This window comes from Cervus canadensis, chromosome 6 (genome assembly GCF_019320065.1).
Source record: "Cervus canadensis isolate Bull #8, Minnesota chromosome 6, ASM1932006v1, whole genome shotgun sequence".
NCBI classification, from domain to species: domain Eukaryota; kingdom Metazoa; phylum Chordata; class Mammalia; order Artiodactyla; family Cervidae; genus Cervus; species Cervus canadensis.
The window spans coordinates 58,181,108-58,253,196 of record NC_057391.1 but is presented as its reverse complement, the minus strand read 5'-3'; positions in this window follow the sequence as shown (position 1 = coordinate 58,253,196).

Genomic DNA, 72,089 nt, shown 5'->3' with positions numbered 1-72,089 from the left:
CCACTAGATTGGCTTTGTCTTCCTAAAATAAAACTCTTGCCAAAAACCTGAGTGGAAGATTCTAAGCAGATGGGAACTCAGTTTCCACTGATGGCCAGAAGTAGCCTTTCTCCCTCAGGAGAAATGTTTTTTTGTTTGTTTGTTTTTAATGTGGATCATTTTTATTTATAGAAAGAGCATTTTATAAGCCCTTATTCAATTTATTACAACACTGTTTGCTTTATGTTTTGGTTTTTTGGCTGCAGTGCAGTGGGATCTTAGATCCCTGATCAGGGATTGAACCTGCACCTGCCAAATTGAAAGAAGTCTTAGCCACTGGACGCCCAGAGAAGTCCCTTGGGAGCAATGTTTAAGGAAGACAAGAAAAACATCAGAGAAGTCAGAAAACCCTCAATTAGGTGGGAGCTGGAGACACACAGGTGGAAGAAATCTACATCTATGTGTTCAACAAGCAAAACTGAGAACTTAGAATGCACAAAGCACTGTTCTCTGCGCTCGGGCTCTGTTCCTTACTGAGAATGCTAAGCAGAAGTCATTGTCACTAGTGGAAAGGTATAACTGAGTCATAGTGAAAAGAGAAAGGCAGACTGTGGAGGCTAAGATGAAAAAAAGGCTGACTTGGTCTACTAAGAAATGGGAAAGTTAAAGCGCTGGGCTGTTAGGGTACACAGATGGTGCATTGTTTGCAATGGGCATTCATTGAGGGAGGAACTTCTCTGCATTTTGAGACAATTGTTTTACTGGCTTTCCTTTTGGAGCAGCTTACATACTACTACAGGACAGGATGATGGAATTAACTTTTGAGGTCATCCCAGATTTTAAATTCTGTGTGCTTATTTATGTTTCCTATCTTGCCTTATTTGTACACTGTATCTAAACCTGCCTAATGCCTTAAAGGGTCAGTTCAGTTCAGTCACTCAGTTGTGTCCGGCTCTTTGAGACCCCAGGAACTGCAGCATGTCAGGCTTCCCTGTCCATCACCAACTCCTGGAGCCTACTCAAACTCATGTCCATTGAGTTGGTGATGCCATCCAACCATCTCATCCTCTGTCATCCCCTTCTTCTGTCTTCAATCTTTCCCAGCATCAGGGTCTTTTCCAAAGACTCTCAAGAGTCTTCTCCAATATCACAGTTCAAAAGCATCAATTCTTCAGCACTCAGCTTTCTTTATAGTCCAACTCTCACATTCATATGTGACAAGTCACTGAATTAAGCATCTTGAGGTCCAGAGAATAAAGGAGACATGGCCTCTGACTTTGAGAAGATAAAATCATAAGAGGAGATAAAGCAAGTGCCAATTTATATTCTATTTTTAAAGTTGTATCAAAACAGTAAAATTAAACCACAAGCAAAACCACTTCAAAATAGGCAATCAAAAAAGTTGTGGTCGACTGCAAAAATTTTCCCAATTCTCCATTCTTCCTATCTATGTCCCATAAAATGTGATCTTGCAGTTTCTCCCATAAGGAGTTGTATCGAGTTTATTGCTCTTGAAACTGAGTTGTACTGGTGATTATCTTTGGCCAATAGAAAGGAGTAGAAGGAATGGCATGCTGATTCTGAGTTTAAGCCTCAAGGGGTCTTGTACACTGCCTGTTTCTCCTAGAACTGCACCACCGTGAGACCATGTCCAAGCTAATACATTGTAGTATGGGAGACCATGTAGGAGGAAGGCACAGTTGTCTTGGCTAAAACCATCCTAGGCCACCTCACTGCCAGCCAATCCCCTTACATGCAAGAGAGTCCAGCCAAGACGAGCAGAACTTTGCGCCATCACAGAGCTGTCTGTGGATATGTGGGTGAACCCAACTGAGACCAGAAGAACCATGCCGCTGACCCATATATAGACTTGTGAGGACAAATCAATGTTTACTGCAGTTTGCTTCCACAGTTTGGTTATTTGTTACTCAGCTACATTGTGCCAATTCATAACTGATACCAAAGACTTCACAAGGCAGTCATCTTTAACAAAGCCACAAAGAACTAGGAGAACTGTGACAGGCAGTGTAAACAGGGAGGATTTCAGGCCAAAAGAATAGCATGAATAAAACCATGGAGCAGGCTGTCCGAGATATATTCTCAGAATGGTGATAGCTCAGCTCAAAGAAAAAAGTCTCAGAGTTTCAAAATGACTCTATCATGTTATCAGCTCCAAGAATGGATCTAGAAGGGTGGTTGTTCTCTAGACAAGCAGCCCTATTGAAAGAGGGTTCATTCTGACACAAGGTTCCTTAGATGCTGGGGCCTTGGAATAGAGTTTACATTCCTCAATGGGCTGAGGCAAAGGAGGTGCAAGACGTGGAAAGAGTCAAATGTCATAGTTGCACTTGTTTTAACACATGCATCTGAGCAGAGCAAGGAAGCAAACACTGTTTTGAAGTGAAGATAACATGACTGGATGGTGGAACAGGGACCTGAAATAAGTGAATACAGATGTTTTTGCTGAGACACATTTTTTGTTTCACTGGAACTCAGAAGCACTAGAGTCAGATTTTTGTAATGGCTTGTTGCTATTTTGCCAAGAAACTCAGTTTAGGAGCATGCAGGTGTTGCTGAGATGCTCTCACATTAGATTGCCTCGAAAGTCTTTGGGGAGGTAAGTGGCATATGAATGATCAATAAATAGCTAATCCCTTTCTAGAGACACTGGAAGAAAAACAAAAACAGTGTTGACTTCCTCACATTGATTGTTTGCTTTTACTTTATGTTCCCTCCTCCCACTTCCTGTAATTGCCAGGATGCTAGGTGACCTCTGTGTATTTAATTACCCAAAAGAAACATGCAAGAAATGAATGCCAGAGGAAGAGAGATGTCCCTATTCTTCAGCTTCTTGTCAATATAACCACCTTCAAACTTTTTTCTCTTTCAGTGGGATATGTGATGCTTGTTTGAATTGAACAGAAAATGAAATGGATAAAGCCTATGGCTATGAGGCTAGAGAAGACGGAATAACGTAGGGACAGCTAAATGAAAATGTGCCTCCGCAAGGAGGAGTCTCAGTATCATTCTTTAGAAAACAGGGGTTCCTAAATGGTTCATCCTTAGGAATCCTTCGAATAGAATTCTCAACTCAGACACTTCTATCAGAGCGCTCCCAGTCATTAAATCCAGTTCTCTTGCCTGACCACATGATCGTTTCCAACCCAGTTATTGCATAGATGGAGCCTCTTGCATAAACAACTCTGAAGAGAATCAGGGAAATGTTTCAGAGACATTGCTACTGAGTCAAGTGTCACACGCCACTTTCTCCAACTAACACAGAGAAAATAATATTAATTTCCTCTCTCATTGCCTTATTTGCATCAGATGCCTTAGGTGCCTAATAAAGCTACTTACTGCCCTGGATTATGTCCTGACTTACTGGCTCTTTTATTTCACTATTATGGGGCTCAATAAGAGATGCAGGGGTGACACGGGAGGATTGCAGTTTGAATGATAAGATTTCTCATTTGCAGTCTAACCCCTGAGACAGAATGGCTCAACTCCATTTCACAGCCCTCCAGCCAGAGTCCACACTGGCAGAACCTCTGAGCATGTGCTTGTCAGGGGACACTGTTTAGGAATATAGAGAGACGACTTGGAAATTCAGAATCTTTAATGGGGATTGAGAGAACAAAGTAGTGTGTGGAGGAGGTAAAGGGGACAAAGAAAGGAATCATGTCCATGTTAAGAAGTCCAGCGGTTGTTTGTTCAGTCTGGAGATCATGGCTTCACTTAGTATACACTCCTAGAGTGCCAGAGCTACATGGGCCCTAGGGATTATAACCTCCAAGCTACACATCCCACCACGGGGACACTGAGCCCGATAAAAGAAAAAGAAGGTTGTCACACATGGATCCCCCCTCACTGTTCTGGGCACCACTACACCATGAGCTTGATCTGGATCCAGTCATGCTTCAACCTAAGGACCTGGCTTTCACACCCACCCCTATGCAAACCCCAAGGATTTCTGAGCACTGAACTAGTCATCTCTAGCATGCCATCCCCACAGCCAACAATTCAGAAGGGCACACATCAGCATGTGTGTGCTTGATTTGCCATCTCAACGACTAATCCAGATTGATGAGTTCCACCAAATGGATGCTGTCATGGTTGGGTTCCCCAGACCCACAGATCTGGTTTAACTATTTCATATGACCTTCCCTTTAATCTCAGCAGATTGTCTGTTGAGAAAAAGGAAACGAACATCATCATTCTTCCTGAACTGGACACTTTCTTCCTGAACCAGCCACTGGAGGAATGTTGCCCGAAGAGTTCCTCCGTGACCTCCATGAGATTCCTCATCCCAGCTGTCTGATCATAAGACCTGGAAGTCTAGCCTTCAGGTGCTAGGTGGGAAAAGGAACAAGTGGCAAGACTGATCATGAGATGTGATTTCTTCTCTTTACCACAAAAAGGGTATGGAAAAGCTGGTCAGTAAATGGATTTAAAGGGCTGAGATAGCGATTCTTTACCTGTGCTAAGGGAACAATTAATTTTCCCCCAACATTTTTTTGTAAATAATAATTTGACTTTGCCTATGAATGACAGACTCATCTGCACACTAGCACTGTCTTGGCCACCTTAGAAGCAGTGTTGGACATAGACTCAATAGAGTCTACCTTCTTATCATTGCCTCCTCAAAGTTGCCTCCTCGTCTCCAACTTCCATGTGCAATAATATTGCTTTCCGTGCTTCAGCCTGAGATCCCTGGTTTAAATGTTTGTTTTATTTTTACTCCTTTCCCTAGTGTCAGTGTGGGAGAGTTCAGGCATGTTTTCATATGCACTGAGATGTCAGAGAAATTAAAGAAGAGGCAGATTTTTCATATCAGTCAGTTAAAGACTAATTATAACTGTGCTTTCCAGCAAACCAGTGATTGTAGGCTAATTTTCAGTTATGAAACAGAAACTGAGGTTAATGAGGCTAATTGTGTTTACCAGCATTTTTTTAAAAAATGAAAAGAAGCCAACTTAATTTCCAAGTGAGTTCTTTGTCACGAACAAATTGGGGAAAATTGCTACAGTTGTATCAGCATTTCCCGAAACTGCTTAGTGCCGTGCTCGGGGAAAGTAAAGGAACATTCTTGAACACAAGCTGGCAGTACAGAAAATCTAGTCTCTAGAGATCAAGGCTTTCCTGTCATTGCTGCATGACAATAATAGCTGAGTCTTAGAACCAATGAGTTGAACAGACCTTCCAGTGGCCAGCTCTCAATTCTGGCCCATAGTGCAAGAAGAGAGGCAGAAAGAACCATCATATGCTGATGTCTAATAAACTAACATCTGGCTTTTGTTGTTGTTCAGTCACTAAGTCATGTCTGACTCTGTGACTTCATGGACTGCAGCACACCAGGCTCCCCTGTCCTTCACCATCTCCTGGAGTTTGCTCAGATTTTCTAACCATCTCATCTTCTGCTGCACCCTTCTCCTTCTGCCCTCAATTTTTCCAGCACCAGCATCTTCTCCAATGAGTGGACTCTTCGCATCAGGTGGCCAAAGTATTGAAGCTTCAGCTTCAGCATCAGGCCTTCTAGTCAGCAAAGACTGAGGGAGGTGATACAGGCAAGGAGCCACCTGAGAAGAAAACCTCACCCAACTGGAGATTAATATGGTCCTGACACTCCCATGTGAAGTGACTATAGCACCGTCTGTTCCCTGTTTGGGATTGCCCGTGAATGGTTCATCCATTCTTTCCAATAATTCCGTCAAGCTAGAAGATTGGGTATAGCAACTCCTAGGAAAAATCATCAGTTGAGAGGCAGATTTTCCTGAGGCCATGAACAGCTTATCATGTAATAGAACAAGCATCAGCTGAAAACTGAATTCATAGAATAAAGAAAACTGCTTCTATGATAATGTATAGTTTCAGTCTGGAATAGGCCGCAGGGGCTACTTGCATTTTCCGTGTGGGCTTTGCCCACTTGCTCTAAAGGATTCTCCCCTTTGATTACACAAGACCATAGGGTAGCATTAACTGTGCTCTGGAAGAAGTTGATTTCGCACCAACATCAGGTTACTCTGGTCTTAAATTTAGGTTCCAAGCTCTCAGTGTCTCAAGAGGCCTCTGCAGAGAGTCTTTGTGGGGCATTAGGCAGACTCTAGTGGTTCAATAGTTTCAAAGAGAATGGTAGTATTTTGAAATGCATCACATTGTCTACTATGATTCTAAACAACCACATTCTGTCTTAAAGGATATCTTGGGTTCTTTAACTTGAGGTTGTTTGTAGTACCAAATCTTTTGATACTAATAGATTGATGATGACAATTGATACTAATTGTCATTGATAAATTGATACTAATATTGATAATGACAATGACAATGATGTGCCCATGACTCAGCCAGGGTTACTTGAGCACAAGTTGTGTAATCCAAGGAATACAAGAGAAAAGGATAACAGGGCTTACACTAAAAGATCTTATTCTCTTCCAGGAAGATCAGAACAACCTTCCTCCACCACCACAGTTGACAAAATTGAGCATGAAACAAATTGTATATTTTAAAAGACTGTCACATTGTGTTTAATCAAATGCTGCAGTGCAAGATATAACAAATACTGAAAACCATCAAAAATCAGGGATCATTCACATTCTCCAAGCCTTATTTTACATATAAACTCTTAGGTCTCTCTCATCTTTCTAGTCACTGTCAGCCTTATTTTCCTTAGGCTTCCCAAAAAATAGTATTGCAACTTTGATTCAGCAATTGTTTCACCATGTCTTAACTGGTATACTTGTCTATTTCACTGATTTCTTCTTTAAATTGTAAGCTCTTTATGACAGGGGCCTCAACCTACCTTTATATTCATCACTGCACATAATACTGACATTAAGCAGGCACTTGATATATATTTACTAAAATAAACACGAATGAAGAGGAGTTATTGGTGTTTTCTAGAGATTATTAGGGAAAGAGTTCTAGTTAATAAGAAAAAGAAGTCAGAGGTAGAAAGATAAGGATTTAGGTAAGAGAAAAAGAGGTCGACTTAAAAAAAAGAAAACAGATTGGGCAAATAGAAAGGAACAACTTTTGTGGGTGACTGATGGGGAAAGGGTAGGGATCAATGATGGGAAATCTGACATAGATCATAGATGAAGAAAAGTTGAGACAGATTTGGGAGATTTTGAAGAAATTAGGCTAAGTATAAAAAGCTTAGGTTTGCCAAAATTCAATTTATTGATCTCTTCCATCTCTTTCTGAAATGCATGAAGGTGATTCTGGGATGGGAGCCTGAGAGCTTGGAAAGATATTTATGGCTATGAGTTTGCAGCTCTGGATGCCTGCTCCCCTGGTCTTTTAAAAGTTGGAGAAGATGGGTGCTTATGTTGGAAACAAAGCTTTAGAATTAACACTATGTACTAGGAAGTACTTCTTTAAAAGTCAGACTCGATACTCAGCAGTAGAAAGGAATGAAATTGGCTCATCTATAGAGACATGGATGGACCTAGGGTCTGTCATACCGAGTGAAGTAAGTCAGAAAAAGAAAAACAAATGTTGTCTATTAACGTATATATGTGGAATCTGAAAGAATGGTACAGATGAACCTATCTGGAGGGCAGCAAGAGATGTAGACATACAGAACAGATATATGGACATGGCGGTGGGGACCGATTCACTTTGTTGTACAGTAGAAACTAACACAATTTTATTAAGCAACTATACACCAATAAAAAATGTCAGACCCAGAGTCTAATTATTGTGGGGGTCCACATTATGTCTGTATGCACAAAATAGCTTTGCCACTCTGATTGGTCTAGCCTGATTGGAATGCTAACATGGTTTTGGCACCTAAGACCTGCGTACCAGCTCACTAGGGTCAACAGAATTAATCAGTTACAGTCTATCAGTCTATCAGTCTATCACTGTACTATCAGTTACAGTGGCTTTTCGGATATCACAACCCATGGCAGACCCACATTTCACATTAGATTTCCTAGTTTCCCATAGGATCATAGCCTCTGTTCAAGACAACACAAGCCCATGACCATGCTAGTTTGCAAAGACTCCACAATTGTCTACGGTGGGAGGATCCAGGCCTTTTCCTGCGGTCACAGGCCTGAGTGTGAGCATCCCATTCACCCCAAGGGACACTTGGTCACAATAGGGCTTTGAATCCTGACATTCTACTCAGCGATCCCCAGAGCTCTCCACAGCAGAGCTGGCCCAGGAGTGGTTCCCAGTGGGCACAGAGGCTCGACTCATTAACATTTTATATCTATGAGATAACGGCATTTTGTTTTTGAGTAGAAAACTAGTACAGAGTGGCACCCGAATTTCCCCATGTCTAGGCCTTCTATGCACCATTGTTTGTAAAATTATTACAAAAAGATGCATTCTTGCTATTTTGTAGGGGAAAGAGGAGGAAGAAGAGGGGGAGAGGAGGAAGAGGCAGCCCCACCGGGTCCCCCACCACCAAAATGTAGCCTGATTATTTCTCATGTTTTCCAATCCAGCATTCTAGAAGACTCTCTAGTCTCTAAGTCTTCAGACTTAGAATTTTAAACTATTCTCAAGAGAGAAGTCTGAAAGTTCTCAAGGAAGATTCAGGGCTTTTGCTCTTCACAACCTGCCTTCTGCAACCTTGAGGCCAAGGTCCCTGTCCATTCACCCCACCTGTCTTTCCCTTCCCGTGCCTGTGCTCTCCTGATTTGCTCACTCTGCCCAGGGTGGCAGCCCTCCACTTTCTCCCAAATGCCAGAAGGGCACTGCATTCCTGAAAGCCTGGTTCACATCCCATCCCTTCAGAGAGGTGGGTGGAGCGTGTCACTCCCCTGGCCCAGCAGGCCCACTACAGGAAGCTCGGCTCACTTGTGCATTATCTGACTCATTATGCTCTAGTGAAGGTTGTATGTGGATGAATGAGTCCCCTGCTTGCTTGCCATCTAAGTAAGCGTATGGAATGGGTTTACTCTCTTCCTACAGTGGTTGGCATGAAGTAGGTGTTCAGAAATAATGTTTGCTAAACAAACGAATGAGTGAATGAATGAACATCTGTGTGCTTGGTTTCTAAGATCTGTCTGGTCTCTTTGCAACCCCATGGACTATACAGACCATGGAAATCTCCAGGCCAGGATACTGGAGTGGGTAGCCGTTCGCTTTTCCAGGGGATCTTCCCAACCCAGGGATTGAACCCAGGTCTCCCGCATTGCAGGTGGGTTCTTTACCATCTGAGCCACCAGGGAAGCCCATGCAAATTAATAATGCACATAAGGTGAAGTCGCTCAGTCGTGTCTGACTGTTTGCGACCCCATGGACTGTAGTCTACCAGGCTCCTCTGTCCATGGGATTTTCCAGGCAAGAATACTGGAGTGGGTTGCCATTTCCTTCTCCAGGAGATCTTCCCGACCCAGGGATTGAACCCGGGTCTCCCACATTATAGGCAGACGCTTTACCATCTGAGCCACCAGAGAAGTCAAATACGCATAAGACCACACATGTACCTGTGAGGTCACTGTGTGTCACACTGTGTGTGTCTGGGGGAGGCAGGGCGTGAAGGAGGGATGTGGAGTACATGGACCCTGGATTTGAGTAGAGTTAAATAACACACTACTCCTCACAAGTACAGAAAGCAGTTTCACACTGAAAACAATCACAATAAAATACGAAAATTAAAGAGAAATTACAGATTTCTAGAAACAACTGTAGTTATTAAAAAAAAATAAAGAACATTTGTTATTACAAAATACGTGATCCCATTTCTCTCTATATTATTAATTTTATTTCCTTATATTCTTCCATTTTAAAAAGTTAGAATTTTTTTTGTTTTTGTCTTCCAGGTTGAAAGCAGGGAGGATCCCTACCAGTCTGTCTCAGCTGAATTCTGTCTTCCCAGCATTAGAGGCCAGCACTCAGTGCCAACCTGGCCCAGGGGTCACTAAGTCCATTCCTGGCAACAAACAGGAAGTATAATGTATTGATTTCAATTTTGAGAGATGTGCCTATAATAAATCAGCATTTCCCAGGTCTACTGAGTCCCATAGTAGAGATAATCTGTCTATTTGTAAATATTATCTAATTTCATATACAAATATGTAGTTAGAATTTCATTTAAAAAACGGACTGCCTTCACTAACATATACCATTCAGTGAAATTAGACTGTAGGTAAGTTCAACATGGCATGTAGAACAAAAATTAATTTAGGCCTAACTTATACAACAAAACTGATCAAGAAACAAGGGTTAAAGAGATTCTCTTCTGTACCCCTCTAAAAAGGTTTCATGATTTTTTCTCTAAAATTATTCATGTAGTTGCCTAAATTATCCTTGTATGTGTAGCTCCAGATGAAAACTTATTTCTCTCTAAAAATAAAATGCTTTCAAAATCATTTTCTATGCCTAAATGAAAACCAAAAGAAAGACAAAAAATACTATATTCTGTTGGAAGAATGTTTCAAGTCTAATTCAATTACAGAATCTCATGATTCAAAGGAACTTGAGAGATCATCTGATAGGCGCCTTCTCTGAATTATTGAATCCTAGCCCAAGTGGGCATCTGTCTCTACTTGGCTCTTCCAATCATAAGAGGTGCAAGACAGGGCATCTCATTTGTTTTCTGAAAGTTCTCATTGTTTAAAGTTCTGAATACAATTTGCCTCTTGAAATTCAGCTCTAGCTATGTATACTGGAGCTCCACAAAGCTTCTTCTTTTACATGTCAGCTATACCCACCGGCTTCAGCCTTGAGTGGAATAAAAGTTGACAGGAGTGTGTCACTCAAGGCATCACATCCTGAGTAATCATGTGCCATTGTGTGAAAATTAGGACAAGTTCATGGTCAGCACCCGTAAGCTTTTAGGAATCTGTAAGGCTCGTCTGTCCAATATAGTAGCCACTGGCCATGTGATTATTGAGTACTTGAAACACAGCTGGTCTGAATAGAGATGTACTACATGTGTAAAGTACATAGCAGGGTGTGCAGACTTGTAAGAATGTAAATAAATCTCACTAATTTTCTATATGGATTACATGTTAAAAAGTAATATTTTAGATATACTGGATAACCAAAAACATTTTTATTAAAATTAATTTCACCATTTTAACCTTTAAAAGTATAGTTACTAGAAATTCTAAAATCATAGCTCCTCCAGTCATAGTATTTTCATCATAGAATTGATCACAATTTGTACCAATGTTATTGTACATGTATGTCTGGAGGAGGTGTGTATGTGTGTGTGTGTATTTGCCTAACATCTGTGTCTAGTCAAATGTAAGCTCCAGGCAAGAGGACATTTTCCTTCACTCACTTTCTATTCCCAATACTTAGCATAGTACCTAGCATGTAGTAGCTATAAAATTTTTTGTTGAATGCTTAAATGAATGGAGTTTACTATATCAAGGAACAATTTCTACATCACTAGAGTCTTCAAACATGTGGTTCTGATTTCTGCATATTTAACTGAGGAGCCGTATAAAACCTGGTGATGTCCTTGGACCTTAGTGAGGACAGGGCCAAGACAAGCCGCAAAATGTAGATAGCAAAGGACACAGGCTGGTTGGATTGGGGAAAGACAGAGGCAGGCAAGTATAAAGCATGGGCTAGGTCAGCCTAGATCAAAGCAGTCAATCCTATAGGAAATCAACCCTGAATACTCATTGGAAGGACTGATGCCGAAGCTAAAGCTTCTGATACTTTGGCCACCTGATGGGAAGAACTGACTCATTAGAACAGACCCTGATGCTGGGAAAGATGGAAGGTGAAAGAAGAGAGTGGCAGAGGATGAAATGGTTGGATAGCATCACCGATTCAACAGACATGAACCTGGGCAAACTCTGGGAGATAGTGAGGAACAGGGAGGCCTGGCATGCTACAGTCCATGGGGTCACAAAGAGCTGGACATGACTTAGTGACTGAACAACAACTAGGCTAGCCTTGCATTTGTTACCTCTGTAAGTAGCTACTTGCCCTTAGAGCAATGCTGTCTTATAAAGGACAGGGTTAGCCACATATGTGGGTTTATAGAGAGTCATAGAGAGTATCTTTAAGGAAGTATTATTAAAGGAAAGATCTGGACAGTAAAAAAGAATCATACAGGTGAAGACTGGGAGAAAGAATTTTTCAGCTGTGTGTGAAAGCTTTGAAGTGAGAAAGAAGTTAGCCACATCCGACCAAATGAAAAAAGACCCATGTCATTAAATTGTGGGAATCAGGAGGAGACTAGACCAAGATGAGGTTGGAGAAGGAGGCAGGGGCCATATTAAAGAGTCCTATAAATCATGCTAAGAAATCTGAACTTTAAGTAAACTGACTGCCAATAGAAGGATTTTAAGCTTACCAGCAACATGATGACGTCTACTGTTTTCATTTTTTGTTTTTTTTTAAGATCTACAGCCATGTGTAGAAGAGACTGTGAGGGTCCTTGAAAGGAAGCAGGAAGACAAGTGAGGCTGTTATTGACCAGAAAAGAGATGTGGGTTTTAAACTTGAGGGAATGGGAATGGAGACGGTAGATGAACTCAAAATAAAACTCTGTAGAATTTGGAATTAGAAATCAAGGATGATTCAAGGTTTCTGGTGCTTGGAAAGAGGAACATCTGCTCACTGAATGGAAGAAGGCAGATGAAGGAGCTGTGGAGGTGAGTCAGGAATTATACTTTGCCAGTGCTTAGCAAGTTGAGCCCTCTATGATGAAGAAAGTGTTGGGCTGGAGTGGAGGTCAAGGGAATGTGAGGACCCTCCTCACGGATAAGAATTAGCACTGTTTTATGCCAATCTTGCAGTTCCAAGAAGGACTGCCTACCTTTATGACCAAGGGAGCCTGTGCTCACCTGTGTGTAAGAAGACTGGAGGCACTGAGACCCATCTAGAAAGCCTTGAAATTGTCTGCAGAGCTTCTTCTTAACTGTTTATAAAAAAAGATTTAAGAGTTCTGGATGTAACATTGAAGAGGGAGCATTAAGTAAAATGAGAATACTAGAGAGCATCTTACTCGTAAGCGTGAACCTCCTGGGAAGCTTCTAAAGACTGGGCTGTTTCCTGCTTTTTAGGATAAGAGGAGTAAATCCCTGACCAGACAGAGTCCTTCCTAGTACATAAAAGAGGCATCATATAAATAGAACAGGGCTTCCTTGATAGCTCAGTTGGTAAAGAATCTTCCTGCAATGCAGGGGAATCCCAGGTTCAATTCCTGGGTCAGGAAGATCCCCTGGAGAAGGGATAGGCTACCCACTCCAATATTCTTGAACTTCCTTGTAGCTCAGCTGGTAAAGAATCTGCCTGAAATGCAGGAGACCTGGGTTCGATCTCTGGGTTGGGAAGATACCCTGAAGAAGGGAAAGGCTACCCACTCCACTATTCTGGCCTAGAGAATTCCATGGACTTTATAGTCCATGGGGTCACAAAGAGTTGGACATGACTGATCGACTTTCACACTAACTTGCCAGGAAATAAGTAATATATCTAAACCTGTTGTCTTTCTTAGAGTCACAAAGAATGATGCAAAGAAAGAAGGAAAGCAACACAAGGGCCCAAGCAGATAGTGGTCCACAGAGGATCTTTGATGATTAAGAAGACAAGTCCACCCTGCAAACATAAGGAGGCCCCCTTTGTGGGCCCATTACATTGCCTGTCACATTGGAAGTTCTTATTGAGAAGGTGCCCAACACATCACTTTGATTCCTCTCTGCTTTTGTCCATCATCAAATTCTTCAGTGAGAGTATTTCCTGGCGGTCCACTGGTTAAGACTTTGCTTCCCAGTGCAAGGAGTGCAGGTTTGATCCCTGGTCGGAGAGCTAAGATCCTACATGCCTCAAGGCCAAAAAGCCAAAATAAGAAACAGAAGCAATATTGTAACAAATTCAATAAAGACTTTTAAAATGGCTCACATTAAAAAAAAAAAATCTTAAAAAAGAAATCTTCAGTGAGATACTAGCCTGAAACCCAGATTTTCATGTCTTCTGGAGACAGAATGCTGCTTTGCTCCCATACTTTCAGCAGAACTGCTCTCTTCCACACCCCTGTCCTGCCACCTACCTTATATTCTAGCCATAGGTATTATTATTCCAAAATCTCGGAACACTTACAGTGTCAAGTTTCCTATGCTGTGTTAACACTTTAGGCTAATGATGCTATCCATGTTCTGCACATTCACATCGCTTAAGTAAATATTTTTTTATACATGAAGATTCCAAATTGCCTATGGAACAGTTACAAAATGTGTCAAGACAGAATAAGGACTAGTCAAGTATAAAATAGTACAGAGGAAAAGTGTTTCAAAGCAAACAAACTGACCAAAATTCACAGTCAATTGTTTTGTATCATTAGGATTTCACTAAAGATTGTATTTGTTCCCTCTTATCAAAGTTCTGCCATGTATGCATCCGATTGATCTACAGATGGGAATTAATTGCAGAACTCAACAACTTTTGTCAAAGTAAGAGACTTAGTTTGAAAATACAGTCTTCTGTTGCAGATCTTTGCTGATGATGATTTCTAAAATTGAAATTCAGGAAGAAACAACACCAAAAGCAGAAAAAGAAAAGAGCTCATGCAAATCAAGACTTGCCAAAAGGAATGTGAAAACCTGTTGTATATTCCACATTGAGCTCACATATACTGCACATTTCAAATGCTTCTTTAACATCTTTATTGGAATAATTTTCAGTGAAATTAAAATGGATCATTGCTCTTTAGTTGTATAGATGACAAAAATAAAGACAGGAAATGTCATTATTTAATTTTTAAATAATCCTAGTTCCTAATCTATTTTTAATATTATAAGTCCACTTTTTCTTCTATTCATGCATCAAAGGAAATAAATAAGTGTGTCTTTGTTATTTTTCAATTAAATATGCTTACTTATTTAATTTTAATGTTTATCAAAGTTATATAATATATGCATAATAACAACTCAAGTGATAATGGTAAAAATCTTTCATCTCTTTACTTTAGTCCCCTTCCTTGAAAGCAATCAACTCTAGTCAGTTTTCAGTTGTTCTGAAGTTATCACTGTGCCTCTTGAAAGATGCTTGTAATACCATATCTTGATTTGTTAAATTTAGAAGCTTTCTATTGACTTTCAAAAATGAAAGATGAAGATCTGGGTCATTTGCGCTGTCCCCTTCTCCTCCTCTGCTTTCAACATTTGATAGTTAAATGTCTAAAGTTTCTCTTTGTAGCTTTAAATATGCTATCCTATTTCTTGTCCCATTGACTTTCAATACATTTCTTGACACACTATTTGTAAAATAAAGATATTTGTGTCCTACTTTTTCTTCTGCCTTTTTCTCTCCTCCCTGTATTTCCCCTTCCATCACTTACTTGATGGCATTGCTAGCGTGGTTTACATTTACATTTCACAAGTACTTAGCTCACAAATTGATATAAACATTTAATAAAACAATAAAACCTGTTTACTAGGATTGTGTGAATTGTGTTCATTGTTGTATTGAACAGCATGCTAGGACTGTGTTTCTTCTTTGCAGGTCTTACCTCAGGATCCTGAGTCATTGGTAGAAAAATTTCTAGCATCAGAGTTTAAAAGCACTTTATGATGTTATACTCAATCAATTACATAAAAATTAAACATCCTACTCTGCTTTGTAGGCCATTTTGCTTTTGTTTATTTTTCTTGGAGTTTCCAATTTTATTTTTCATTTTAGTTTGCATTTTGGCCTTTATGATATCACCAAGTATGTCCAAGTCATCTTGTAAAGACATCTGTAAATTTTTCCACTCAGAATCTGAACTCTCGTTTTCTGTGTGGGGAATTTTTACTGGATAACCCTTTCGGGGCAAGGGTGTTAAAGCCTATGTTCCTCTATTGGAAACTCAAAATGCATAAAATCCGCTTTCCTAATGTCCTTTGCATCCGTGGCCATGAGCAAGCTACCTTGGATTTGCCCATCAGATTTCCCTACTCAGGACTTCGACCTGAGAACTAGTGATTCAAAGGAACAGAGACCATAGAGTATTCGCTCTGGTGGATGGTGGAGTCGGTGGCATCAAACAGGGTGTTTAGTGTCTGTGGACCCCAAACTAGCAGTGTGAGTGTCCATTGTCCAGGGCCCTCAGCATCAGTGAGACAGACTGTATGGTCAACCTTCTACAGAAGTGGGAATGATTAACTAAGTTGTGACCTAATTTTGGGAAATCTCTGATTGCTATTCAGTTACTCCTTCTCTCTCACTTTCCTCAGTCTGATACTTCCAACTCAACAGTCATGAGATGTACATTTTCTGTGTCATTGATAACTAATAAGGTCTCCGTTCTGACCTCTCACTTGAGTGGGCAACAATTCTTAACTCAAATACTTAACAATACTTAACTCAAAACTGTAAAATTGCTTGCGCTGTTGTCTTCTAGCATTTTAAACTGCTTTAGAGAAGACCAATGGCAACCCACTCCAGTACTCTTGTCTGGAAATTCCCGTGGATGGAGGAGCCTGGTGGGCTGCAGTCCACGGGGTCGCTAAGAGTCGGACATGATTGAGCGACTTCACTTTCACTTTTCACTTTCACGCATTGGAGAAGGAAATGGCAACCCACTCCAGTGTTCTTGCCTGGAGAATCCAAGGGATGGGGTAGCCTCGTGGGCTGATGTCTATGGGGTCGCACAGAGTCGGACATGATTGAAGTGACTTAGCAGATGTCAGTCATATTCTTTCTCTTGGAGCCGAAATACTGAGATCTTCAACTGAAAGGACACACCAAATAGTGACTCCAAATAGTGCATAGTAACACTCATCTAGACATAGACTTGAGAATTCAGAACACCAAAACTGAAGAGGAGACCTCCAAACTTTTCAGAAATTATTAATTTTATACCTACAAAGGAAAAAGATCTGCTGACAACTAGAGTTAAAAAAACAATTTAGACAAACTTTCCTGGTGGTCCAGTGGTTGAAAATCTGCCTGCCAGTGTGGTGGCGGGGTGGGGGTGGGGGGGGTGGGACATGGGTTCGATCCCTGGTCCGGAAGATTCCACATGCCTTTGGGCAACTGGGCCCATGTGCCACACCTACTGAAGCCCACGTGCTCCAGAGCCCAAGTGCTGCAACTAGACAAAGCCAGAGCACAGCAATGAAGACCCAGCGCAGCCAAAAATAGATACTAAATATATCTAGGGCACAAGAGTTAGACACTCCAGACCCCTCCCTGACAAGGAAATCTAAGCTCTGTGAAAATGTGCTCCAGAATTAGTTTCCAGTCTGATTTTGTGCCTCTGGATTGAGAATAAACCAGTTATCCTGTCCAGTGACACAAAGGACGTTTCTCCAGAACTGGTGTAATGGCAGGGTCGGATCTGATTCATAGAGGAAGCCGTGCAGGTGGGAAGCCAGTTCCCACCTGGGGATCTGTGGGTCTGACTCTACTTACTGATCTCTCTTAACTCTTCTCCCTTGCCTTTTCCCTACGAAGAGAACATTTAACCCAGTCTGTCTTCTACTCCTTGGGTGCAGGGAGATGGAGTCTTATAGTCCACGGAGATGGAGTCTTATAGTCCACGAAGATGGAGCTTCATGACAAGGAATGGTCTCTAGGTCCATCCAGAGACACTGTCATCCTTACAGTAATACTAGGGAATGTAATTCTTCTTATTGGAATTTGTGTCAAGGCAACAAGATGAAAAACAGGAACTTGATATAGAACATCTTTACCCACTTTCTCTCCTACCTGGAGGAACTAATATACCTTTTATTTAAGGGTTTTAAAATAACATTTATTTCTTAAAAGTTAACATGTGCATAATAGGAAACCAAAAAAACACAAGAAGCAAAAAACAAAGTCATTCATAATCACAAGCAGTTTACCATTTAAAGTGTCCTTCTAGGTTTCATTTGTGTATTTTCACAACTAAGCATCACTTTTATGTAATTAAGATCATACATTCATTTATCATGCTGCTTCACACATTGTGTATTTGGGGAGTGGAATTGTTAAATGAGTCTAGGAGACTAAGCTGACTGTTCAGTGGGTGGTGGGTGGCGGCGGAGGGGACAGGGAAGGAATTGCAGAGAGAAGGGCTCAGTGCCCATCAGTCTTTAAACAAGTTCAGATCATCTAGCCATTGTTCTGTTTGTGCATTTTAGTTAATATTGCTGTACATTAAAGAATAAGCAAGTCCTAATACCCAAAGTATATTAAAAGTAGAGGTGGAAAAATAACCCCTTGATTTATGCCCTTTTGTTGGTTTTTAGGAAAGGCTGTGTCTTCTGGGAGTATCTATGTTAATCCACTTCTTGGAGCTAGATGTAGTCTGATACCTTAACTTTTTTGTGTGGAGAAAAATATAGTCCTTAGAACTGATTCATTTAGAAGTAACCACTAACTAGCTATAAATATCAATTCTGAATTGTGAATAAAAAAGCCCACACAACTTACCCATATTAAGATGTAAGTGCTTAATTTTTCCACCTCACACCTTGGCTCTTAGAGTTATTTAGCCATTTTTTTCCAAAGGTGTCTGATAGCCTCAAGTCACTGCTGGAGAGAAGAGGCAAAGAATTTACATGGGGTTATTTGGTGATATTTTACCACCTAGCTCAAGACTTGCTTGTGCCAGAACCAGGAGATGGTGACCTTTTATAATTGAGGCAATCTCCTTAAAGGTCAATCCTGACAGAAAATGCTGTAATTGGTGTGGTTGAAATTGCTGAATCCCTGGGCTACATCAACCCAGCGGAATGTTTACTGTTTCCTTTTCCTGCTCTACAGACAGCAACCCAGCTCAGGCCACCTGGGGCTTTTATATCACCAACTGGGGGGGAAAAAATCAACCAAACACAACAGCCACCACTCCTTGGGGGCAGATTTTCTCCTTTTCCGTCATGGTATCGGTAGTATTTAGCCTGGTGCCCAAAGTTTACTAACTACTTGTTCTTTCACTAACTGAATAAACAAATGAAAAGAAAAAAAAAACTTCTTGTAATGTATAGTTACGAAATGCTAGCATCTTCCTGGAGTTTCCTAAGGGATAGACCCAATTTTGCCATTTCCTAGAATCATTAAGGGCTCCAAACTACCTGTGTGCGTGTGTGCCAAGTCACTTCAGTCGTGTCCAACTCTGCGACCTTATGAACTGTAACCCACCAGTCTCCACTGTCCATGGGGTTCTCCAGGCAAAAATACTGGAGTGGGCTACCATGCTGTCCTCCAGGGGATCTTCCTGACCCAGGGATCTAACGACACCTCCTGCATCTCCTGCATTACAGGCAGAATCTTTACTGCTGAGCCACCAGGGAAGTCCCCAAGTTATCTGTAATTGAGGAAACAGGGAGATAAAGATCTCCACTGTCTTACCTAGAGCTCTTCTTCATGAAGGAGAGTGCACACCTCATTACCACCCCTCTCAATCCATGTGGTGATTTTTATTTTACAGAAGGGAAAATTGAGATTTAGAAAGATGAGAGAAGTTTCCAGAATCATGTGAATAAGTACACTTGGATCTTGGATTTGAAATTCCGGTCTGTCAGAACCTGACATCTATAGATGTCCTCACCATACCACACTGAGCAATGAGTGGTTCTACTCGTCCCCAGATGCCTCAAGCTTTATCCAAAGTTCCCACTATCTACAAAGATGGGAATGATGCCTCCATTAAGCTCTGTGCTAAGTTGCTTCAGGTGTGTCCTACTCTTCTTGACCCCATAGACTATAGCCTGCCAGGCTCCTCTGTCCAGATTCTCCGGGCAAGAATACTAAAGTGGGTTGCCATTTCTTCCTCCAGGGCATCTTCCCAACCCAGGGAAGGAAACTGCATGTCTTACATCTCCTGCCTTGGCATCTCCTGCTAGTTCTTTACCACCAGCGCCACCTGGGAAGCCCGTTAAGCTCCAGTTCAGATGCAAAACAACATTGATCTAAATGTGGGCCTGTAGCCTTTAATTGCTAGCTATTTTATTGAGTCTAATTTCAGTTAGGATGAACTAAAGTCTGACATGCTCTGGACTAGAACTAAAACTGAGGGTATGGAGCATGAAGTAAATGCCTGAACTCATGGACAGCTTCTTGGGAAAACAACTCTGCAGAGGATCTCCCAAGGCTTGGGGCAGTGGGAGACCCCAGTCTGGTGCATCTTCCGAGGCATAATCCTTAACTGTATCCAGTATCCTTCAGAGGGAGAGGTCCTGGGTAATGGGGAACTCTGCTAGACTCTACCTTCGGAATTCCACAAACACCCCTCAGGGTCAACAGCCAAGGTCAACAAGATGCCAAGGGGAAGACTCTGGACACACCTGCTCATCCACAGCTCCAAGGGGAAGTGGCACCCCCAGGTCAGCCCTGGATGCTGAAGGCTGCTGAGTGGCCCAAAGACTCACCACACTGCCTTTCTTCTAAGGTGTGGCTGCAAGTTTCACTCAGAGGGAGCTCTTACCTAGCCCCTGACCCCCTGGAATCTGTAATCAGAAGTCAGAGGCTCCTGGGACTATGACTCATTAGTCCTCTTCCCAACAGACAGGGATGATTTGGTCTGGTTCTTGTTCTACCCAAATGCACTTCAGTAAACAGTGCTCTTTCCCTGAAGATTGCCTATTCCTGTCTTTTGCCTCTTTTGCGTGTGGCAAGGAGAAATAAGATAATATATGTGTGATGTTTTGAGCTCCTTGGGAAAGCAGAACTCTCTAAGTGCATGATATTAATAACAGCAATATTTCTGTTACCACGAAGACAGGCTGAGTCCATCTTTCACATGTCCTTTTAAGTCATTTTCCCTGCGGCTGCCTCTTCTGGTAAAACGGTTCTGAATGAGCCGTACAAATCTCTAGTTTTAAAATACTCATTGGGGAAAACACTAGTTGGTCTCCACATTACCTAGGAGGCAAATATTCCGATGTTTGTTTCTTGAAATGATGGTGCTTTGGTAGGTCAAGAAAGGGAGAGCAGTCAATCCCCAAGTGACAGAACTGTGAAAAAAAGCAATTGCTACGGAAAATAGAAAACCATGGAAGCCCTCCCTGCCAGGGTCAAAATTCCAGGACTGCTCTCTGAAGAGCAATGTGGCCAAGTGACCAGAAACTCCTTTCACAAGGATTCTTGCTATAAGAAAACAGACCGATACCAGGGAGAAGGGCAGGGAGGGAGGGACAAACTGGAGTTTGAGATTGACATGTACACACTGCTATATTTAAAATAGATAAACAACAAGGATTTACTGTTAAATAAACAAACAAAGAAAAAAAAAATAGACCAAGATTCCTTCAGCCGGGCAGCCAAGGACTTCATTCAATTATAAACAAACCTAAGTCTACTATTCCCAACATTGGCAAAATACCATTTTGATGTTGCTAATGATGAAGATGGTGATTGATGTTAATGAGAGCTACCATTTATCTAAAGCCTGCCCCATCCAGAGACCAAGCTAAACTCTGTATATTTTTTTGTCTCATTGTATATAATCCTCTAAATAAAACTATAGAGTTGATACTATTATTTTTAAAATTCAGAGAAGTTTAATTTTGCACCCAATGTCATAGCAACAATTTAAAATTATGATCTCAAGCTGAGAATAATATGCTGTGACTACTTAAAAAAAAAAAGTGGGGCTACTCCTTTTCTATGATCTCTCTCCACCCCCCACCCTGGCCACCTCACCACCTCCCCTCCATTCATTCAAATGCATTTGGTACTTTTGATGTCTGAGTCAGATACTATTAGGTTCTGGGAATACAGTGATGAATGTCTCCATCCTGGAGGAACAGGAACATACCTCATGATAACGTGAGGGCTTGAGCACAGAAGTGAGGTCTCCTTCCTGGGTTGCTGCTGGGACAACCACCGTATGAGCCTATGGTTTCCATGCCTTCAGCCTCTGTGCTGGATTCCCTCTCTCTCCAAAGCCCTCACTCCTTAGGAGGATGCAGATATGTCATTTAAAACACCCTAATGAACAGGGTGGAGCCTCGGGCAGTAAAGAGCATAGCCTTTAGTGTAAATTAAAGCTGGATTTTAACTCTGGATTTCCCACCTACTTGCTGTGTGACCAGGAACAAGTCTGAGCCTCAGAGGCTCATATTTTAAATGGTGCTGACACTGTCAATTGAGAAGGACAACTGAGAGCACTAAATGAGCTATTGCATCTAAAGGACCTGATTTAGGACTTGGCGCTGTAAGACCTTCAATTGTAGTAAATGCTCTTTCTATTGTAAAATCCAAGAAGAATGTTCAAAAACAGCCAGGTTTGAAGGGGAAAATTGACTGGAGACTGGTGCAGTGCCAGCATGGCCATTCTGAAGCCCGTGAAATCTACAATATAACCTCCTTCCAGCATCTTTACTTGTCCAAAATTCCTCTGCCCAGGAAGATTGCTAATAAAATGGGAACAAAAGAAATCATGAGGAAACCATCCATTCAGTAACCAAATAAAGCCAGAGCAAAACCACCTACTGCAGCCACAAGACAGGGGGTGAGAGCCCCATTATTACACAGAGCTCAGAAGAGAGGCTCGCTATTCACTGGCTGCAGCCCCCTGAGGGTGGGGTAAGGGTCTCAAGATTGTCCACCTTTTCCTAACAAACACTCATATCATCAATAGCGGATTGACATAGCACTGGATATAATTAACTGCCTTCTAATTCATGCCAGGGCTGGTCCTTGTTCTTAGGAAACTGTGAATTAATTTGGTATTTTGCCTTAATGAAGGAAAACAAGTCTTAGGTGTGAAAAAACTTCTAGCTTTGTTGTGTGGCTGGCAAGTATATCTGGTTTTCCTTGTTCACACCAGCCACATACTCTATTTTTCTCTCTGTCAATGTGAGACAGACCAAATATGACAATTTAAATGTGTACCCCAGGGTTTAAGTATCACAGTGCCAGAAAGTCTAGTGATCCTGGTTGATACAGACAGCCTGACCCCCAGCTGTGTGCTTTGGAAAAGGAAGTTGTGCAGCCCAAATACAAAATAAATAAGACCTTTTTTTATATATATAAAGGATTCTGTCAAATGTCCTTTTTATTTATCTTGCCTTTTGTCACACTCAATCAGAAGTCTGAATATGAAAATTCTTTCTTGCTGTTCTTGGTCCTTTTCTTAGTAAACACTTTCCTCACTTAATTTTATAAAACAAGATACATGAACATATATAGTTAATTATTTTAAGGTAGAGCTATAAAATAACAACTGATTACAAAGAAACCAAGCATACTGACATGAGTACTGACATTACTATTGTGGTTTAGTCGATAAGTCATGTCTGACTTTTTGCGACCCTATGGACTGTAGCTCACCAGGCTCCTCTGTCCATGGGATTCTCCAGGCAAGAATATTGGAGTGAATTGCCATTTCCTTCTTCAGAGGATCTTCTCAACACAAAGACTGAACCCACGTCTCCTCCACTGCAAGCAGAATCTTTACTACTGAGCCACAGGGAAGTCCTTAGTAGCAATCTTAGGAAGTTCCACAAACACAATAAAGATGTTGTAGCTAATCCCTGGGTATCAGTGACTTTTCTTCCTTGTTGCCTGGGACCTGACTTGGTTTTGGCATTCTCCTTCCCCTGACGAGTCACAGATGCATCCTGAGTTGCCCAGACCAGCGATGGAGATAGAATTTTTCTTGGTTTAGATGTGGGCATGGACACTAGTCCTGGTCAATGAAATGTGAGGGAAGGCCCATTGGGAGTTTTCAATGAATAATTTTAAAAAGAACCAACAAGCCCAAGAGCCATCCTCCTTTATAACATTTTGTTAAAGAAGGTAATATTTTTTTCCCTTATTCTTTAAGCCTGTTGAGTTGGAGATTTCTTATTTGTCACTGAAAACGTTCAAACTGATAAATGATAACTGCTCAACTCATTTTGCCATCTCCTCAATAGAAAATGCTGTCAGAATCAATTTAACACCATCACAGGGAAATTTGTGTAGCAGTCACCTGTTCTGACTGCTCAGCATCTGTTCTCCTTTCTTAGAAGAACAGTCATGCTTCTCAGACTTGAATGTGCAGATGAGCCATCTAGGGGGTCTTGTGCAAACACGAATTCTGATTCTGTAAGTGTTGGATGAGACCCGAGACTCCATATTTCTCCTTGAAGGTAGAAGTTGCTACTCCATAGGCCACTCCTTACATAGCAAAGTGCTATATTTGCATTGGGAAAACCAATCTTTTCCCATTGGCTATAATATTTAGGTGAAATTAATCTGAGATAACAAGAGACGTCTATTCCTGTGCTATAGTTATTGGTTCAAAGATGGGCATCTCACCCAATACGAACCAATGAGATGTGAGATGGTTTCTGGGAGCTGTTAATAAAAAGCCTTTTTACTCTCCAAGAAAGCTACCGGGACAGTTTTCTTTGTGTGATGTGGTACAAGGATGTGGTGATTGGAATTGTATATTTCTGCTACAATGAGTGGAGCCACATGGGGACAAAACCTACCCACTGAAGATGGTAGAGCTGAGAGAAGCACAGAGATATAGAGTCCCTGGGAATGAAGTTCCAAGCTTCTGCATCAACCCTACCTACATTACAGATTCTCTTGTAGTTTCCAGTGATATGATCCAGTAAAATCCTTTTACTCTTTGCTTACAGCATTTTGGTCTTAAGTTTTCTAATGCATCTGTGTATGCTTCGGTCACGTCTGACTCTTTGAATCCTATGGACTATAACCAGCCAGGGACCTCAGTCCACAGGGTTCTCCAGGCAAGAATACTCCAATGGGTTACCCTCCTCCAGAGGATCTTCCTGACCCATGGATTAAACCCTCATCTCCTGCATTGCAGGTGAATTCTTTACTGCTGAGCCACCAGGAAAGCCCCAAGTTTGCTATTCAGCTCAGTTCAGTTGCTCAGTTGTGTTCAACTGTTTGTGACCCCATGGACTGCAGAACACAGGCTTCCCTGTCCATCACCAACTCCTGGAGCTTACTCAAACTCATGTCCATTGAGTCGGTGATGCCATCCAACCATCTCCTCCTCTGTCATCGCCTTCTCCTCTCGCCTTCAATCTTTCCCAGCATCAAGGTCTTTTTCAATGAGTCAGTTCTTCGCATTAGGTGGCCAAAGTACTGGAGTTTCAACTTCAGCATCAGACCTTCCAATGAGTATTCAGGACTGATTTCATTTAGGATGGACTGGTTGGATCTCCTTGCAGTCCAAGGGGCTCTCAAGAGTCTTCTCCAATGCCGCGGTTCAAAAGCATCAATTCTTCAGTGCTCAGCTTTCTTTATAGTCCAACTCTCACAACCATATATGACTATTGGAAAAACCATAGCTTTGACTAGACAGACCTTTGTTAGCAAAGTAATGTCGCTGCTTTTTAATATGCTGTCTAGGTTGGTCATAGCTCTTCTTCCAAGGAGCAGGCATCTTTTAATTTCATGGCTGCAGACACCATCTGCAGTGATTCTGTAGCCCAAAAAAATAGTCTCTCAGTGTTTCCATTGGTTCCCCATCTATTTGCCATGAAGTGATGGGATCAGATGCCATGATCTTAGTTTTTTGGATGTTGAGTTTTAAGCCAACTTTTTCACTTTCTTCTTTCACTTCCATCAAGAGGTTTAGATCTTCTTCCCTTCCTTCCATAGTGTGGTGTCATCTACATATCTGAGATTATTGATATTTCTCCTGGAAATCTTGATTCCAGCTTGTGCTTCATCCAGTCCAACATTTCTCATGATATACTCTGCATATAAGTTAAATAAGCAGGGTGACAATATACAGCCTTGATGTACTCCTTTCTGGATTTGGAACCAGTCTGTTGTTCCATATTCAGTTCTAACTGTTGTTTCTTGGCCTGCATACAGATTTCTCAGGTATGACATAAGTCAAATCCCTTACGATCATACAGTAGAAGTGACAAATAGATTCAAGGGGTTAGATATGATAGACAGAGTGCCTGAAGAACTATGGACAGAGGTTTGTGACATTGTGAAGGAATGATCAATGGAAGGAAGTGATCAAGACCATCCCCAAGAAAAAGAAATGCAAAAAGGCAAAATGGCTGTCTGAGGAGGTCTTACAAATAGCTGGGAAAAGAAGAGAAGTGAATGGCAAAGGAGAAAAAGAAAGATATACCCATTTGAATGCAGAGTTCCAAAGAATAGCAAGGAGAGATAAGAAAGCCTTCCTCAGTGACTGGTGCAAAAAAATAGAGGAAAATAATAGAATGGGAAAGACTAGACATCTCTTCAAGAAAATTAGAGATACCAAGGGAACATTTGCTGCAAATAAGGACAGGAATTATATGGACCTAACAGAAGCAGAAGATATTAAGAAGAGATGGCAAGAATACACAGAAGAACTATACAAAAAAGATATTCATGACCCAGATAACCACGATGGAGTGATCACTCACCTAGAGCCAGACATCCTGTAATGTGAAGCCAAGCAGGCCTTAGGAAGCATCGCTATGAACAAAGCTAGTGGAGGTGATGGAATTCCAGTAGAGCTATTTCAAATCCTGAAAGATGATGCTGTGAAAGTCCCGCAGTCAATATGCCAGCAAATTTGGAAAACTCAGCAGTGGCCCTAGGACTGGAAAAGGTCAGTTTTCATTCCAATCCCAAAGAAATGCAATGTCAAAGAGTGTTCAAACAACTGCACAATTGCATTCATCTCACATGCTAGCAAAGTAATGCTCAAAATTCTCCAAGCCAAGCTTCAACAGTATGTGAACCATGAATGTCCAGATGGTCAAGCTGGATTTAGAAAAGGCAGAGGAACCAGAGATCAAATTGCCAACATCTGCTGGATCATTGAAAAAGCAAGAGAGTTCAAGAAAAACATCTACTTCTGCTTTATTGACTATGCCAAAGCCTTTGACTGTGTGGATCACAACAAACTGTGGAAAACTCTGAAAGAGATGGGAATACCAGACCCCCTGAGCTACCTCCTAAGAAATCTGTATGCAGGTCAAGAAGCAACAGTTAGAACTGGACATGGAACAAAAGACTGGTTCCAAATTGGGAAAGTTTGCTATTAATTATAATTAAAACAGTCTTAAGTAATGCAGTTAGAATCAATATTTTACAGCAGGGGTTGGCAAACTGTGGTCAGAAATCTGTTTTTGCATGGATCTGGAGCAAAGAATGGTGTTTACCTTTTTAAAGAATGTAAAAGGAAGGAAGGAAAAAAAATATGGAAGAAAGAAAAGGAGAAACAGCCATGCAGATAGTATGTGGCTCCAAAGCATGGATTTGTTAGACTTTTCTGCAAAGAATGAGATAGTGTTTTAGGCTCTACAGGCCCTACAGACACTGTTGCAACACTCAGCTCTGCTGTGCTAACTGAAAGTAGCCGGGGTGTTAGTCACTCAGTCGTGTCCAACTCTTTGTGACACCATGGTCTGTACTCCGCCAGGCTCCTCTGTCCATGGGACTCTCTAGGTAAGGAGAGTGGAATGGGTTGTCATTTCCTTCTCTGAAAGCAGCCATAGATAATATGTGAATTAATGAGCTTGACTGTGTACCAATAAAACTTTATTTATAAAAACAGGCAGCTGATCATATTCGGCCCACAGGCCACAGTTTTCCTACCCCTGCTTTTAAGCCACAATTATTTTAACCAAAGAGAAAAAGAAAAAGATTTTTATCTGATCAAATGCTTTATTCAGCAAACCTGTTTTTGAAAAAGCTTTGGATTTTTTAAAAATCAATTCCTCTCTTAGGTAGTCATGAGAATTTATGATCAGTGGGAATACTATAAAGGATGAGCCAAAGATCTTGAAGAAGCTCCCAAGAAGGAGTGACCAAAGTGTTAAGCTGTGGCCACATGTGGATCATCAGCAGTCTTGCAGATGTTCTACTTTGAGCTTTCTCCATAGACACACAAGCTCTGGTATGTTTGTATAACCTATTTTCCCAGGCCCATCAGTCACCAGATGTGAAAGGCAGACAGTTAGAAACTCAGCACCAGATTCTTCTGGCTTGACCTCACCACACTTATTCTGTGGGAAATTTGTCCCCTTTCAAAGCTTCAAACGGTTCTTGTAGCTATAATCCTTGTCAGCTCTGAACATTAGACGTCATGCTACATTTCCAAAAGTTTTTTGCCTTTTTTGCTCCAGATTTCTTTAGTGATAACAAGAGCAGCAGCTAGCCCAAGCCAAGGGACTACCAGAAAGGCACACGGTTCTACTAGTGTCCTCCCAGCTCAGGTAATAATGAGTCCGAGGCCAAGGGCCCTGATATTTGAGACAACAGTGCTTATATTGTGGGCATCAGTGACTCTGATGAGTGACTTTGGGGGCTCACTATTGCTGCTGCCCTGCCTTTGCACCTGGCTGCCTATGCTAGTCTGCAGCTACCTAGACTTGGATGAAATAGGTTTTTATAGTGTACTCTCCCCTGTTTAGGTATGCATTCTTTCAGCTGAGGCTTGTTTTAGGTCAGGCAATAACCCTCCTCTATCCCCAGATAACCCCCAGGCCCTAGTTCTTGGATCCTGAGAATTTACCATATCTGGCAAAAGAGACTTTGCAGATACGATTAAGCTAAGGATTTTGAGATGGGACCTTATTCTAGGTTATTTTTGGCTCTAAATATAGTCACATGTGTCTTTGGAAGGTTGATTTGGAAAAGGCATGGCATAGAGGGAGATTTGATGACAGGGGAGGAGAAGGTGATGTGACAATGGAAGCAGACACTGGAGTGATGTGGCCACAAACCAAGGAATGCGACAGTCACCAAAAGCTGGAAGAGGCAAAAAAAAAAAAAAAAATTTCCCCAGAACCTTTAGAAGGAACCAGCCATATCTACATCTTGATTTTAGCCTCATTAGGCTAATTTCAACTTTCTGGCCTCCAGAAATGTAAATGTACAGTTCTATTGTTGTAAGTCCCTTAAATATGTGGTAATTTGCTATAGCAGCAAGAAAAAGAAGAAAGAAAAACAAACAAAAGAATGAACACAAGCTTGGAGACAATCATCCTTATATTCAGAACCTTCCATTCCTTCCAAAGTCCTTGAATCACCTATATTTCCTTAGGTTCACACCCTTGGGACACACATCCTACCAGTCCTCTGAACATAACCAAATATACCTGAATTCAAGCTTAGGCTAAAGCAAGAAATTCCGATAACTATTTGTTTACAAGTTAGTCATATCACTTTTGCAAATGACCCTGGAATGTCAGCATTTTGAAATTTTCCTGTCACTACTTTTTCTCTTCACTTACTCACAGGTTAGATTGTATTATAATAAGGAGAGAGATGGTCCATTCAGCTTCTAAAGTTCTTTCCAGGTCAATGTTGCTATGGTTTTATCTTGTAAAGAGAACTCAAAGCAATGAATATCACTCTTCCCAAGGGTGAACATCACTACCCTGCAACAGAATGGTCTCCTAGGAAGAGGCATGACGGTGCTATAGAGAAGGAATCTAGCCAAAATTTGGCCGAAGGTATCAAAAGACTTTAATAAGGACATATATGCACATACATGCTCAGTCACTTCAGTTATGCCCAACTCTTTGCAACCCTGTGGACTGTAGCCAACCAGGCTCCTCTGTCCATTGGATTCTCCAGGCAAGAATACTGGAGTGGGTTGCCATGCCCTCCTCTAGGGGATCTTCCTGACCCAGGAATTGAACTCACATCTCCTGTGTCTCCTACAATGCAGGCAGATTCTTTACCCACTGAGCCACCTGGGAAGCCCAAACACATACACAGTTTCACCCAAATATGTACTCCTAGCAATGTATTATAAATTAAAAATTTATAATCAAATTAATTCATGTGCATAAAGATATATATGCAAGGATGTTTATCACAATTTAGTTTATAGTTGTAAGAGGGAAAAATGATAAGAAATAGACAAAATATAACAGGAGATTCATTAAATAAATCATGGTACCATTTTATGATTGAATGCTATGCAACCATTAAAATGATATTATAAAAGATTAATGACACAGGAAATCTTCACATGAAATTATGAAGAGAAAAAAAATCAGGCTATGAAACAGTGTTTATTTTAGGTCACCTTGTGAGTATATCAGTTCAGTTCAGTCGCTCAGTCGTGTCTGACTTTTTGTGACTCCATGGACTGCAGCATGCCAAGCTTCCATGTCCATCACCAATTCCTGGAGCTTACTCAAACTCACGTACATTGAGTCAGTGATGCCATCCAACCATCTCATCCTCTGTTGTCCCCTTCTCCTCCCACCTTCAATCTTTCCCAGCATCAGGGTCTTTTCAAATGAGTCAGTTCTTCCCATCAGGTGGCCAAAATATTGGAGTTTCAGCTTCAGCATCAGTCCTTCCAAAGAATATTCAGGACTAATTTCCTTTAGGATAAACTGGTTGGATCTCTTTGCAGTCCAAGGGACTCTCAAAAGTCTTCTCCAACACCACAGTTCAAAAGCATCAATTCTTCGGCACTCAGTTTTCTTTACAGTCCAACTCACATCCATACATGACTACTGGAAAAACCATAGCTTTGACTAGACAGACCTTTGTTAGCAAAGTAATGTCTCTGCTTTTTAATATGCTGTCTAGGTTGGTCATAGCTTTTCTTCCAAGGAGCAAGCATCTTTTAATTTCATGGCTGCAGTCACCATCTGCAGTGATTTTGGAGCCCAAAAATATAAAGTCTCTCACTGTTTCCATTGGTTCCCCATCTATTTGCCATGCAGTGATGGGACCAGATGCCATGATCTTAGTTTTCTGAAGGTTGAGCTTTAAGCCAACTTTTTCACTCTCCTCTTTCACTTTCATCAAGAGGCTCTTTAGTTCATCTTCCCTTTCTGCCATAAGGATGGTGTCATCCACACATCTGAGGTTATTGATATTTCTCCCGGCAATCTTGATTCCAGCTCGTGCTTCATCCAGCCCAGCACTTCACATGATGTACTCTGCATATAAGTTAAATAAACAGGGTGACAATATACAGCCTTGACGTACTCTTTTCCTGATTTGGAACCAGTCTGTTGCTCCATGTCCAGTTCTAACTGTTACTTCTTGACCTGCATACAGATTTCTCAGGAGGTAGGTCAGGGGGTCTGGTATTCCCATCTCTTTCAGAATTTTCCACAGTTTGTTGTGATCCACACAGTCAAAGGCTTTGGCATAGTCAATAAAGCAGAAGTAGATGTTTTTCTTGAACTCTCTTGCTTTTTCAATGATCCAGCAGATGTTGGCAATTTGATCTCTAGTTCCTCTGCCTTTTCTGAATCCAGCTTGAACATTTGGACATTCACAGTTCCCGTAATGCCTTGGAGAATTTTGAGCATTACTTTGCTAACGTGTGAGATGAGTGCAATTGTGCAGTTGTTTGAACATTCTTTGGCATTGCCTTTCTTTGGGATTGGAATGAAAACTGACCTTTTCCAGTGCTGTGGTCACTGCTGAGTTTTCCAGATTTGCTGGTATACTGAATGCAGGACTTTCACAGCATCATCTTTCAGGATTTGAAATAGCTCATCTGGAAATAGTGCTACTTTGAAATAGCTCAAGTCTTTGTGTATATACACAAAGATAAAAGACTGAAGTGATATACATGAAAATGTTAAAAATGGTTATTCTTTGGCCATGGAATTAAAAATGATTTTTGTTTTCTTGTATGTGTCTGTATGTTTTTAGGTTTTCTACAATGAGTATGGAATTTATGTGACATAAATAAAAAATGTTAAAATAAAAAGTAGATACAGCCCTCATCTGAGAGTCAGAATCCCAGAGCCCCATTCTCATCTCCATCAAAAACCTGTTGGGTGGCTTTGGGTAAGTCATTTCACTTCTCTGGGACTCAATGTCCTCCTCATCAAAAAGATCCCCAGGGCTCACACAGGTGACCAGTGGGAGCTTGACTGAGTAGACACATGGACCCCTGCTTCAGTCTAATCAGCTGTGCTTTTATCTGCTCCAAACATTGGGTCTGATGAACCATATGTTTTGTATGGAAAAAAAAAATTGTTCTTAGTTGTTAAAAATTACTGATCTAGATAGTTTCCAAAATTGCTTCCAGCAATAGCATACTTTGATCTAGTGACTATGATTTCATCTCCATTCTTATAACTATCTCCAAAGCACTCAAACCATATCCTGCTTGACTCAGAGGCTCCTTTACCAATAGACCTGAGTAAAGATGGGGACCCCAGAAAGAGGAGTAAGACAGTTTATCTGTCAGCTTTTGGCACCTGGATGCATCATGTCAAGGCCATTTGGAGTCTGGATTCGGTCATCCATCCTACTAGCCTGCCCTCTGCATGGTGCCTTCCACAAACGAGGTCCTAAGCTCCCTTTAGGTCAACTCTGCCATCTGTCTGTATGTTCCACTGATGGATGATCACCTGGGTAGTTTGTGTCCTTTTGCAGGACAACCAACATTGACAGCCAGACATGTGAGTGAAGGTACTTCTGGATGATTTCAGCCCCCAGCATCAAGTCACCATCAACCTCTGACCTTTCCCACCTGAGAGCCCAGACATCATGGGGCAGGGGCAAACTGTCTCTAATGCATGCTCTCTGAATTCCTGATCCACAGAATATATAAGCAACAGAAAGTGGTTGTTTTGTGCCATGAAGTTTTAGGGTGATGTGTTATTCAGCACAGGTAATGAGCTTGGCCCTAGACCTCATCAGCTATGGCTTCAAAATTAATCGCATTCACTTTAATAAATCAGTTGCATTCCTCTTACAACCACCTGTTCATACAGCCCTCCAAATTGTCTTGGAGGCTCCTGAAAAGTCTCAGGTGCTTTTCGCTGGGCTCTCCCCCTACCGATCGTCCTCTATGATGACCAATCTGGTCCACTGGGCATTCACAGGATCTGATAAGTACCCTCCTTCTCCTCTAAGCCACCACTGCTCCCCAACCAGGCAAGGGCTACCTTGCCCAGGGTGCTCTCTTATCTTCTTCACAAGAACCAAGAAGCTACTCCTGGAATGAAGAGGTGCAGAGAGGTTTATGACAGCTGGGCAGATGAGAATGCCATGAACTGGTAGGTGTCAAGAGTGATAGTCATTAGGGGATGGGGCACTGCCTGCTGAAGGGGATCTGAGTGGGGCACCAAGAACCTCTGCTTCAGAGAAGGAGAGAAAAAGGAGAGGGAACGTAGTTAAGGGCATGAGCTTTAGAATCAAAACACCTGAGTTCACGTCACAGCTCCTGTCCCGATTTGCTGTACCACTTTGGCAAGTTACTTAACGTCTGTGGCCACCATTTCTTCGTCTGTCAAAAGGGGACTAGTGCACGGGTACACGCTTATTTGCTTCAGTCGTGTCTGACTCTTTGTGACCCCATGGTCTGTAGCCTGCCAGCCTCCTCTGTTCATGGGATTCTCCAGGTAGGAATACTGGAGTGGGTTGCCATGCCCTCCTCCAGGGGATCTTCCCCACCCAGGGACTGAACCCACATCTCTGCAGCTCCTGCATTGCAGGCATATTCTTTACCACTGAGCCCCCGGGGAAGCCCTGGGGTACTAGCAATACCTACCTAATGAGAAGACAGCGTCAGGCGCACAATCAGGGGCTTGCCACTTAGTGTTGTGTCCCTGCAGTAGGGAAAGGCAGCCCCTTAGACAGCTGGTTCCCAGGACATCTGATGAACTCAGCATGGGCCCCCAGAGGCTGCCCTTCTCCTCCTAGACATGGGAAGTGAGGAACGAAGTAAACAGCAAAATATCCAGTAGCCTCATGCATTACTGGGGCTTGATGTTACCAGGAACAAGTGTCCCTAGAGAGGAGCTTTTCCAGAGACACTTAGCAGGGGTGGGGGTGGGGGGATGGGGAGAAGAAGGCAGAATTGTTCACTGGGCATTCCTTTAAGTGATTTCTGAGGGCTCGTTTCTAAAGGAAAATACAGCAAACTGGCCCCCGAAGGAGTGACCCAGTGTTCCAGAGGCTCCGAAAATATGCAGATGGAATTTCTGGGATTTGAGATGTTGCAATCGGTTGTTATCCCCCCTCTTTTTTTTTCAAGAGTCAGCCCCGAGGGTGCTGGCAGCAAAGCTCTTTTCAATGCCATAGATAAGCAAAGAGCAGCTGAAAGAGACTCTCTTGCCCGTCCCCAAGGTACAGACAGGCGGGGTGCCGCAGCAGAGCACCCAAAGGGACACAATTGGCATTAGCGCTAAGAGGCTGTGCAGCACTAATCCTGTGCCCTTTGACCCCGCACTATATTCCGATAGGTCAGAGCATCTTTGTTTGGCTTTGCTAATGCATATTATCCTCTCTGGTCAATAAAATTCCCCTCCGTCTCCATTGCTGACAATAGATGTGAAGGTTGGCTCGCTCCCTCCAGCCGCAACAGAGTCTAAGCTGTCAGTGGGAATTTAAATTAAGGATACAGGTAATCATTTCATTGCTTTCAGGCAAAAATGGGAGAGTCTGTTACTTTGACTGCAATCAGATCCTCAGAAGACAAGTGAAAACATCTCTGGGCTCCCACAGGAAAAATATTTTAAAGTGCCTGAGAGGGTCTCAAGCACTGCCTTAAGTGACAAATTTCCTAAGCTAGAGACTCTGTTATATTTTCCCTGGTACAAGCCACCTTCCTTCTCAAACAGTGTCACATCCAATGGATGGAGCAATCTTGACTAGAGTGAAATGACTCAGTGAAAGAGGTGATAAGAAAAGGAAGGTGAGAGCAAATGAGGAGATCACTAGAGAACTGAATGGAAAGGAAGCAGCCTGTGATTCAGGGGCCTGAGTCCTGGGCCAACTCTACCACTGCCCAGCTGTGGGACCTTGGGTAGCACCATTAACATCCCTGAGACTCAGCGTCCTTATCAGCAAAATAATTTGATTGAGGTTAAAAGTTCTCTAAGGTCCTTTTGGGTGGGTTCCAGTATTTCCTGAGCTTAAAAGTCATTTCAGCTTAGAGATGTTTAGTGTGCACCAGTCTCATTTTAGACAAACTGGATGAGAGATGTGTTTTGCCCTCAGAATCATCAAATCCTATAAAGCTGAGCCAGAACAGAGCTCCACAGATTATCCTGTCTAACCTGCTCATTTAGAACATGGAGAAACTAACGTGGCTTTTCTACTTGGCTTTTTAAACCAAAATTTCCCCCTTGATCTCCCTTTTTCTTTCCTCCCTCTCTTTCTACCGGTCTTTTCTTGACCTCTATTGATGGAAGATTTTCTAATTCAGTTCAGATTTTCTCAAGAAGTCAGTGAGAGAGAGAACAGTCAGAGAGAGAAGGAAGTTGGTTTATACTTCTTTAACAAGAACCAGATTCCTATTGCACACTTTGTATACAAATAATTGTAGGATGAGTAAAGATTTAATTGCAAAAGTCCAAACAGCAAAGTACTAGATAAAAATATAGAAAGATAAATATATTTAACCTTGCTATGGGTGACAATTTCTGACCATGATGCTAAAAGCAGATACAAAAAACGAATAGATCAATATATTATGGTAACATAAAAGAGTTGCCTACACACAAAAAATACCTACACACAATTGAATGTCAAAAGAAAATCATGAATGAAATGTGTGATTCATGTGGCCAATAGAGTTAGCCTTCTTGAAATATAAAGGTTTCTTTCAATTTAAAAAATATGAGCACATAGTAAAAGGAACAAAAGTTGTGAACTGCAAGTCACGGAAGTATGAATGACCATAAAAATGCAAAAATACTCTACTTTTAATTTCCAAATAAATACAAATTGTAAAAGCTGCTAGACGTGCTTTGCTTATGAAGTTAACAAGCTTCGCTTTAATTTTGTTTTTTTTATAGTAACAATATCCAGCATTGGGGAAATAAGTATTTTTAAATACTCTTCATGGAAATGTAAATGGGTATAGTTAGTAATTGGACAACACACAGCTACTTTAAAACTGAATATGCTCTTTGATAAAATTCACCTTTAGGAATTCTATCAATACACCTAATATTAATTCCAAGTAAACAACTAGGGATGCGTTATTAGAGCACTTTTGGCACCTACTGCAGGGGGAAGTCACATCTGAGCCTGGGGGTAAATGGGCTCTTGCCAATTCAGACCCACAGGGGTGCCCAGGATAGACACAGTTCCACTTAATCTCCTTACCTTAACGTCCCCAACAACATTGTTGAACAGAGACCCCCTGTATGAGTCTGCTGAGGCTGCCATGATAAAATACTATGGATGAAGTGACAACAACAAAAATGTATTTTGTCATAGTTCTGGAGCCTGGAAGTCCAAGATCAGTGTGTCAGCTTGGTCTCTGGTGAGAGCCTACTTCTTGGATTACAGCAGGCAACCTTCTTACTATGTCCTCACATGAACTGTTCTCGGTGTGTGAGTGCAAACGGAGAGAGAGATCTCTATCTTTCCTCTTCTTATAAGGACACCAGTCCTATCAAGTTAGGGGCCCACCTTTACGACCTCACTTAACTTTACCTCCTTAAAGACCTATCTCTAAATACAGTCACGTTGAGGTTAAGGCTTCGACATATGACTTTGGGGAGGACAAAACTCAGTCTATGAACCCCAAATGAACTTACTTGTTGGGTCACATGGTTGTTTATTTAACCAATATTTATCAACCAACTACAACTGCCCATCAGCCTGGTACATCTGGGATGTGTGGCTATTGTGCTTGTCTTTCTTCCCTGACCCACAGAGTACACGTATGTGGGCTGAAGTTGTATCTAACCCAAATTCTCAAAGTTTCTTATTAAAAAATAGAAGGGCAGAAAATCATGTAGACACAAAAACCTGCACAGGAACATTTATAACAATTTGTTCATAATGGTCCAAGCTTGCAAGCAGCCCAGGTGTCATTTACTAGGTGAGTGGTTACACAAACTTTGGAAAATCCAGGCAGTGGAATATGATTCGGTGATAGAAAGAAATAAGCTATCTAACTACAAAAGGATGTGGAGAAACCTTAAATTTATATTATTAAATGAGAGAACCAATCTGTAAAGGCTACATTCTGTGATTCCAAGTATACCACATTCCAGAAAAGGCAAAACTATGGAGACAATATAAAGATCAGTGGTTGCCAGGGGTTGGTTGTTGGGGGATGAATAGACACAGCACAGAAGATGTTTAGGGCAGTGAAACTGTTCTGCATGATACTACAGTGGTGGAAACGTGCTGTACATTTGTCCAAACACAGAATACATATCACCAAGAGTAAAGCCTTAGGTCAACTATGGACTTTAAGCCATAATTATGCATCAGTATTGGCTCCTTGGGGCTTTCCCAGTGGCTCTGCAGATAAAGAATCCACGTGCAATGCCGGAGATGCAGGAGATGGGTGTTTGACCCTTGGGTCAGGAAGACCCCCTGGAGGAGGGCATGGTAACCCACTCCGGTATTCTTGCCAGATGAGGGTCACAAAAAGTCAGACATGACTGAAGCGACTGAGCACATTGGCTCCTTGATTGTAATAAACACACTACACTAGTGCAAGATGCTAATTATAGAGAAAATTGGAGGGAGAAAGTGAGGGTATATATGGGAACTCTTTATTCTTTCCATTAGTTTTCCATAAATCTAAAGCAGACCTAAGAAACTAGTCTCTTAATGTATTTTATTTGTTTATTATTATTTTGGCTATACCCTGTGGCATGTAAGAATCTTAGTTCTCCCACCAGGGATCAAACCCACACCCCCTGTTTTGGAAGTGTGGCGTCTTAACCATTGTACTGCCAAGGAAGCCCTTAAAGTATTTAAAAACCAAAGAAAAATAGAATGGCAGAAAACATTCTTCTCCACACCCTTCCTCCCCTCCACATACACATGTTCACTGAAAGGGCGCCTGCGAAGCTGACAATCTGAGCAATGTAATATTGGGGCCCTATCCCACGCAGCCTCTCTAGGATGATTCTTCCTTCTATTCTGTCCAGCACTGCTAAGTATGCTTGCCATGATAACACTTGTCAAACATGCTAGACAGATTCAGCCACAGTTACCCAGTTTACTGCTACCCAAGTTCAGCATAGGACTGTTAAAAAGATTCCATGAGACCCCTATCAGCCCAGGAAACACCTTTGAAAAAAGATGACCCACCTCCCTACTGTTATCTTTTGATTATTCTTGAAACCATTTTTAGGCAGGAGAGTTCAGTGAAGTCACAATGGACTTAGCTCAGAGGTTAGTGGTAAAAGGGGGGAAAAATTGAAAGGGAAATTGCAGAGGATTTCAGGTTAGCTGATTGTGGGATTTTTCTTGTTCAACTCATGTAATAGAGGCCTGTTGTCTTTAAGAACAGTGAAATCTGAGTCTTTGATGCTTTATGAATGGGGTCAGGAATCTGTTACATAATATACAATTTAAAATGTCAAAGACTTTTCTGTTCCATGCCACTGTCAGCCTCTCTGCCTGGTCACCAGACATTCACATGGACCTCGAAAGGCATGGTTCATTCTTCATGTCCAGTTGGCAGCTGAGGGCATGGGGCTGACTCTGACTATTACCTACTCAATCCCCCAGGTTCCATGGCTGGTCCTCTGGGCCCATGCAAGGAAACACTTAGTGTGATCTGAAAAGACACAGGACAAGGGATATGGTCCCACTTCCACATCTCTCTTCTTGGGCAGATTAAGGTATTTGATTGCCAATACAATTCTGGGAAAGGAATATACCCATTGACAAGCAAAAAAATAACAAGGGATGCTTTCTGATACTTACGTTTAACTGTTCTAGGGGTATTAGAAATTTACTGTCAGCACTTTGACCTTTAAAAAAATACTCTGAGAGACCAACTTCATGTCTTAGCTGAGTGCAAGCCTCCCTCCCTTGCCTTGTAATTGACAAATATGAGTCCACTCTCCTTTGAGATGGCACAACCGATGATGGTTAGAACAATGTTAGAGGTCAAGCCAAAGTGGCCTTTCCCCATCTCCTACAGAAATGGGCATTTTCCTTCTTGCAAGGGTAAGAGTACATCACTGTAGCAATAATGCATTAAATGGTATTCCATGCTGTGTGCTTAGTTGCTCAGTCATGTCTGACTCTATGTGATCCCATGGACTGTAGCCCACCAGTCTCCTCTGTCCATGGGGATTCTCCAGGCAAGAATACTGGAGTGGGTTGCCATGCCCTCCTCCAGGGGATCTTCTTGACCCAGATATCGAACACAGGTCTCCCGCATTGCAGGTGGATTCTTTACTCTCCGAGCACAGGGAAGCCCAAATGATATTCTAGGTGGCCTTAAATAGATACTAAAGCCCTCTGAACACCTACCTTTCTACTGAGGAGAGAACCAGACACAGGGAATAATGGGGTTTTTGCTTATTATCTGTACCACACTGGCTTCAGATAACCAACTCACCAAGAACTCACTTTCTAGCCCCACAATAATCTCACTGCAAATTGGAATGCATCGAGCATCTCCATCTGAAACTAGTCAAAACTGAAGCCGTGTCTAATCAACTGGAACAAAAAGACCATGGAGCAATAGAACCCATCACTTTGGATCACCATGGCTTATCTCCTCCGTCCGGATGGATGTGCTGCATGTGCCCTGACCGCTCAGAGAGTGATGCCCTGTTAAGACAGCATAGCGGCTGGCTCAGCAATGCTTCAGGCTGGTCATCTCATTGCATAGAAGCATGACCTTGAATCAAGCCACTCATTCTTCATGTCTGGCAAACAGTGTTCAAAGATTTAAGTATTTGAATTTTTAAACCGATGGCTCTTTTTCCCCTCCAAATTATATGCCAGGGAAAAAAGAATTATGTCTGAAAAATAACGTTCATCTGTCCCAAAGGCTGCTAAGTAAATGCCTTTATGTGAAGGTTTGCTTAGGGGGAAATAAGCGGAAGTGCTTTTGGTCCGTTCCACAGATTCATACAGCCCTGCTGAATAAATTGGCCCTAAATGACCTGCTCCAGAGCTATGGCCTTTTTCTCAAGTCTCCATTATCCATTGTCCATTTGTCCAGTTGTGCTAGTGGGTGACAGACTGGAAACAGAGTGAGAGTCTGCAGGGACTGGAAGTCTGACGTCAGGCCCGATGTCCCGGTTTTACGGGTCTGGCATCTTGTGCCAGTCGATTTTATTGACATAATTTTTGTCCCAGTTTCAGTATATAATTGGCTAATTTTTTATCTGTGACTGTGAGTCACATTTCTCTTTGATGTTAATTGTATGGAAAGTAGTTGAAAGGAGAGTCTGTTTTCTCCTCTATCTATTAGAAAGCATGGTTGAAAGTCAGAAGAGAGGAAAACGAGAGAATCTGATTAGTCAAATTGCCTTGGGAAGATAAATGGCAGTCATTGATTGTGTTAGGAGATTCGATTTCCAAATGATCCCCACTGCTCAGAAGTGTAGCACAACACTAATTCCATGCAACGTCACAGTGCAGATCAATAATTGATCAGCTTTTAAACAAAAACAAACTGCAGAGTCTAATCAGAATAATTGCTGAAAAGGTGACTCAAATCGTGTCCAGCTTTAAGCAGAGACTAGTTCTTACTTTGTGTTCCCTGAAGCTCTGTTCTGATATGGGAACTAGCCAGATGAGGAGTGCTAAGCGTACAGAACATGTGGCACTTTCCACTTTATATTCAGATTAGCTGGTGTCACTGAAAACTAGTATTTCAGCAGCCAAATGGAAAAACCTAGAGGAATTGCAGTTAAACTGCTTGAAAGACACTTGTCTTTGTTATGTGTTTTCATTAAAGAACATTTTTAGAGTCTAGAGAATACAACTCTTCAATTTTTAAAATATTTACTACAATCCCTTGCTTCTCATTTATACAAGATGTTTTTTTTCCTGAAGTTTGCCTACCAATACCCTAAAAATTCCGCAAAGATAGTTTTGTGATTCCCTGCAACTATATGAGGACATTTTAAATTAGAAAACCAGTGATTAGAAATTGAAACCAATAAACCGATGGACTTATTTTAAAAAATCTAAACTCAACTTGGAGTATCTTTTATGGCTCAAATGTAGAAATGCAATGTGAATTCAAGTATGTGATACATTAGAGAAAACCTTAAAAGTAATGGAATAATGATTAGTACAGCATATGAGGATAAGAATGGCCATATATAACCACAAAATTGATAGAAGCCTCATGTTCATTTTCATGCAATGATCACACACACCTAATTATCATATCTAACCTATTTTTGTTAGAGCTCACATGGTATATTGAATGCTTGATTGACTAATGATTTACATTACACAATTGCTAAAGATCATGATAGTAGCAATTTAGAAGCATATCAGTGGAATTTGTTTGTTGTGCTGAATCAATCAAAATAGTGTTCCTAGTTTCCCTCTAATGGTTTTATTGAAGCAATTTATTCTGCCAGTAACCATCCATCTTTGTCATTTTCTGTTTTGAAAATATGGAAGAATTTTAAATTCAGGGTGTGGTTAGAGATGTATGGAGCTACATATGTAGAAATTTGTTCTTATTTTCAATTAAAGCATTTCTATTAACTTTGTTTTAAACTCTCGGAGATAGTGGAGGACAGAGGAGCTTGGCACACTGCAGTTCATGGTGTTGCAAAGAGTTGGACATGATTTAGTGACAGAATAACAATAGATAATTTATAGACAATATCACTTTGAAGTGGGAAATGACTTGATGAAGTATAACAGGATGCTTAGCTAGGCTGGACTAAGGACTCAGATATTTCCGATCAATAATTTGGTAAATAACCCTTTATCTCTTAAAATATATATATATATATATATATATATATATTTATCTCCTGAATTAGGCAGAGGCTAGGGAGACTCCTAGGGGAATAATGAGCAAAAACAGTGTGGAAACACATTAATCAAAGTCAATTGGACTACAAAGAAAGCTGAGCGCTGAAGAATTGATGCTTTTGAACTGTGGTATTGGAGAAGACTCTTGAGAGTCCCTTGGATTGCAAGGAGATCCAACCAGCCCACCCTAAAGGAAATCAGTCCTGAATATTCATTGGAAGGACTGATGCTGAAGCTGAAACTCCAATACTTTGGCCACCAGATTCGAAGGACTGACTCATTTGAAAAGACCCTGATGCTGGGAAAGATTGAAGGCGGAAGGAGAAGGGGACGACAGAGGAGGAGATGGTTGGATGGCATCACTGACTTGATGGACATGAGTTTGAGTAAGCTCTGGGAATTGGTGATGGACAGGGAGGCCTGTCGTGCTATAGTCCATGGGGTCACAAAGAGTCGGACACGACTGAGCAACTGAACTGAACTATAATTAATGCCATTGCAGAAAGAACATGCTAAAGGGAGTCAAGAAAGACTTTCTAGGGGTAGTGATGTTTGAGTTGACATCTGAAGAAGTTGATCATATATGAAATAGATCACCAGTCCAGTTTCGATGCATGAGACAGTGTGCTCAGGGCTGGTGCACTGGGATGACCCAGAAGGATGGGATGGGGAGGAAGATGGGAGGAAGGGTCAGGATGGGGAACACATGTACACCCATGGCTGATTCATGTGAATGTATGGCAAAAACCACTATAATATTGTAAAGTAATTAGCCTCCAATTAAAAAAAAAAAGACTCACATACAGAGAGTGGTTGCCAGGAGGGTAAGGGGGTAGGTGAAAATAAGTGTAGAGGATTATGAGGAATGAACCTCCAGCTACACAATAAATAAGCCATGGGAATGTAATAATATTGTAATAACTATATGGGGATAGATGGATACCAGACTTATTATGGTGGTTATTTCATATGCATGATAATGTCAAACCATGATTTAGTATACCTGGAATTAACAGAATATTGTATGTCAACTATGTTTCAATAGAAAAAGAATCATATGTTAATTCATTCTTTAAGTCTAAAATTAGATAAATGGGACCTAAAAATTTATGTCAGTGTTTGGTAAATGAGATTATGGGATCACTATTTTATGTATATCTATGTTCAAACTATTTTTTACACTAAGTCTGTATTTCTTGCATTAAAAATTACAATAATGCCTTTTGAAGAAATAAAAAAGAAATGCAGTAACCAGAAAAAAAAAATAAAGCAAATGAGAATGGACCTTACTAATGTAAAATGTTAATAATAGGGGAAAGCGGGTGTGGGGTGTATGTACTACTTTCTATCTTCACACTATCTATGTGCTTCTATAAACCTAACACTGTTTTAAAATAAAAAATTTATTAGCAAAAAAAAAAAAAAAGAACTTGAGAGTTAAAAAAAAAAAAAGTTGGTCATCTCACAGAGTCCTAGGAGGAAATTTATGAGTGGGATGAAAGAAGAATGGACAGGCCAGCTCATGCACAGCCTTTCCAAGGATTGTGGTTCTTAAGAGCAATGTGTGTGTTAGTCGCTCAGACATGTCCAATTCTTTGTGACCCCATGGATTGTAGCCCATCAGGCTCCTTTGTCCGTAGGATTTTCCAGGCAAGAATACTGGAGTGGGTTGCCATTTCCTTTTCCCGGGGATCTTCCCAACCCAGGGATGGAAGCTGGGTTGGATTGCAGGCAGATTCTTTACTGTCTGAGCCACCAGAGAAGTCCCTAAGAGCAATGAGAAGCCACTTGAAAGGGTCCTTTAAGCATGTTTACATTTGCATTTGGATTTCTGTGGGTCAACATAGGAATGAATGGGAGGAAGCCTACTAACAAACTATCTAAGTTGTCCAGGTGAATTATGGTAACTGGGACCAGTAGAGATTAACACGGATGCAAATAAGTGGACAGATTCAAAGCATTTGCAAGGCAGAATGTCCAGGTTTAGTGATGGTTACTATCTGGCGAGGAGGTGAATGAGACAGATGATTTCCAGTTTTCTCACTTGCTTAACTGAATAGCTATAATATTTACTAGATAGATAATCCTGGAAGAGGACCAGTCTGGAAGGGAGATAAGTATTGGCTTTTTTTTATAAATTAAACTTGAGATTACCTTGAGACATCCAAGTAAAGATGTCATATAGACAATGACTTGTATGGTCTAGAACATAAAGAAAAAGTATGGACTATAAATATACATTTTTATATAGCTCGTATATGAGTAGCAGTTAAAGTAGAGGACATGAACATGTTTCTTAGGAAGAATATTAGAAGAAGAATAAAAGAGGACCAGGACTCAGCCTTGAAAAACTTGAATATTAATCATCAGGTGGAGAAAAATATGCAATGGAAAGCTTTGGACAAAGAGAAGCCAGGTAGTCAGCAAGAATATATGAAGAGCGTGGTATCACAGTGACCTAAGAATTGGACTGTGAAGAAAGCTGAGCACTGAAAAATAGATGCTTTTGAACTGTGGTGCTGGAGAAGACTCTTGAGAGTCCTTTGGACTGCAAGGAGATCCAACCAGTCCATCCTGAAGAAGATAAGTCCTGGGTGTTCATTGGAAGGACTGATGCTGAAGCTGAAACTCCAATACTTTGGCCACCTCATGCGAAGAGTTGACTCATTGGAAAAGACCCTGATGCTGGGAGGGATTGGGGGCAGGAGGAGAAGGGGACGACAGAGGATGAGATGGCTGGATGGCATCACCGACTCAATGGGCATGAGTTTGAGTAAACTCCAGGAGTTTGTGATGGACAGGGAGGCCTGGCGCGCTGCGATGCATGGGGTCACAAAGAGTCAGACACAACTGAGCGATTGAACTGAACTGAACTGAAGAATAAGAGAACTTCAAGAAAAAAGGGAACATGGTAAATATTACAAGGATCACCAAGAGACAGGATACAAAGAACACTGAAAAAGAATCTATTACATTTGGTGACCTGGAAGTATAACAGAACTCTTCTCTAGCACAATGCAATCAGAGACCAGCCTGGAGCAGGTCAAGGAAAAAGTGTGACAGGGGGAAAATAGAACTCTCAGGCAGAGAAAACCTTGTCGACTTGTAAGTTCCTGGGTGGACTCCTAGAAATAATTAAGGAGGGAGACTGTACAAGTGTTACACTGTTGAAACTTCAGACCAATGAGAACTAGGGTGTTAATGTATATGTTAATTTTATATTTACTACTTTAGGTTGAAGTTTGGTTAGTATTAAGGCCATTAAGCTTTAAACAGTTAACTAATATATGATCAGATCATGTTTTGCCATCATAGAGCACAGCAAACCAATTGATTACTTGACAGGTGGCATATATTTTATTTATTTATTTATTTTTTTTTTATTAGTTGGAGGCTAATTACTTCACAACATTTCAGTGGGTTTTGTCATACATTGATATGAATCAGCCATAGATTTACACGTATTCCCCAGCCCGATCCCCCCTCCCACCTCCCTCTCCACCCGATTCCTCTGGTCTTCCCAGTGCACCAGGCCCGAGCACTTGTCTCATGCATCCCACCTGGGCTGGTGATCTGTTTCACCAAAATTCAACACTCATTTATGATTAAAACTCTCCAAAAAGCAGGAATAGAAGGAACATACCTCAACATAATAAAAGCTATATATGACAAACCCACAGCAAGCATCACCCTCAATGGTGAAAAATTGAAAGCATTTCCCCTGAAATCAGGAACAAGACAAGGGTGCCCACTCTCACCACTACTATTCAACATAGTGTTGGAAGTTTTGGCCACAGCAATCAGAGCAGAAAAAGAAGTAAAAGGAATCCAGATAGGAAAAGAAGAAGTGAAACTCTCACTGTTTGCAGATGACATGATCCTCTACATAGAAAACCCTAAAGACTCTACCAGAAAATTACTAGAGCTAATCAATGAATATAGTAAAGTTGCAGGATATAAAATTAACACACAGAAATCCCTTGCATTCCTATATACTAACAATGAAAAAAACAGAAAGAGAAATTAAGGAAACAATACCATTCACCATTGCAACAAAAAGAATAAATACTTAGGAGTTATATCTACCTAAAGAAACAAAAGACCTATATATAGAAAACTATAAAACACTGATGAAAGAAATCAAAGAGGACACAAACAGATGGAGAAACATACCGTGTTCATGGATTGGAAGAATCAATATTGTCAAAATGGCTATTCTACCCAAAGCAATCTATAGATTCAATGTAATCCCTATCAAGCTACCAACGGTATTTTTCACAGAACTAGACCAAAGAATTTCACAATTTGTATGGAAATACAAAAAACCTCGAATAGCGAAAGTAATCTTGAGAAAGAAGAATGGAACTGGAGGAATCAACCTGCCTGACTTCAGACTCTACTACAAAGCCACAGTCATCAAGACAGTATGGTACTGGCACAAAGACAGAAATATAGATCAATGGAACAGAATAGAAAGCCCAGAGATAAATCCACGAACCTATGGACACCTTATCTTTGACAAAGGAGGCAAGGATATACAATGGAAAAAAGACAACCTCTTTAACAAGTGGTGCTGGGAAAACTGGTCAACCACTTGTAAAAGAATGAAACTAGAACACTTTCTAACACCATACACAAAAATAAACTCAAAATGGATTAAAGATCTAAATGTAAGACCAGAAACTATAAAACTCCTAGAGGAGAACATAGGCAAAACACTCTCCGACATAAATCACAGCAAGATCCTCTATGACCCACCTCCCAGAATATTGGAAACAAAAGCAAAACTAAACAAATGGGACCTAATGAAACTTAAAAGCTTTTGCACTACAAAGGGGATATTTCAAAAGACAGGTGGCATATAAATGATCAGTCCAGACAACATTGTCTTTGGTTCTGAACTGCCTCCACCATAAACACAACCATGCATCCATCAGTGGAGGCAGTCAGTTTTTATTAATGTCAAAGGAAGCTAGGGAATGGTGTTTCTGTGAGAAGGGTGTCCATGGAGGTCAGGCAGGTAATATGAATGATCAAAATGCAACTGCAGAAAACTAAAGGAACTATGCGTGTGTACTAAGTCACTTCTTTCATGTCTGACTCTGTGATCCCATGCATTGTAGCCCACCAGGCTCCTCTGTCCATGGGATTCTCCAGGCAAGAATACTGAAGTGGGTTGCCATGCCCTCCTCTAGGGGATCTTCCCAACCCAGGGATCGAACCTGCATCTCTTACATCTCCTGCATTGGCCTGTGAGTTCTTTACCACTAGCGCCACCTGGGAAGCTGAGGAAGTATACCCTCTTTAAAGTGCAGTCACCACTTTGTTCAAACTGATTATAGCCATGGGAAATGCCAGACATCCAAAGTTTTATGTGAAATCTGCCAATAGGCCATTACGTCAAATTTTTTAAGATATTTTTGGCCTATGACCTTCCAGTTTGTGACTTCTGATGTAGGACTACAAATTTTAATTTAGTGGATGTTTCATGAGCACTTGCTATCTATAAACTGTGATAGAAGCTTGTGGATAAACACAGATGGCATGGCCCCTGCTCCCTGAAAGGCCATTATCTAGTCAGGAAATGTGCAAGAGCTATCTCATAAGGCAGAGGGAAAGAAATCCTAAAACGAAGGACAAATTACAAGCTTCCAAAATGCAGAGGAATGAGCTGTTCATTTTGGCTGGAGAGAGCACCATTAAAAGACTCTATAAAGGGGCCATTTGTACTGGATTTTAAAAGATTTCAGTGGGGAGGAAGGAAATGGGAGGAATTCAGTTCTTCTCAGCGGTACCCCTAATCTTCCTTTATAATATGAAATGTAACCTTTGTAACCAGAATCAAAACAAATGCTAGTAAAATATGTAATTATCTGGGTTAAAAAAGATTTATTTTGGCATGCTGAGTGCCCCCATCAAAAGAGACGGTAACCATGAAATTAAAAGACTCTTGCTCCTTGGAAGAAAAGCTGCAACAAACCTAGATAGTGTATTAAAAAGCAGAGACATCACTTTGACGATGAAGGTCCCTATGGTCAAAAGCTATGGTTTTTCCAGTAGTCATGTACCAATGTGAGAGTTGGACCATAAAGAAGGCTGAGCACTAAAGAATTGATGCTTTCAAATTGTGGTATTGGAGAAGACTCTTGAGAGTCCCTTGGACTGCAAGGATATCAAACCAGTCAATCCTAAAGAAAATCAACCCTGAACTTTCACTGGAAGGACTGATGCAGAAGCTGAAACTCCAGTACTTTGGCCACCTGATGTGAAGGGCCAACTCATTAGAAAAGACCCTGATGCTGAGAAAGATTGAAAGTAGGAGGAGAAGGGGGCAACAGAAGGTGAGGTGGTTGGATGGCACCACCCACTCAATGGACGCGAAGTTGAGCAAACTCCAAGAGATAGTAAAGGACAGGGAAGCCTGTTGTGCTGCAGTCCATGGGGTCTCAAAGAGTGGAACATGGCTAGTGACTATAACAACAACAATCAGCAAATGACAAGACTTAGTAATTTTCTGACTGTTGTTGATAATAACAGTAACAATAAACACATGTACTACTTTATAGTCAACCTATAGCATTCACTCCTTTTTCCTCAGTCAAGGATGCAATTTACCCAAAACTCTCCCAGGCCAGGATGGCTATCTGAGAACTTACCAGAGCTGTCTGTGGCCAGAGCATCCTGCACTCTGATGATGTTGCTGTGAACAGTGCAGGCTGAAGTGCCAGGCAAGGGCTTACCTCCTCCTACAGTTCCCAGTGCTAGTCTATCTGTTCTTTGGACTCTTTCCAGGTCCTTTTCCATGAGAAGTTTCGGATATTTTTTAATCCATTGAACATATTCATTCTCTATTCAAGGAAAATACAATGTGAAAGTAGGGATGAAGTGGGGAGGGCTGACCCACATTTGGGTTCTTAGGAACAACATAATGTTGTTGCTGGCCATGAATTCCTGAGCTGCCATGTCACCCCCAGGGAGGATTTTAGCCTGTGAATTCTCTGAGTTGAGCAGGAGACAGAGTGTGTAGGGTAGGGCCACTCTGAGATGATATAGCACCACCCTGCCAATCCTCCTTCACCCCCTTGGTGGACCCTTGCCCCAGGGTGATGGGTGAGGCATGGTATAAAAGCATTTTTCATGGTTCTCTGAAACTTGCATGGTACTGTCTGCAAGACTACACTAGTAAGAATACTGTAGGAGGGCTTCCCTGGTGGTAGAGTGAATAAGAATCCACCTGCCAATGCAGGGGACAAGGGTTCAAATCTTTGTCTGGGAGGATTCCACACACCATGGAGCAGCTGAGCATGAATGTGCAACTACTGAGCCCGAGAGCTACAACCACTGAAACCTGTGCACATAGAGCCTGTGTTCTGCAACGAGAGAAGCCACTGCAGCGAGAAGCCGGAGCACCACAGTGAAGAGTAGCTCCCACTAGCTGCAACTAAGGAAAGCCCACACATAGCAACAAAGACCCAGTGTAACCAAAAAAAAAAGCAAAAAAAAAAAAAAAAAGAGTACTGCAAGAGCTCCTTGAGCCCAGGGTGACTTCTTGTGTTTCATCACAAGAACAGAACCAGGTTGGTAAAAAAAATAAAAATGGATTTTAAGATTGGCCAGCTCAAAATATTCCCAACCCACTGCAGTTATTTAGATGGCCCTGATGATAGGAGGTAAGTAATAAAAATATCACTGCCATAAGGAGTCATTTCCCCCTAGAATCTGAGTAGAGTGGTGTTTCTTGGTGGCAAATTTTCTCACATCTAAAATTAGGCCTTATTACCTTCAATCCCAACCCCATAAATTAGTGGTTCTCAAACAGTTCTGACCCCCCCAAATCACCTAGGTTCTAAGTCGATTCAGTCGTGTCTGACTCTTTGTGACCCTATAGCCTGCCAGCCATTCTGTCCATGGGATTCTCCAGTCAAGAATACTGGAGTGAGTTGCTACCACGTCCTCTTCCAGGGGATCTTCCTGACCCAGGGATCAAACCAGTGTCTCTGTGGCCCCTGCACTTCTGGAGGATTCTTTACTGCTAAGACACTGGAGAAACCCCAAATCACCTAGGCATTGTAATAAATGCACATTCCTGAGACCCACACCAAAAGGTTCAAAGTGGCGACCTAGAATCTAAATTTCTAGTGGAAAGCCCAGTTGATTCTGAAGTAGGTGATAGTCCATGAACTTGCCTTTGAAAACCAGTGGTAAGAATCACTTATTTCCTCAAATCACTTCCCACCACCAGACTGTACTTACCATCATGAACAGGTAGAGGTGAAGTAAGATGGAGCCCTACCAGGAGGGTGAAAGGGGCAAAGGCCCTTGTGGGCAGGGCCTCCCACTCAATGACTGCCTGAATTTTAGATTCGGAAAGACATTATCTTCAATTAAAGTTATTTATATATTTAATTATAGAAGTGAACCAACAGAATTGGAAGAAGAGGATGTTCATCAAATAATTTCAAACTTTTGTCCCATTACCAGATTACAATACATATAGGTGATATAATTTCAGTTTTAAGATAAATCTTTTTGTTACATTTCAAATGGCACAGTTTTATTAAACTGTATTTTCTGTAGTGAGACTATCTTAAATGCAAATATAAGAACTGAATAAGCTTTTGTAATTTTTACACTTATACACTTCTTTTTATTTTATAATATACCAAAAGCCCCACTCTACCCTAACCCTATTCCCAAACATAGAAGTGACCTAAATTTTCAATATCAGTTGAGAAGGCATCTTAGGAGAGTAGAAAATGAAAGATAAACTTTCAAAAGGGTTGCTTTCAAGGATTTTAAATATGCACTGATAAACTAGGGTCATTTATTTTGTCTCAGAATTTCAGGCTCAACATGGCTGAATTTCTTCTGAGTTGTAAACAGCACAATAGGAATTTATCTACATTAAGATGAAGAAAATAACTTTTCACTCCCCAAAACTGAATCAGAAGAAAGGCCTTTCAGATGAAGAAAATAACTTCACTCCCAAAAACTGAACCAGTAAAGAAAAACGTCCTATCTCTAGCTGTCACTAAGCTGATCTATCCCTGGACAGATGGTAACAAAACATTCATTTACAGCTAGAAGATCCAGGACATTTACTGCATGTTTACCATCTATTTATGGTCTCCCTCTTTCCCTCCTTCTCTCTCTCTTTCTTGACCTCAGTCACAGGCATACATACACTCACACATATATCCCACACCCAAATATGACAACCAATACTCAAATGACAGCCAGTACATCAGAGGTATAAGCCATTTCCTGTTACTTCTTTCACGATTTCCAGACATGTGGTGAGAAACTCATTCCATTCTGTTTCCTTAGCAAATTCCACAGAGGGATGCCCCTGGTGGGTATTCAGCAGAGCTGTAAGGTTAATGGGCTGCTGGGCAATTTTGTCAAACTAGTTGTTTTCTGGTGACTTATCTATAATACTGAGGGAACTACACAATGCTATCTGTTTGTAAATAATTGGAAATCCTACCTGAGCTTACAGGAAGAAATGCTTTATGGCTAAATGGAGTTGATTCCCCTGGAAGTCTAGTTTTCTTACCCTTGCTAACTTCAAAACTATGCCTACCTTTCTTCATCTTTTTTCTCCCAGGAGAAGGAAAAAGAAATAAACAAAACCAGGCTTGTTAGAATACAATAGTTTGTTCAGAGCGAGCTAGATTAGTTGGTGATTAGTGCTATTTTAATTAAATAGCAAACAAAGATGGAACCCAAGGGAGGTTATTTACCTTTGGTGGAAATAAATTTAGGGGGAGAGATCATTCCTGGGCTTCTACAATGGGAACAGGTTTTGTTTGAATTACAGTTTGATGATCACTGTTTTTCAAGATTTCAGTCAATCTGAAGACCAAAGGCATTTAGACAATTGTTAAGCATATAATTCCTCAGGGTCAATTAAAATAACAATACTTTGCATTTGTTCTGGGCTTTCCAATCTACAGAATGCTTTGAGAGAGTTAAATTTTTCTTTCTCAGTTGTCTTAAAGCATCAGACTGGGTAGCCTTTATCCCATCCACAGCAATTACATCAAATAATAGTCCCTTGTTGAAACCTCAAAGTTCTTTGAAATGAATTTCAATAGAGAATGGTACTCTTGAAAAATATTTTTAAATTTTAATTAAAATGCTCTCTTTATTTTGGTGTACACTTTCCATTATGCTATTTTTAAAAATCTGCCACCTGAAAATTATATCTGGTTATGTTCTAGACACAACCCAGTGGAGACAGAAATAAAGCCAACCTTATCAGAAGCCTTCTACTTCTTCAAGACTCTAAGGAGCAGGCAGTTGGAAATTAGTAATTTTCTGTCAGACATAAGTGGATTGGTATCAGAACATGCATCCATTAACCATCAAATGGACTCAACTCACAGCATTAAGTAACAGCTAGAAACAGGAGCCTTCTGCAATGGCCCCTGACTGCCAAGGGGCTGACCAGTGTGTGTAGGCATGACAGAGCTGTCTTCCTGATGGAAGCTGTCGAGGATTCCAGGGTCCCATGTTGTCAAGGAGGGGAGTGAGGCAGCACAGTGGCCCTCTGGCTTCTCCTGCTTTGAAGAAGGCCTGGGAAGCCAATCAGGAGTTTGTCTTCCATAAAGGAGAATATTTTAGAGAAAAATAAAAAGTAATGAAAGGCTTTTCAGAAGTTCAAAATAGCTCAGAAAAAGTAGATTTGCTGAAACAGGAGTCACAGAAAAGTGAGAGTCGCTCAGTCGTGTCCGACTCTGCGATCCATGGACTATACAGTCCCTGGAATACTCCAGGTCAGAATGCTGGAGTGGGTAGACTTTCACTTCTCCAGGGTATCTTCCCAACCCAGGGATCAAACCCAGGTCTCCTTCATTGCAGGCAGATTCTTTACCAACTGAGCTATGAGGGAAGCCCAGAGTCACAGAGGGAGAAACCAGACTTAAAAATTAGTACATTAGGACCTTCCCTGGCCATTCAGTGCTTAAAGCTTCACCTTCTGATGCCAGGGGTGCAAGTTTGATCTCTGGTCAATCCCTGGTCAGGGAGTGAAGATCCCATGTGTCTTGCAGCCAAAAAAACAAAACATAAAACAGAGACAGTATCATAACAAATTCAATAAAGGCTTTTTAAATGGTCCATATTTTAAAAATCTTTTTAAAACAGTGCATTTTGCTGAGGTTACCCAGGAAATAAATAGTTTTCCTGCAGAGAAAATTAACTTTAAAATCATATCAAGAACTCGTCAAAATTCATTTTTTTAGCACTCTCCTCCCATGTTTCTTGGGAGGTTTGCAGTCAACCCAAGGAGCATCAGTCACGGTGGTAGACATATTTCAGATGGAAAGATCATTTTGTTTCCAGACACCGTATCTAAGGGCCTGGCAGTTGGTAAGTAAACCTCCTGCTGGGAGCAGGTGTCTTCACTTTGACAAGACTGCATTTTATACTGAAGCACTTGAAATGGACTGTAACTGGTAGCAGGTCAAACAAGTTGGGGTTTTTTAAAATAGTTGGCTCACCAGCTCAAGGTAATGAGCAATAACATGGGAAATGAATCACCTGTTTACTAACGTCAAAATAATTTATCTATTCATTTTGACTGGAGCAGGCTCCTGACTGCAGCCTGAGGTTCTAGACTGGAAGTCTCAGTGGAAACTGTTTGCTAAGAGGACAGTAAATTAAATTGAACACACACACACACACACATGCAGAGAAAAACAAACTAGATTTTGGAAAATAATTTCATAGTGTGAGCTAGTATTTTCCATCAGTGGAATATACCACACTTCAAAAAGGTGAGTTTATTACCTTTGAGTTAATGCTTTCTGTGGGCTTCCCAGGTCACACTAGTGGTAAAGTGCCAATGCAGAAGACCTAAGATGTGGGTTCGATCCCTGGGTTGGGAAGATCCCCTGGAGGGAGGCATGGAAACTCACTCCAGTTTTCTTGCCTGGAGAATCCCATGGACACAGGAGCCTGGTGGGCTACAGTCCATAGGGTCACACAGAGTCAGACACAACTGAATCGACTTAGCACAGTGCTATTTGTAAACTACTCAATACAACTAAAAATGCTTAGGATAAATACTCAAACATGCAAGGAGAGTAGAATGGTTAAGTAAACTGTAATATAGTTGCACAATGGATGAACAATTACAAATATATGAAACAATATGGATGATTCTCACAAGCAGAAGGCTGAACAAAAGAAGTCACACACAAAAACACACAAAAAAGTACACAAGAAGTCACACAGGCTAAAGTTCCTGTTACATTGCATTTGTAAGCACAGGACCGGAGGCACTGAAGCAGACAGGCGCACTTTGGGGGAGGGACTCTGAGGAGCCCTGGTCCTTTGCGTCTCAATGCAGAAGGAATTCACCGGGAGACAAAATGACAGATAAGAAATGATTTATTAGAATAGGATGATTGTGAGACTTACAAGTGGGAAGACAGTGTTGCACTGAGCTTAGTACTTAGTAGCTTTCATTTTTATAATCAAAGGAAGAGAGGGATGGGAGAGAAGACTTTATCTTTCCTGAGTAGCTGTCCTGCTTAGAGCGTTGGTTCCTCCTCCAGGTCTGTTGGGGGATTGTTTTGTCTTTACATAGTCAAGCCTGGGCTGTAAAAATTATTTCAGGTGTCTGACAATGAGAACCTTTCCATAAATTATTGTTTTCATTTGTGCAGAGAGCACATTCTAGGGGTGATTAACTTACTGGGGATTTGGGTCTCAAGCCACCATTGCTTTATGCCTCCTGCTTCTATTGAATGGTTTTGTATTAAGCAAGCCTGCTTGGTTTTATGGTTAAAGAAACCTGCTTTCTTGCATAATCATTAACTTCAGGATTCTCCCATATTTTTTCTACTTACAATCCCCCTATGGGACTAACTAATCATCTACTTTGTCCCCCTACTCTGCCCCTATCAATGAGTGTGATTAGAAGGCTGGATTGTGGTTACTCTGAGGGGTTTGTTAGCAACTGAAAGGGCCAGAGAGGATGCTAGTAATATGCTGTTTCTTGATCTTGGTGTTGCCTACGTGAATGTGTTGTTTGTGATGATTCATCAAACTGAACACTTACATGCATGATCCTGCATGTCCAACTCTTTGAGATCCCACGGACTGTAGCCCACTAGGCTCCTCTGTCCATGGGGATTCTCCATGGCAAGAATACTGGAAGGGGTTACCATGCCCTCCTTCAGGGGATCTTTCAAATCCAGGCCGCTCACATTGCAGGTGGATTCTTTACCATCTGAGCCACACCAGGGAAGCCCAAGAATACTGGAGTGGGCAGCTTATTCTTTCTCCAGGGGAACTTCCCTACCCAGGAATCATACCAGGGGAAAGGGCTTCACTGGTAGCTCAGCTGGTAAAGAAACTGCCTGCAATGTGGGACACCCCAGTTCGATTTCTGGGTCGGGAAGATCCTCTGGAGAAGGGCATGGCAATCCACTCCAGTATTCTTTCCTGGAGAATCCCCATGGATAGAGGAGCCTGAAGGGTGACAGTCCATGGGGTTGCAAAGAGTCAGACACAGCTGAATGACTAAGCACAGCACTGTGAGGGAAGCCCTGATGATTCAGCAAACTAAACACTTACATGCAATATCCTGCATGTAGATTTTGCCTAAATTCAAAGTTAAAACATTACATTCCCCTAGTATATATGATGTTCTTAAGAACATCTGATTTATACATTTTTTTTTTAATTTGGTAAACTGGACTGCTACAGAAAATCTATTAGGCTTCAGATTTTATTCTTAATGAGTGATGGCGGTGTCCATGGCTTAGAGAGTCCTGGATCATGAACAGACTTGAGACATGAAGCATCTGAAACAAGCAGTGAGTGTCTTGTGGGTAACTTCAAACACATGTTTTCAATTCCCTTCCTGATAAAATTCTAACTCTGACCTATCTTCGGTTAACCTTCAATTGAAAATGCACTCTACTTCCATCTTATGTTGAATGTAAAACTGTACCTGGTATATAAAAATAAATTATTTGAGAAAAGTATATTGTGAACGTGGAAGAACAAAGGTTGGACTTTTTCCCTCTCTAGATTTTTCTCCTTCTTCTTGCATGAATATTGATCTACCAAATCTTTTTCCCACTCAAGGACTAGAACATAACTTTATTTCAGTGGTGAATTGTATCACAGGGCATGGGGTGATAATGAACTCAAGTATTGAGAATGTTGACATTTAATCTCAGGTGTTCTACTCTACACTGGCGTCTTAGGTAAATCACTTCTCTCAGAGACCTCAGTTTCTTCATCTGTAGAATGGACCAGTTGATCTGGACTACCTCTTAAAAAGTCAGGAATCAAGACACATGAAGAGACAAAAGTTTGAAAAAGTTAGAGGTACTATAGTACAAATATTCCACCAGAAGTGTTTCTCAGATTCTTTTACTGGATGATTTTTATGGGATGAGGGGAAGAAAGCCCCTAAGATTGATTAGATTATGGCAAAGAGTTTCCTCACCTGTCCTAGAACAGAAATTATGTTTCAAATTGTATTAGGATGGTGCCAGAAGGTTCAGAAGTTATGATTAGATTTTTCTTTGCCCTCAGTTCTACCTTTATCCCTGGTCATTACTCATTGTTGTCCTCATTTAAAACACTGCAGTTCTTACAAAGAGAGAACAAAATGGCCCCCCAGAATGGAATATGTCCAACCAGAGTGACCTTTGTCCTTCAAAGTCAAGGAAGTAAGTCTTAACCTGAAGCTCAGAAATCCTGCCATTATAGTGATTCCACCCCATCAGCTTATAACCAGGATTAGAGTATCCACCTGGGCTGTCCTCCCAGCCCCTGGAGGAGAAGTGGTTTATGAAGGACTGGCAGGTTTGAGGTTAAGGGAATAACTCTCAACCTGAGTAGGTATCAAACTGAGCAACACTATTGTCACAAAGGGGCCATTTTCAACACTGTAAAGTTTCCTTATTTCTTCTAACACTTAGAGTTGGTGTAAGCTACAAGTCTATCAGCAGAGAGGACCTAAGTCCTTCTGGGCATATAATTCATGCACAATGTGGAAGTCAAGGCTTGGGATGTGAAAAGAGCTGCCACATCACATGGCTTCAGTCCTGTCTTTCCCTGGCAACTGTGATGATCAAAGGCTGCTGGTCCACTATTCATGGAGAACTGGAGACAAACAGAAACGGACTTCCCAGATTAACGCCCCAAGCTTGGGACCATTTTAATGAGGAAAAAAGCTACCTTTCATCACACTGAACTTCATCCTCCAAGGCAGTTTCAAGGTATTCCATTCAGCCTGTTTCTTAGATTTTTAAAAAATGAGGTGACTGGCTCTGAAGCTCCAGATGATAGTACTCCAAGAGATTTGCCTCCTTCCTTCCTTAAAGTTATCTTCTCTGAATTAGAAATAATTCCAGAAGAATTGCCTATGAGACCCTTGGAACTATCCCAGAATCCTGCCTGCTTCAAGACCTCACAGAGTCAGCTTAATTCACCTTTTCTGATAGGTGAAGGGAAAGCAACTGAAAACCACTTTGATTGCCCTGAGTGGTTGTGATGGTTGCTTATTTTTAACTCTCGAACTGTCTACTAATGAGACTTATGAGGCATAAAAAAGAAGTGATTTGCCTTTTCCAGATTACAATAGCACACTCAGAATTTGGGGGGTGGGGAAGGCTGTTTTTGGCTTATGTCTGGTGAAGTAAGTCAATAGATGAACTAGTATAACATGGACCTTCTGTGTGAAAGATGATTACAACATTAGACTTGAGATCAGAATTTGTTTTCAATGGGTGTTACTCCTAAAGTGGTCAATTTTTCCCTTAGGGTGGGTTATTTACATCAGTAACATATTTGAGTCAGCACAAGTATTTAAAGTACTGGGTGGTAATTTTAGCTTTACACCAGTATCTGCTGTCTTAATTCTTTCGGGGATTGCTAATCTCATTAAATGAACTCTTTTTGTAAATGAGTTCTATATTTGACTCGTACCTAATTTCATTTGGGCTCAACTTAGAGTATAACTAGACACCAATGCTGCCCGGGTGGCTCAGTGGTAAAGAATCCCTCTGCCAATGCAAGAGATGTGGGTTCGATCCCCAAGTCAGGAAGATCCTTTGGAGAAGTAAATTGCAACCCACTCCAGTATTCTTGCTTGGGAAATCCCATGGACAGAAGAGCCTGGCAGGCTACAGTCCATGGGGTCACAAAAGAATCAGACATGATTTAGCAACTAAAAACAAACACAAAAAGACACTATTGTATTATTAATCACATCTGTACCTTTTAAATGCAAAAGGAGATGCTATCTGGTCCTCAGAACACAGTTTTTTCTTTATAATAATAATCTTTTAAAAGGATTTATACATGTGAACTCTGCTATCTGAACTAATCTCATCTGATCCAGTTTCATCTGAACTAACACATGAACTAATTTAGGATACAGAATCTAAAATTACCCTTGCAGATATTGTTTGATTCTGAAGCAAATTGTACAAATTGTTCATTACTGGTTACTGAAACAGTAGAATGTATGTATGTGTTGGAGGGAAGTTGGTATAATCAGTGCCTTTATTTTTGGCTAGTGGAAAAGGGACTTTCAATTAAGGAGAAATAGCTGTATTTGAGTTTGGTAAGTATGCATACATATTCAGAGGGTTCTATGTGCCACTGGGGAAGACCCATTATTAAAATTGCAAAATACTTCCTCCTTACCAATTGGAACCCCCCCCACCCCCCGCCCACCCCCGCCACTCCCTGCCCCAGCCCTAAAGTGGCTATCCCAAGGATGCTAAAATCTCCCCCAGGATCCAGCAATCAAAGTAATTTAATCAGCAGAGCAAGGGGCCTCTAGGACCCAGTGCAGCCTTAGTCACCTTAGTTAGCCTCCCTGTCTGAACTGGGGATTCCGGATAAGCTTGGCCAGCACGCATCTTCGAATGTGCTGTCAATTAACAGCATGGGCTCTCGCCAGCATCCTGGCTCCTCTAATGACTAGCTGGGTGACCCTGTGCAAGTAACTTAACCTTTCTGAGCCTAGCTTCCTTAAATCTGTAAAATGAGGATAGTGATAATATTTACCCCACGGGATTGTTGATACAATTAAATTGAGCTTAAGTAAGTCCATCCAATGCCTAGAACAGGGCTTGTGTAAGTGTTGGGGGTGACATAGTGATAAAGTGGATGAAAATGATGACTGGTCTAGACATGAGCAAGGCCACCTGACCATGAGGTGAAACTCTGATTAAGCGGGATGTTCAATACCGAATGATGAAAACTAACTTGATCACATCTTCTCTCTTGGGAATTATGATTACTGATTTACACTGAGGGGATTCCTTCTTTGAGTTTGAATGATATTCCAAACAGTGGGGAGCTAACATTCTTATTCTCCATGAGGACAAGTGATAATACCACCAGGATTGCCATCGCCATTATTGTTATTCTGGGTTTATATCCTCCATGCGGCCCATAAGACCATAGATGATGCAACTAGATGAATGAAAGTTCTGACCAGTGAATCATATATCTTTGCAAAATTCTCATTATTAGAATCTCTCAAAAGAATATCAGTTCCTAGAATGGTGGTTCTCACCCTTAAGAGTAACATGTGCTGCTCTCCTAGAATCTTCCAGATGACTGTAGACCAGCATAGTGTGGCATTTTTGGTCTGGGTGAAGTCTATAGTCAGTTCACATTTTTAAAAGAAGGATAAAGAATAAATTTTTAAAATGTAATCCCAAAAGAGGAAAAAAGAAAAAAGAAAAGGAAGAGATACCTTGTGTTTTTAGAGCAACTTTTTACCAGTAAGGCAGGAGTGTGAAGGATGGATTCAAAATGATGGTGCTTCCTATTATTACTTGTTTAAATGGAAAGTACACCATGAGGTCATTTGAGATTAATACAAGGAATGCTGATTGATTAGGTGTAAGGAGAATGAGAAAGAATGGGTGAAAGTATATCTGATCAGCTGGCCTAAGACCACCCTATTTCCTTCCTATCCTGCACTGCCCCTCCCCCACACCCCATTTTCCCTCTAATGAACCCCTTGCAGGCACAAAAATGAGGTCTCAGGGCACAACCTCAATAACCACAATTGGAATGGATCAGAGCGAACTACCTTTGGGACTGAAGACAATTGAAGAAATTGCCTGCCCTGTGACTGCCTCCGTGCATTTCTTCTATTGTAACAAGCAGGTTCACAAAAGAACATGGAGACTTTGTCTTAAAGAAGTCCATGTAGTCCAAAAACTGCAGAAGGACCATTCTAGGAAAAGCCAGTGCATTTTATGGATCTGCACCATCATGGAGAGCTGGATAGGGAAAAACCCCACAAGGGTAAAAAAGACGGCAGGCGAGTGTCATTCAGACGTTTCACCTGCACTGCGTTCCTTCTCTAGTCATATTCCTCACATGCAGTAAGATTATATCTGAAAGATGGAAAACAGCGTTCTCCATGCACTCAGAATATTAACAGCATCTTTGCACCTCTTTCTGCACAAGCATTTTTTGCCAAATCACCAGGGAGCATGGGACGCTGTCATCTATCTTGTTTACGGTTTTAAGATTTCTTAACCTACATCCCTAAGAAGAGAAAATGAGCTTACTTTTGGTGTGAGCAAGAATTATATTTACTAAATAATCTAAAAGTACAAGTTCAAATGGGAGAAAAATGCAGATGCACTGGAGGAATTCTGATCAAAAGAATCTTGCTGCAACACACAGCTTCCCTCATTTATCAGAGCTGAGCAAGAAAGCCGTTCTCTTATTTTCCTAAGTCCCGAAATATGTCAAGGGCAGGGAGTCCATCTTACCTCTGATTTGTGCAGAAAATGCTGACAGGAATGGAGCAGTATGCGAGGGGAAGGAAACACAGTTAGCAAATTTTCTCCAATCTGATATGCAGCCCAGAACACCCTGAACAGACTTGACTCTTGGCCACCAAGCTCAGAGCTCTGTAAAGCTGCAGAACTGAGGGATCCTTACCCCTGAATTTCTGGTCCACTGTGGAGTCTTTGCTTCATCCAGGGGGAACAAGGCAAAGCTGTCGAGGACATAAAGATTACCCCCAATTGCTGACAGCAGATGGTGGCTAATGGCAAGTGTTTTTAATGGAGCTTTATTGTTCCAGGTTGAGACATTAACATGTCTCTGTGGGTTTTTCCTAGCTTTATTTATTTATTTGCTATTTTAAAAAGTCACATTGTAAAATGACAGTGTGACACGCATTATAATTTTTGCAAACGCTGGGCTCCCATGTCGTATTTGTCTTTCCATTTTCCTATGTGTGGGTGGCATTTGGGATCCAACCATAAGCAAGTTTGTATTTTGAGCCTGGACAATTAATAAGGAAAGCATCAATTCTTCCAAATCAGAGCAAGGAACTGTTTCCTTCTTTTCTGAGCAATTGCAAGAGTTTTAAAATCAAAGCAAATACAGCCTGTTTCCATATGCAAGGTGGGTTTCATATCACTCAGTGCAAACAGCCCCAAACCTGTTTGTGCCAGCTGCAACTGTTCAGCAGCCTTAGACGAAAAAGCTTCTCACCACTTTAATTTCTGTAACAAAGCAACTTTAGTCACTGCAGATTTAAATCTGATTTCTAGGTGATTATCTTTTCGTTTGATTTCTAAATCCCAAGTATTTCACTGGACTCCAACAAGTTGTGACTAAAGAGCATTAGGCAGTTGATTAATGCAGACACAAAGGAAAGCTGGAAATGGAGGAAGGGTCCAAGATCCCTTCTACACCTTCCTCCCCATCAGAGTCCATCTCAATTATCGACAGAGGAAAATCACAGAAGGAGAGGAACCAGCCTCCCTCCCACCACCTTGCTCTAGTCCAGGGACCAAGTGAGTCAGTCTCAGCAGCCCAGCTGCAAGTGTGAACACCAGCGGAAAGGAAGGGAGCACTACACTTTCTGAATCTCCATAAATAATTCCTGGGCATAATCTGAACCACATTGCTAGGTTCTAGGCTCTCCCCTCATCCAAAAATTAAGACATATCTTCACACCTCTATAAAACTAGATGCAGTGGGGTGGTGATCACAGTGTATTCTGGGATTCAACTTGCCATCAGCCTTCTGTGGCTGTCATTAGACTGGTTGGATAGAGTGGGAAGCAGGATGGAAGGATGGCTATCTGTTGCTCTGGGTATTTTCCTATTTCAGCAGGACCTTGCAGAGCAAGACCTTCCTAGGAAGGAAATTCTGGAGCAAGACCTTCTGTCTGTCTGGTGCGGACATCTTGCCTGCTGCTGGAATCCAGACCAGCCCCAAGACCTGCCTGGGGGTGTCCAATACAGCCTCATAGTTGGAAGCCTGGAAAGCCTTCCTTGACCACCAGCTATTTCCAATGTTAAGAGAGAACAATGAACAAGCAAACAAAAGAAAACAAAAGATCGGATTCTTTATTTGGCAGTTATCAGCTGCTTAGAACGGTTGTATTCTCTCAGGAGAAGCTGTAGAAAGTCTCCTGCCCTTTTTTAATTGCAAAACAAGCAGCTCAACCTCTGAGATGCCAATATTGCCACAGGGTGAAGGTGCCAAATAAACAGATTTTCCTTATCTCCCCTTCTTCCCTGCAGTGTCAAGCGTCTTGGACAGTATTTGAACCTCAGGAGAAAAGAGAGACACAGTGAATTTTGTACTTTTGATGCCGGCAAGAGTCCCATTACTAATTAAACCACAGCAGCCTGAACGTCGAAGCATCAGCCAGTAGGTACCTCCAGCAGTGTTGGAGTTTCTGCTGAAATGTGTTATTGGGATTTTGTGCCTCAGATAGAAACAGCTTTGATGTCATACCCCACGACCTCCTCATTTCACATCTATCTTCCCTACCCACACTAGGCTGTCTGGGAAAGCTGGATCCCAACAAATCCTTTTTGCTCATGGCTTCCAAATCTTACAAGGGCCAGTTAAGTGATGTTTAAGCCTAGAGACTTAAAGATTGCTATTGTATCAAGTAGGAGGACTTGGGCCGTAAATAATAAACCTTACCTGGCATAAACAAGTAAGGGCAATTATGACTTATGTAACAATAATTCCTAGCATATGTTGGCTCTAGGGTGGCGCCATAACACAGCTCAAGGACATCAAGATCTTGGTTTAATCTTCGTTCTACTATGCCAACCTCAGAAAACTGGCCTTGTTCTTTTCAAGCTCCTGTCAAACTCATGAGATGATTTCCAAAACTACAAACATCATCTGCATGTGGATATGCAGTCAGATGAGAGAAAAATTGCATATTGTCATTTGTTCATTTTAAAGAAGAATTTCTTTTTTTTTTTTTTTTTATTAGTTGGAGGCTAATTACTTCACAACATTTCAGTGGGTTTTGTCATACATTGATATGAATCAGCCATAGATTTACACTTATTCCCCATCCCGATCCCCCCTCCCATCTCCCTCTCCACCCGATTCCTCTGGGTCTTCCCAGTGCACCAGGCCGGAGCACTTGTCTCATGCATCCCACCTGGGCTGGTGATCTGTTTCACCATAGATAGTATACATGCTGTTCTTTTGAAACATCCCACCCTCACCTTCTCCCACAGAGTTCAAAAGTCTGTTCTGTATTTCTGTGTCTCTTTTTTGTTTTGCATATAGGGTTATCGTTACCATCTTTCTAAATTCCATATATATGTGTTAGTATGCTGTAATGTTCTTTATCTTTGGCTTACTTCACTCTGTATAAGGGGCTCCAGTTTCATCCATCTCATTAGGACTGGTTCAAATGAATTCTTTTTGACGGCTGAGTAAAATTCCATGGTGTATATGTACCACAGCTTCCTTATCCATTCATCTGCTGATGGGCATCTAGGTTGCTCCATGTCCTGGCTATTATAAACAGTGCTGCGATGAACATTGGGGTGCACGTGTCTCTTTCAGATCTGGTTTCCTCAGTGTGTATGCCCAGAAGTGGTATTGCTGGGTCATATGGCAGTTCTATTTCCAGTTTTTTAAGGAATCTCCACACTGTTTTCCATAGTGGCTGTACTAGTTTGCATTCCCACCAACAGTGTAAGAGGGTTCCCTTTTCTCCACAGCCTCTCCAGCATTTATTGCTTGTAGACTTTTGGATAGCAGCCATCCTGACTGGTGTGTAATGGTACCTCATTGTGGTTTTGATTTGCATTTCTCTAATAATGAGTGATGTTGAGCACCTTTTCATGTGTTTGTTAGCCATCTGTATGTCTTCTTTGGAGAAATGTCTGTTTAGTTCTCTGGCCCATTTTTTGATTGGGTCATTTATTTTTCTGGAATTGAGCTTCAGGAGTTGCTTGTATATTTTTGAGATTAATCCTTTGTCTGTTTCTTCATTTGCTATTATTTTCTCCCAATCTGAGGGCTGTCTTTTCACCTTACTTATAGTTTCCTTTGTAGTGCAAAAGCTTTTAAGTTTCATTAGGTCCCATTTGTTTAGTTTTGCTTTTATTTCCAATATTCCTGGGAGGTGGGTCATAGAGGTATCTTCTGTGTTTATGTCGGAGAGTGTTTTGCCTATGTTCTCCTCTAGAGTTTTATAGTTTCTGGTCTTACATTTAGATCTTTAATCCATTTTGAGTTTATTTTTGTGTATGGTGTTAGAAAGTGTTCTAGTTTCATTCTTTTACAAGTGGTTGACCAGTTTTCCCAGCACCACTTGTTAAAGAGGTTGTCTTTTTTTTTTTTTTTTTCCTTGCCTCCTTTGTCAAAGATAAGGTGTCCATAAGTTCGTGGATTTATCTCTGGGCTTTCTATTCTGTTCCATTGATCTATATTTCTGTCTTTGTGCCAGTACCATACTGTCTTGATGACTGTGGCTTTGTAGTAGAGTCTGAAGTCAGGCAGGTTGATTCCTCCAGTTCCATTCTTCTTTCTCAAGATTACTTTGGCTATTCGAGGTTTTTTGTAGTTCCATACAAATTGTGAAATTCTTTGGTCTAGTTCTGTGAAAAATACCTTTGGTAGCTTGATAGGGATTGCATTGAATCTATAGATTGCTTTGGGTAGAATAGCCATTTTGACTAACAATGAAAAAACAGAAAGAGAAATTAAGGAAACAATACCATTCACCATTGCAACAAAAAGAATAAAATACTTAGGAGTATATCTACCTAAAGAAACAAAAGACCTATACATAGAAAACTATAAAACACTGATGAAAGAAATCAAAGAGGACACAAACAGATGGAGAAACATACCGTGTTCATGGATTGGAAGAATCAATAAAGAAGAATTTCTTTGCTAGAAAATGCCCATCAGATCTCCTCAATTCTCATTGGCTCTCATGCCCACTTGCCTACCCAGTTACAGGCTAGGGAACTGGGGCTGCAGTGGTTGACTAAGACGAATCAGGATTTTCAAGAGTAAAGTGGGAATAAAGGCAGAAACCTCAGTGGAATCAGGAACTTGAGAGCAGAGAAGAGAAGATGGTTGTTGGGTATGAAACCAACATACCTGGCCCAGTTTCAAAAGCCAAATAAAGCTCCTGAATGCCACGAATCCAGTATGCCATGAAATATTTTAGGAGTAAAGTCTCCTTTACAAACAGTAGGGGTAAAAATAAGAAATGCTTACTTATTCACATTTCCTAGTGCTTGTGCTCAAAAGTTCAAGATATAAGCATATGTAGGATCACTAAGACTAGAACAAAAATATATGCATAGTATTTATTTCTCTGGTTTTTTTATGCTGAAACAGGCTTCTCGGCTGGTGTAGTGGTAAAGAATCTGCTTGCCAATGCAGGAGACACACGATATGAAGGTTTGATTCCTGGGTTGGGAAGACCCCTGGAGAAGGGAATGGCAACCCACTCCAGTATTCTTGCCTGAAGAATTCCGTGGACAGAGGCTACAGTCCATGGGGTTGCAAAGAATCAGACATGGCTGAGTGACTAACACTTCCACTTTCATTTGGGGTTTCAGAGACAGTATTTTAGTGAGATTATCTTATTTTAATGACAGAATTCCAGTTGAGCTATTTCAAATCCTAAAAAATGATGTTGTTAAGGTGCTGCACTCAGTATACCAGCAAATCTGGAAAACTCAGCAGTGGCCACAGGAAAAGGTCAGTTTTCATTCCATTCCCAAAGAAAGGCAATGCCAAAGAATGTTCAAATTACTGCACAATTGCACTCATCTCACACGCTAGCAAAGTAATGCTCAAAATTCTCCAAGCCAGGCTTCAACAGTACGTGAACCATGAACATCCAGATGTTGAATCTGGATTTAGAAAAGGCAGAAGAACCAGAGATCAAATGGCCAACAGCCATTGGATCATCGAAAAAGCAAGAGAGTTTCAGAGAAACATCTATTTCTGCTTTATTGACTATGTCAAAGCCTTTGTGCAGATCACAACAAAATGTGGAAAACTCTTAAAGGGATGAGAATACCAGACCACCTGACCTGCCTCCTGAGAAATCTGTATGCAAGTCAAGAAGCAACAGTTAGAACTGGACGTGGAACAACAGACTGGTTCCAAATCAGGAATGGAGTACATCAAGGCTGTATATTGTCACCCTGCTTATTTAAACTTATATGCATAGTACATCATGCGAAATGCTAGGCTGGATGAAGCACAAGCTGGAAAAAGATTGCAGGGAAAAATATTAATAACCTCAGATACGTAGATGACACCACCCTTATGGCAGAAAGTGAAGAACTAAAGAACCTCTTGATGAAAGTAAAAGAAGAGAGTGAAAAAGTTGGCTTAAATCTCAATATTCAGAAAACTAAGATCATTGCATCCAGTCCCATCACTTCATGGCAAATAGATGGGGAAACAATGGAAATAGTGAGAGACTTTATTTTGGGGGGTTCAAAATCACTCCAGATGATGACTGCAGCCATGAAATTAAAAGATGCTTGCCCCTTGGAAGAAAAGCTATGACCAACCTAGATAGCGTATTAAAAAGCAGAGACATTATTTTGCCAACAAAGGTCTGTCTAGCCAAAGCTATGGTTTTTCCAATAGTCATGTATGGTTGTGAGAGTCGGACTATTAAGAAAGCTGAGCACCAAAGAATTGATGTTTTTAAACTGTTGTTTTGGAGAAGACTCTTGAGAATCCTTTGGACTGCAAGGAGATCCAACCAGTCCATTCTAAAGGATGGACTGAATATTCAGTCCTGAATATTCATTAGAAGGACTGATGCTGAAGCTGAAACTCCAATACTTTGGCCACCTGATTCGAAGAACTGACTCATTGGAAAAAATCCCTGCTGCTGGGGAAGACTGAAGGTGAAGGAGAAGGGGATGACAGAGGATGAGATGGTTGGATGGCATCACTGATTCAATAGACATGAGTTTGAGTAAGCTCTGGAAGTTTGAGATGGACAGGGAGGACTAGTGTGCTGGGGTCACAAAGAGTCGGACAGGACTGAGTGACTGAACTGAAAAACTGAATCCTATTTTAAAGATTTTGTAACTAGAATTTCTAGATTTTGTTCCTAGATTTTATTTCTAGAAAAGCAATGTACTTTTTTCACTGAATAACTCTGGTTACTGTGTGGATGGGAGCCTCCAACTTACTTTCACCTAGGATGTGTGAATCCTACCCAGTAGAGCAATTTTTCTACCCCCTTAAAGTTCAGAGACTTCACATACACCTTCTCTTCTAGGCAGTCTCCTCTTCCTGAACTCACAGTTCAGGATTGGCATGCTGTGCTGTGCTTAGTCACTCAGTCATGTCCCCTTTGTGACCCCATGGACTGCAGCCCACCAGGCTCCTCTGTCCTTGGGGATTCTCCAGACAAGAATACTGGAGGGGGTTGCCACGCCCTCCTCCAGGGGATCTTCCCAACTCAGGGATTGAACCCGGGTCACCCACATTTCAGGAGGATTCTTTACCGACTGAGCCACCAGGGATGTCATAGCCACAGCCAATTCTCACAGAGATAAAAGATAAAATAGACCTGTGGCCGGAGAGCTGATTACTAGTGTTATTAATAGAGCTCGTCTCTTTCTTGCTCATTCTTTTCATTATTTTTAATTTTTTAAAAAATTGAAGTATACTTGGTTTACAACATTGTAAATATCAGTGAGAGATTTGTGTTTGTTTGTTTAAAATATTTATTTATCCGGCTACATCAGGTCTTAGTTGTGGCATGTAGGATCTTTCTTTGTGGCTCAGGGGCTCTCTAGTTGTGGTTCACAGGTTCCAGAGCATGAGAGCCCAGTAGTTGCCCTGCATGGGCTTAGTTGCCCTGAGGCACATGGGATCTCAGTTCCCTGACCAGGTATTGAGCCTGGGTCCCCTGCATTGGAAGGTGGATTCTTAACAACTGGACCACCAGGGAAGTCCCATTATCAGTGTTTTTAAAAAAACAAATACCATAGATTATCTAACTCATACAACTGTCAGGATTTTTTTTTTTTTTTTACACTATAGATACCATAAAAAAGAATTTCTTTAAAAAAAATTTCTTGTGTCTGTTTCACTAAACAACAATTATATTTTACACTGCACAGCATAGTTTTAGAAATCATTTATAGAAATGGTGAGTTCCATTGTGATGGTTGATTTTATCTGTCAACTTGACTGGGCAAAGGGATGCCCTGGTAACTGTGAAGTGAAAGTGAAAGTCGCTCAGTCGTGTCTGACTCTTTGCGACCCCGTGGACTGTAGCCTGCCAGGCTCCTCTGTCCATGGAAATCTCCAAACCAGTATCCTGGAGTGGGTAGCCATTCCCTTCTCCAGGGGATCTTCCCAACCCATGGATCGAACCCAGGTCTCCCATCTGAGCCACCAGGGAACTGGTAAAACATTAGTTCTGAATATGTCTGTGAGGGTGTTTTCAGTAGAGATTAGAGTCTGAATTGCTAAACTTGAGTTTAAAAGATTATCCACAAATGTGGGTAGTCAGCATCCAATCTCTTGAGGGCTTAAATAGAAAAAAAAAAAAAAGGCTGAGGAAGAGTAAATTTGCTCTCTTTGCTTGAACTGGTCTTCAGTCTTCTGTTCAGATAGGTTCTTGGGTCTTCGGACTCTGATCAGCACTTACACCATTGGTCCCTGATACTCAGGCCTTACGACTTGCACTGAATTACCCCACTGGCCTTCCTGGATCTCCAGCTCACAGACATCAGATCATGGGACTTCTTGGCCTCCATAACTGTATGAGTCAATTCCTATAATAAATCTCTTCTTGTATATACCTCTATACATCCTGTTGGTTCTGCTTTTCTGGTGAACCCTAACTAATATACGAAAATTCTCTAGTGTCTGTTGTTTGGCAAACCCATGCCTATCAACTTTGAATCATTTAGAAGTTGCTGTATTTTATGAATTTTATAGGCTATGTTGCTGCAAGGCCAGACAGGCTGGTAAAAACTTGTTTGGGGAGGAGTGCTGGTCTTGGCAAGATGGCAGATGAGATAAAATGACAATCCTCCAGCTATAAAGACAGAAAATACTGCAAAAATAAAAAGTTTAAATGCACCAGGAACTCACAAATAAGAAGAGGAACACCCAAGTTGTCTGAAACAAGGGTGGAATTAAAGTGAGTTGAAAGCACATGAGCTAATGGATAAAGAGTGTCAGAGTGGGGTTAGCATAGGGGTATTCTAATACTCTGCGGGGACATGAGACAGGGCCTTTGAACCAAGTGAGGGGGAGGTGGGAACCAAGATTCTAGAATAAAGCCAGGTGCTCCCAAGTGTGGCAGCCTCATTGGAAAGGTCAACTCGAAAACATTATCCTGGTTGGGGGCATGATATAGAAGCTTGTCCATCTCTGCTTGAGATTTGGGTGGGAAAATAATTCTTCCCTAAAGGGAAAAAGAAATTGAAACCAGGCCTGTACTTAGGGTGATCAGTGGTCACAGTCTGCCCACAGTCTATCCTGGTTTTAAATCTGAGAGTCTTGGATCCCGGGAACCCTGTGTGTGTATGTGTGTGTGCGCTCAGTCACTTCAGTCATGTCCAGCTCTTTGCAACCCCATGGACTGTAGCCCTCTAGGCTCTTCTGTCCATGGGATTCTTCAGGCAGGAATACTGGACTGGGTTGCCATTTCCTTCTCCAGGGGATCTTCCCAATCCAGGGATCAAACCCAAGTCTCCTGTGTCTCCTGCACTGGCAGCAGGATTCTTTACCGCTGTGCCACCTGGGAAGCCCAGGATCACCCACAGGCTGAGACCAACCATGACAACTGGTCACCCTACCTGCACCTTGTGTAGTAGAGGCATCATAATTCCCTCTAGCCTGTTTTCAGGAGCTCCCTCCAAAGAGTTAACCTAATATGGTCTCAAAGTCAGTGATCCCTCTGAGGTACTTGGCAGAAGCAAATGCTAACCCTCTCGGGTCTCACAGCCCTGAGATGAGTTAAGGGCTGGGGAGAAGTCTCTGTTAACAATGGTCCTACAATGAAACTCATCAGAAATACATGAGGTGTCAATCCACCAGGTGCAAAAGTCAGCAGATAAAGCAGGATTAAAGCTCCAGAACCTGGAATAAGGAAACTGGAACAGGGAAGTAATGATACAGTGAGGACATAAAAAAACACTAAAGATATAAAATGGACGTGGAAGTGCAAACCCTAAGAAAACCACTAAGTAAAGGCACTAAGTAAAAACACTGAAAGATTTAAAAAGGAAAAAATATAACTGTCTATTTGTCATTTTCTAGTCGTAATTCTGTCAATTTTCTTTTGTATATTTTATGCCTTGTTGGTATTTCAAGTTATTATACATAACACATACATTACTCTTGATAAATGTGGTCCTGGTAAATATTTCCTTTTGGCATTAAATTATGATTTTCTTTAGTCTTAGTAAGGCTTTGTGCCTTCCAGTCTTCTGCTAACATTAATATAGATAACAAGTCTGTTTTTTTTTTTTGCTCGATTTTTTAAATGTTTGTTTTGTGGGGAGGGAGTGGTATACAAGTCTGGTCCATCCATTGCCTCCAAGATGGCATTAAAAATGCAAGAAATTTATTTTTGTCAGAGAAAATATTGAAGGAACTGAGAGACACTGAGAGAACCATTAGACTACAATGCAAGACTGACCCCCGAGTGAAGGAGAGTGGAGGGAAGGAAGGTTGGGTGGAAGCATCTTAGATTGCTAGCATGCATGCTAAGTTGCTTCCGCATGTCAGACTCTGCGACCCTATGAACTGTAGCCCGTCAGACTCCTCTGTCCATAGGATTCTCCAGGCAAGAATACTGCAGTGGGTTGCATGCCTCCCTCCAGGGGATCTTCCTGATCTAGGGATCGAACCCGCATCTCTTGTGGCTCCTGCTTGCAGGCAGATTCTTTACCGCCAAGCCACCAAGGAAGCCCATCTTAGATATAGTCCAGTCTAAAAGAAGTTCACTTAGGTTATTAGAGAGTCCTCAAGCTAGTCACTTGTCAGAGGAGTTCCACGTCTCCCAGGAACCTGCATACCTGCCACATGAAGCCATTGATTGGGAATAGCCCCGGGGAAGCTTGGATCCAGAGCACATCAGCTGGTATTCTTGGTCATCTACGCTGCTCCTTACATCAGAGATCTGAGAGGTGTGTTCTCATGACTGCCAAAGTTAGTATTGGGCTTATATTTTTCATATGACCCCTTTACTTTTAATGTTGCATATTATTTGGCACATATTGACTGTAAGCAGTTTGTAGCTGGACTTTCAAATATCCAAGCTGAGGATATTTTTGTACCATTTTGTAACCGGTGAGTTTAGCTCATTAACAATAATTATCATTACTGATGTAATTGACTTTATTCCTCTTATAACATTTGTTCTTCTAATTTACCATACTTTTCTTTGCCTCTGTTTTTTTTTTTTTTTTTTTTTTTTTTATTAACTATATTCTAATGATGATTTGTAGGGTCTGTAAAATAGTAAACGCAATAATATGTAAAAAGACACTACATAATTGTAAAGATGTCAATTTACCAGACTGCTCTTTATTTCCTTTTTTCTTTGTATTGGTTTAGAAGTTACATGTCCCATTTCTATTTTTTCATGGTTATTCTTTGAATTTTAGATTGTATCCTTATCTCAACAACATCTAAAATTAATCAAGTTTCTCCAAATAAATTTAAATTCAACAAGTTACAAGAAAAATGTTGTGAAGTAATTAGCCTCCAACTAATAAAAAATTAAAAAAAAAAAAGTAGCTTTCTTTTTGGAACTTAGCAAGTGTGCATTAATAATTGTGATATGATTCTAAAATGTATATGGAACAGCAAAAGACCATGAATAGCCCAGATAATCTTGAAGATGAAGAAGAAAGAGGAAGAGAGAGAGGAAGGATTCACCTTCTCAGATAACAAGACTTTCTACAGAACTAAAGTAAATTTAGGGGAATTAGCACAGTGATACACAAACAGCAGACTAGACGGCTGACACAAACACAGCAGAATAGAGAGCCCTGGAATAACCTCTCCCTTATCTGCTTTCTTTCTTTCTCTTTCCCTCCTTCTCCCTACCTCTGCTTGCTCACTCTTTCATGTTCTCTCTCTCTCACACACACAATATGGATTTATAACAAAAGTGGCATTTCAAGCCAATGAAGAAAGGATAGTCTGTTTAATAAAAGATGCTAAAACATTAGATATCTGAAGGAGACTATTAGAGAATTTTATAGAGAGGAGAGAATTTAGATTTTCAATTATCCCATGAAAACACACACACAAGCACAATTCCAAATGAATTAGACTTAAATATGAAAAAAGCAAAACCTAGCATTTCAGAAAAA